Source organism: Pinus tabuliformis, chromosome 3_1, assembly GCF_031772625.1.
Source record: "Pinus tabuliformis cultivar Carrire ecotype Pingquan chromosome 3_1, CPIR1, whole genome shotgun sequence".
Classification (NCBI taxonomy): domain Eukaryota; kingdom Viridiplantae; phylum Streptophyta; class Pinopsida; order Pinales; family Pinaceae; genus Pinus; species Pinus tabuliformis.
This window is the reverse complement of record NC_142301.1, coordinates 526,348,701-526,420,789: the sequence shown is the minus strand read 5'-3', so window position 1 is coordinate 526,420,789 and position 72,089 is coordinate 526,348,701. Positions and strand designations below refer to the sequence as shown.

The 72,089-nt window shown below is 38.0% G+C and overlaps 3 protein-coding genes across 3 annotated transcripts; all 3 read right to left on the bottom strand.

Annotated features, from left to right (window-relative positions):
* Positions 1-29,283: 29,283 nt before the first annotated feature.
* LOC149188150 (uncharacterized) lies at positions 29,284-33,429 on the bottom strand. The gene is made up of 2 exons (XM_089409880.1): positions 32,601-33,429; positions 29,284-32,156 (listed from the first exon to the last, which is right to left on the bottom strand). Exons 1-2 carry the CDS (start codon positions 33,427-33,429, stop codon positions 29,284-29,286), a joined length of 3,702 nt encoding a protein of 1,233 aa, XP_089266006.1.
* Positions 33,430-46,556: 13,127 nt separating this feature from the next.
* On the bottom strand, positions 46,557-48,661 carry LOC149188149 (putative LRR receptor-like serine/threonine-protein kinase At5g48740). Its single transcript, XM_089412946.1, has 7 exons — positions 48,475-48,661; positions 48,113-48,321; positions 47,884-48,010; positions 47,724-47,792; positions 47,410-47,599; positions 47,136-47,268; positions 46,557-47,051 (listed from the first exon to the last, which is right to left on the bottom strand). The coding sequence occupies exons 1-7, from the start codon at positions 48,644-48,646 to the stop codon at positions 46,701-46,703; spliced, it is 1,251 nt and encodes a 416-aa protein (XP_089269072.1). The 5' UTR covers positions 48,647-48,661; the 3' UTR covers positions 46,557-46,700.
* A 3,718-nt stretch (positions 48,662-52,379) lies between these two features.
* Positions 52,380-53,349, bottom strand: LOC149188148 (uncharacterized protein At1g24485-like). Its single transcript, XM_089409879.1, has 2 exons — positions 53,060-53,349; positions 52,380-52,921 (listed from the first exon to the last, which is right to left on the bottom strand). The coding sequence occupies exons 1-2, from the start codon at positions 53,136-53,138 to the stop codon at positions 52,380-52,382; spliced, it is 621 nt and encodes a 206-aa protein (XP_089266005.1). The 5' UTR covers positions 53,139-53,349.
* Positions 53,350-72,089: the final 18,740 nt, after the last annotated feature.

Here is a 72,089-nt window from a genome sequence, read left to right as displayed (position 1 = left end):
AATGATGGACTAGCATCCGGTGAGTCCCGCAAGTGATCAACAATGGGTGCATCTATGGATGAGGACACACATACAAAATCATGGATGAAAAGTTTACCAAAGAAGCTAGGAAGGAATGGAGGGGGCTTGCATGGAAGGGAGCCATCCTTCGTCGAGAGTTGATGTTCAAGCTCCTACTCATACTCTTCATGAATGACAACACATGTTGGTTGTGCAACACCAACTCCGTAAGTGGGTTGTTCCTCATTCACAACAACTAAAGAGTCTGGAATGGACAAACACAAGACAACATCATTCGGAGGAACACCTAAGTGCAAAGACGAAGGTCAAAGAAAAGAATGCATATGGGAACTCAAAGGACTGACAACCAACTCTGTGCAAAAATTGAGTGGAGTGATGTTCAAAGGGTGTGAAGGGTGAAAAGATGTGCGAACATGATCCTCATCATCATAGGGCCATGGTGGAACTGTTGAACGAGAGGGAGGCAAACTTTCTGTTGAGATAGTGCCTCCTCCCACATGGGATTGCATAGTTCCATCAAAGAAGAAGGCTCGGCGAGGCTTGAGATCAAGATTTCTCTTGGGATGGGTAGATTTCTTAAGGCTATACTCGAACTAGTCTCAGAGGTAAGCGAATTTCATCTAGCTCCTCAGATATTGAAACTATAAGTCACGAAAGTGCTACCAAAAATCAATAACAAATTCATGTGGAGCCCTCCATTACTGTAACAGTTTTTGGTCAAGATGGTCTGGATCAAAATGATGGAACGTGTCTTCAATAAGATCACAAAAGTGCTCACAAGATCGCACGGTGTCAGCTAGTAGGATGAGCACCCAACGAAATGGAGATTTTTGAAGTGTGAATGCAAGTAGCAGACTTGCCTTTTCGTCAGCAAAGTAATCTTCCTCATAAATCATGGAAATAAAGTTATGTAAGTTCACAGGCCAGGCCACTTCGCCTTCACCATCATACATGTGAGTGGACAACAGATTGAAAAGCTTCCCTGAGATGGATACATCTTCACGATTTGAAAAACACCTCGAGGGAAGAAGAATGAAAGACTCCATGAAAGATATGCAAGGGTTCAAAACTGGATGAGAGGACACTGCTTATCATCAGGCCCTCATTCTAGCGCCAGAAATGTTGACGGTGCTAGACCCACCAACATGTCAAGGGGCAAGGAAAATTTTAAGAACCACCCTAAATTTATATGTATAATAAATGGGCTAATCCCCATGATACATAGGAAAAATGGGAGGCGATTTTATCAATAATATAATATGTATATATAATTTTTTTGGCAAATCTCTCACCAGATTATATTAGCTTTTACAGTGATGGAGAATCTTTCACTGAATTACTTCGTGTCGGTTCTTCGTAAGCTGTAGGTGTAAGTGACTGTAGTGTTTTCCCCCTGTAATGTGTATCACCCCCTGCTATGTGCCTTTCACCTATGTGTTTTCCCTCGGCTGATTCCTGCCCCTGCTTCCCCTGTAACATTGTGAAGTCTTGGCGAATGTTTTGTTAAAGTATGAAACCATATATGATAATAAGAAAACATATTCATTAAACTGTAATATACTAACATACATGTTTGGAAAAAAGAAACATTATTTTCTCTTCCTACAAACAACGTTCCAAGTTTCAGTGGCCATGTTTCTCAAGGTTCTTACAATACACTCTTTCATATCCTTCTATTAGTTTTGATAATATTCCACAACAAATTTCTTGTAGGTGTTGATATTTACCACGAGTTCTGTCAAGGTAGGAGAGATTAATCTTTTCTCTACAAATTTTGTCAAGCTACCACTTTTTTCAAGTTATCAAATTTCTTTCTTATTCCTTAGACTCCAACTGCGAGATAAAAAAACACATCAAGTTTGTTTACCCCAACATGCCAACAAGTAGCAAGCCCCAACTATATTATATAGGAAAGTATTAGGTATCCCAAAGGCTCGAAGAGGATCTAATTGAAATAAGTGACCATTGTGAGAAGCCTTCCAATCAATATATGAATATATAAATGTAGATTTATTATTATTATTTTAATTTGAAATCTTCAATTAAATAATAAAATTTAATTACGTCTCTCCCAATCTAAATTTCTTATTAGCATAATTCACTACCCTCATACGTCTCACATTTTTTAATAACGTTGTAACATGTATATTAATTTCCTTTTTGGTGAACAATCTCCACCTTTTAGGAAAATATAGTGCAGTGGCTCCAACCCTTACAGATCATTAGGACAAACTAAGAATAGTAGAGAAGATGAAAGGTTGTACAAACCAATTTATTTTTCAAACAACTAATCCAACACCAATACCTAAACTTTTTCATGAAGATATACCCCTACAGATCATTAAGACAAACTAAGAATAGCACAGAAGATGAAAGGTTGTACAAACCAGCTTATTTTTCAAACAACTAATCCAACATCAGTACCTTAACTTTTTCATGAAGATATCATATTGAGAATGTTTGAAAAATGGTGGGAAATCTTCTGTGAGGGTGATGCGGAAAGAGTGATAAGGTCTCACTATTTTGAATTTTTTTTTGTAGAAAAACCAATATTAATGGAGATATTGGTATTTTTTACTAAATTTTGTGAAGTGACTAAATTTAGCTTTAACCACTGACCTTAAGATGTTTTTACAATATAATTTCCTAAGTCTATTTAATATCTTCATTATCATAAAACCCAACCTATATCCATCTTAACTCCACATCTACCACTCTGAGAGGGATGAAATATATTTATCCCTATGAGCACTTGGTAGACCCAGAATTAAGATGGATCTAAGATGATAGAATTTCCCTTTTAAATAGTCAATGCTCACATGAATACCATGGTATTACCATGGTTCAATACCATGGGTTATCATAAGCCTGGAGCTTAAAAATTACTATTAGTAATTTATAAAAATTAATAAAATTAATAATTGATTTTTATTTTATTTTTTATTCTTAACCAAGTTAAAATGTTTAACATACATTAAATTACAACATCCATTTTTACTCTTGATCCACCAAGCCCCGAGAGGGATCAAATATTTTTTCACTCTATGCTAGTTTTCATATTACGATATTTGATCCCTCTGGGGGCTTAGTATATCCAATGTAAAGATGGATCTATGTTGGTTTAATTCCCCCTTTAAATAGGCTACATTCCAAGTGAATACCATGGGTCAATACCATCTGTCATTTTTATTTTTATCAATAAAAATATTAGGGTTAATAATGTTTTTTGCATGGTATTAATAATAATGTAGCCCTTGGTATTGGGCCCATAGTATTTTTCCCATAGGTTTCACCTAAATATAACGAATTTTTTGATTGTTCTTAAATATAAGGTGAGTTATGGAGTAAATATAAAAAAAGTTTTATTTATTTACCATACCTCTCCTTTATTTATATTTTTATTAATTTACCATACCTCTATAACAAATATGGTATTTGGCACATAGGATTCACTTAAATAAACCCTCTTTTTTGAGCCTTCATAAATAGAAATAGGGTTATGGATTAAATATAAAAAAATGTTTTATTTATTTACCATACCTCTAGTTTATTTATATTTTTATTTATTTACCATACCTTTTGAGTAAGTATAAAAAGAGGTTTTATTTATTTACCATACTTCCACTTTATTTATATTTTTATTTGTTTACACCCTTGCATGTATATAAGGTGACTTATGGAGTAAATATAAAAAATGTTTTATTTATTTACCATACCTCTCATTTATTTATATTTTTATTAATTTACCATACCTCTTTTATAAATATGGTATTTGGCCCATAGGATTCACTTAAATAAAACCTATTCTTGAAAATTAGGGCGAATGGAAGGTTGTAACTCCTAATTTTAAGGGCTAAATTTACCTTTTTTACCCTACCTCCATACCTAATTCTTTTATAAAATAAATTTGAGGCAATTTGTAAAAATGTACTATGATACAAAATATTCGCCCACTGAAAATTTAAAACCCTTTAATTTCGCCTAAGGACGAAAAATCACCCCTAAAATTTTCCATGTCAAGGGGATCTCCCTGGTAAGAAGTCCCAATTAAACCTCAGGTAGTTTGGTGTAGGAGTCCTAGCACTGGGTCAAAAGGTAATGCCTTGACCGTGATGTCTCAAGAGGCAAGTAAGATAAATCTGTCAGTAGCAAGGCTATGATTGACGCAGTGAGTCAAGGAATGAGTATGAGAGGTTCCAACACTTGAAATGGAGAGGAAGGTGAAGGTGAGTTCCAGGTCAAAAGCAATCAGTCCCAACTCGGCTAGGAACACACAACACAAAGGACATGCGTAGCTTCTGGCAAAGTAGTCGACACAGATGCGACAGTCACAACATACAAGGTAAGATAACATGAACAACGCTCACGGATCAGTTTGAGACGAGTGTGACGGTTGATATAACAAGGTTCATAGAAATGTTTGTCTGATGTCTGGCAAAGCAGTCAACACGAACGGTGACAACATTAATGACATATGCAACACATTAACAACAAGATTCATATAATTTCATACAAATCAATTCATATAAAAGTATGTAACTTAAACAACATATATCATTAAGGAAACGAGAGAAATCCAACTACAATAACAACATATGCATGAAAATGTGTTTCCTTTTATTATATAAATAAGTGTAAGTCACAATCATACAATACACCATGTACACCTGCTAGCCCCATCAGTGGAACATTACAGACACATCTGCATGCTCCTCCAAAGAGATGTACTAGCTTCGTGCAGTGGAGAAGCCAAGGTGTGTTAAAATATTGTCCAAGCTTTCTTCAAGATAGTCTTAGTAGAAGCTTAGTTGACCAAAAAACTATACAATGAGTTATGAGGGATTATTTATAGCAAAGGGGGGTGACCCTTGACATTCCCCTTTGTGAAAGTTTAACTATCCTCATGATACTTCACCTACTCTATGACTGTTACATCCAATTGTTGACACTCAACTTACACTTGACATGACTCAACATTACAATGCACATGTACTCATGTGAGACAACATGGCTTGAGCAAGCCTGCAAGACATCACTGACACTCATTCCGCTATGATGAGACTAATGCTTTGACATGCTTGTGATGGTGAAGGTGGTGACCTGATGCCAAGCTTGGTTGTCTGTGATGATGTGCATGCACCTCATGGTGACATCTTGCTGAAGTGAACTCTTGCCTCCATTGCAACCGGTGCATTGGTTCAGCCCCTTCGTCCAACTCATCTGCTAACATGCACATGGTCTTCTTAGGTATTTTTTAACTAGAAACACACTGATGCATAGTGTCTATGCTAATATTCAAGTGTGTGTTGGTGGTCATGCACATCAACTTGCCGAAGTATATGTTCAACCCCAATTGGACTTGCTTCTTGTCTTCACCTTGGTAAGTGTATTAAATGGGTTGTATTGCATTCGTGCGCTCAACAACATGCATGCTGTTGGATCCCTTGCATGTGATCAACAAAATATCTCACCATATTTCCTCTGTGTCAGTTGCTGGGATAGATCCTTAACTCGTATTGGCACAGTTTCATCTACGAGTGCATGTTTCACCCACTGTTATTCTTGTTCCTAGTGCAGCTCATTGGATTGTATGTGCAGCTTCATGTTCTTCCTGAGTTGCTGCTTAAACACATGTAACTCCTTCTTTGTTCCATCTTCTACCTTCATGCGATCTTCATGTTGCATCATCACCTCATAGCATGAGTCTCCAAAGTTGTTTTCATTATCAGTGGGTCTGCTTGATCTTCAAACTTTTCTCCACCTATATGTTGTCAATAACCTTCCTTTGCATTCATTGTGTTCACTTGATTCGTTGCATTTGCTGCATTCGGTATGCTTCCTTCAACTACTATTCGTGATTTTGCTGGCTATGATGTTGCTGCTTGATGTTCTTGTCCACAAAAAAATTGATGTTTGCGTGTGTCGGCAAGCTCATAGGCACTTGATCAACTGCATCCCGAAGCGTGCTCTAAATGGTGTCTTCATAACTGCTCCTGTGGAAGCCATTGTACCCATACTGTTGAGAGGAAGATGAAAACTTATGATACTTGGAGACATGAAAACACTCATAGCAAGTGATCTGTCAGTCGATGATGAGCCCCAATTTTTGGTACAATTTGGGCTCATTTGGCCTACTTGCTCTGCTCAAACCATTCATTTTTTATTGCTTATGCATTCATTTCTTGGTTTATTCGTGTTGTTTGTAGGAAGAAGGGTAGACATTCTATCTACGTGACTAATGCATGATGCTTTCAGGTTTTGGCATTAAAAGGGAGCAAAGACTACGAAAAAGGAGACAAAGAGACAATGAGGTGGCACTGCTGGTTTTTAGGAGAGGATGTCCACGGTCTTGGGGACCTTCCTCGTGATTCCCACCATAGCTCCGAGCTCCAATCCATCTCCCCACCGAGCTTAGAAGCAGCCAGCTGTTCTACAGGAACAACAGTTATAACTGTTCTACAGGAACAACAGTTATGACTGTCCTACAGGATCAGCAGTTTAAACTTCAGTTGGACATCCGAGCTCCTAAAATCAAGGACACCTGTTGGATGATCGTTTTTGCATAAATACTGAGGCCGTAGCCTTGGATAGAATCTTTTTGAACCTTGGCATTACTTTTGTAATTGGGAAGTACGAGCTACAACTCGATTTTTTGTTCCTTTTGTAAGCCATTTTGGCATGTCATCAGACTTTCGTTTATGAATAAAGGCAGTCAGATTTTGGTCTCATTCTGAGTTTCTAATGGAGCTATAGCTCTCAGGTTAGGGCCCAACCTGAGAGCAATAGATCTCCTCGGTGTTGTAATGTTGTTGCATATCGTTCCAGCACTTTGAGTTTTTACTTTAACATGCAATTCGAGTTTACAGTTTGTTGATTTAGTCTTTTTCATGAGCTTAGATAGGATTAGTTTATCGTGATTTGCTTTCAGTTGCTTAAGTTCGATAGGAGGATAGTTATAAATAATTGGAGCTCCAGCAAAAAGGTTGTAAAGGCTCACTGCCATCTCTATTAGGGATTGGGGTGCAGTCCATAACCAACCACCAAAAAGAAACGCAGTTCTTCTCATTTCCATGCAAGCTGCAACATAGACATTTTCGTTGAAGATCCATCCATGCACTTTCGACATTGAACCATACTTCTACATTTCACTTCCATGCATGAGTTTCATTTCTTGGTTTTCCATTGCTGCTCATAGGTTTCATGGCACAGTTATCATAGGTTAATGAATTTCTCGTTTTTGTTGCATAAGTCATTTGTTTCATTTACGCTGCTACTTATGACTCCACTTTCTTCTTCTACTTCTTGATCTCTCCTCAAGCCCTACTCAGCCTCTGTCCAGCTCATTTACCCTCCAACTCATCCATTATTCACTTAGCTCCATTTACTTCAACTTTCGTTGATCCCATCCTTCCAACCATCAAACCACTGCATACATTCTTCCTCCTCCACCAGCTCCATCTCCATCTCACCTATCCTTCCACACCACTCCAACACTTCACCATCTCCCAAAACCTCCACGGCCAAACATCCTGTAGAATTGCACAGACTTCTTGTAGAAACCCCTGAGTTTCCTGTAGGATCCCCTGCAGACTTCCTGTAGAAACCTGCAAACTCGGTTGCTGAGCATCCGAACGTGGTAGGCTTTTGTGGACTGATGCTGGAGACCCTCTGGGACCTCCCTTAGCCATCCTGACCTTGCCCATGCTTTTCTTCCATTCCAACCGCTCCTGCACAACCAAACCCTAATCAAAAGCATCATCACAACAAATCCAACCACTTAATGAAAAAATACAAAAACATGTCTTTTCAGATGCAAGTAGCTTAGATGCATGTATTTCAGTTCACTGCAAGTAATGGCCTTATTGGTAGTTTTTTCATTCATAGTTTTGCATAGTTAGGATCTAGCTAGTTAAATTAGGGTTTACTAGGGTTTCCATGCTTTATTGGTTTTTAGTTTCCTTCTGCAATTAGACTAGTCTCCTTTGAGTTAGCTTTCGTCCATCATTCATAAAGCTTCTTCTGTGAGCCTATAGAAGTTGGCTTGAGCCCTAGCGGACTTGTGCCAGCTGACCAAGTGACAGCTGCGACAAGATCTAGTACTTGTGCATACAGCACCGTCGCTTCCAAGTTTGTACGAACTACCGGGTTGATAAAAGTAAGAGACAGGAAGCTCCAGGAGTTGTAGCATTATTGCTACAATACTGGAGCCCACCATCTTTTTGGCGCCGTTGCCGGGGAAGCGGCAGAGTATTGGTGATTGTTGCTATTCTTCTATTTTCTACTACAACTTTCTGCTAAGTAGTTTATTTCATTTCCATTCTGCAAAATTAGCATAGACATTTCCTGCTTTCATAGATTAGCATTTCCTGCTTTCCTAGATTAACATTTCCTTTCTGCAAGCGTAGACTAGCATTTCCATTCTTGCAATTTCCTTTGAGCAACGTAGATTAGTTCTCTCCTGCTTTCAGTTAATTTTGCATCTTTCATAGTTAGTTGTAGATCAATCTGTCTCAGTTTTGTAGGTACCAAAAGAAAAGCAAAGCAAAAGCAATCAAAAAGAAAAAGAAAGTCTTTTCCATTTCATGCCTCGTAGGAACCGAGATAGATCAGGCAAATTCCTACCAAACACCCCCACCACATCACTGAGTCACCCTTCTCTCTTCTTTGGTGACAGTGACCCAGAAGAACCTATAGGTGAACAACCTGAGATATCCAAAGACCCTATAGTAGAAGAAGAGTTAGAGACCAATCCATCTGAAGCTATGGCTGACAATAGAAGAGAAGATGATAGAATAGAAGGTGCCTTCCCCATCCGAGAGACCGATGGAGAGATGAAAATGAAGAACATTAGCCCCTCCGCCCTACCTCACTTCCATGGGCTAACCACTGAAGATCCAGACACCTTCCTGTTGGAGTTTGCTGTCCTTTGTAGAACCTATGACTATACTGAAGATGAGCAAAAGTTGAAACTTTTCCCTTCCACTCTCAAGGATGCAGCACTATGCTGGTTCATGGGTTTACCTGGGAATAGTATCACCACTTGGGCTCAGATGCAGCAAGCTTTCAACACCAAGTACCGGGATTACTATAGGTCCAAGGAAACAAAGGGGGAAATCTTTCGGATGTCCATGGGGAATGATGAGTCCTTAGAGGATTATGAGGAGAGGTTCCAACTAAGCTATAAGCGGGCCAGGTGCACACTTGACCCTGAATCCCTCAAGTTGGTCCTGCTCCGAGGAGTCCCTGAAGACCTCTTAGATACCCTTCACATGTTAGCTGGGGGGGACATTTACCAACTGCCTTATGAGGACATCAAGACAGTGTTTAGAAACCACTCCAGGGCAGCTCGGAAACGAGGTAGAGGAAACCACCTCTCAACTAGTGTCCCTTTCTCCAAACATGAGCTTGCAAATCAATTAGAAGATCTTAAGAGTGAGGTGAGACAAACCATTGCCATGCAGCTTGACACATTCAGGATTCAACAAAAGAAAGAAGAGGCTGAGAGAGCCTTGGCTGTCTTCTGCCCTAGGTGCACAAGGAGACACCCTAAGAACGAATGTCCATTGCATTCGGTTGAAGTGTGTTTCGTTTGTGAGGAGGACCATCCCACAAATCAGTGTCCAACCTTACCTGGGTTCAAAGCCATGTACTAAGGGACAGAAGCTCCCACAGAGCCTCTCTATTACCTCAACCAAAGGAGGCCACAGGGATCTAGACCTTATCAGCAGGGGATGCAAGGGGCATCTCAAGCTTATTACAGCCCCAACCAATCGACTCCTATGCCTTCCTGGGGTCCCCCTGCTCATCCTTCATGGTCCATGCCTCCTCCATGGTCTTATCCACCTCAGTACCCCACTCAACCTGCTTCTCATTCATATCACTCACATGCCCAGCCACAGCCTCAATGGAATGCACCTCAGTCGGGGTGGAGGCCCCAATACAACACTCCTCCTGCCATCTTGCCTCCACCACCAGTTCAACCTCAGCCATTACCTCCTGCTCCTCCAAGGCAGCCTCAAATGCCTGCTCAACCGAACTCGAACCCCAACAATAGACAGGCCCAACAGGTATACACTGGGGAAACCTCATGCCCTACCTATGTTGTGGAGATCCAGGAGATCAATCTTCGATCTGGAAAGACTCTACCAGATCGCCAACCTCCTCCCCCAGAGGATGAGGAAGATAAACAGGAAAGTGAACCAAAGTCTATTCCACCCTTTCCTGAGAGACTAACAGCCACCACACAACCCAACCCAGAGGAGGAAGAGCTTTTGGGTGAGCTCAAGCAGTTGTGTGTAAAAATACCACTTCTCCAAGCCATCAAGGATGTGCCAATATACAACAAGCTGGTTAAGGAGAAGTGTTTCAAACACCCAGGCAGACGGAAGAAAGATGCCTCAACTATCAATGTCATAGGACAACTGTCTGACCTTATGTTAGGACAAGTCATCTGCCCAAAGTACCTAGATCCTGGAAGTCCTGTAGTAGATGTTCACATCAATGGCACCATTATACCTCACACCTTGATTGATCTGGGGGCCGCCATTAATGTGATGACCAGGGATACCATGCTTAAGCTTAATCTTCAGGGTTCCTTGAGGAAGACCTCGACAGTACTGCAATTAGCAGATCGCTCCACCGTGACTCCTGAAGGGATTGTGGAGGATGTCTTGGTCTCTATTGACTCTTGGGAATACCTTGCAGACTTCCTGGTTCTGCAACCAAAGGCCAAGCTTACTGGATATCCTCTCATTCTGGGAAGGCCTTGGTTAGCTACTGCAGATGCTTACATAAGTTGTCGTGCAGGAAACATGACCATCAAAAATGGTCCCATGTCCAAGCAGCTAGTCCTATACCCTCCTGCCCAACCCTTCTTAGAGCATGACTTACCACTCTGGTTGGAAGAAGGAGAGGAAGACGAGGTGTACTCAGCACCTCTGTGCACCTTAGATACCACTAGAAAAGACCCCCCAACCGAGGATGACTTGATCGAGACCTTGATCCAGAATCCACCTTCCAGTGCACTACCCTTAGAGAAGTTGGTGGAGGATGCCCAAGCTAGCACCTTAGTGGATCTTTGTACAACCAACCCTGTTACTCCTAGAGTCAAGAATGTGGAGTTCGGCCCCGAGAAAGCATTGAAGATCAGCTCCTCCCTATCTCCTTCCCAGGAAAAGGAGCTGTGTAGTCTGTTGGCCAATCACCTAGATGCTTTTGCTTGGAGCTATAAGGAAATGAAAGGAGTCCGTCTGTACCCATCATATATACATCAAAGAGGATTGTAAACCGGTTAGGCAACCTCAGAGGAGAATGAATCCAGCCCTTAAGGACATCGTTAAGGAAGAATTGCAAAAACTGTTGGATGCCGGATTCATTTACCCCATCTCAGATAGTGAATGGGTGTCCCCTCTAGTGTTGGTTCCCAAGAAAAATGGGAAATGGAGAATCTGTGTGGACTACCGAGAACTGAACAAAGCTACCAAGAAGGACCATTTCCCTCTACCTTTCATAGATCAAGTGTTGGATGGACTGGCAGGAAAGAAGTTCTTCTCTTTCCTGGATGGGTTTAGGTGGTACAACCAAATCCAAATCAGCCCGGAAGACCAAGATAAGACCACCTTCACTTGTCCTTGGGGTACCTTTGCCTATCGAGTCCTTCCCTTTGGGCTCTGCAATGCTCCTGCTACCTTTCAGAGGGCTGTCTTGAGCATCTTCTCGGAGCTGGTCCATGATGCAGTAGAAATCTATATGGATGACTTCACTCCTTATGGGGCCAACTTCCAGGAAGCATTGTCCAACCTGGGAAAAGTCCTAACCAAATGCACCGAGATGAACTTGTCCCTTAGTCCTGAAAAATGTGAATTCCTAATGACTGGAGGGACCATGCTAGGCCATACCATTTCTTGCCAAGGATTGCAGGTGGATCCTAACAAAATTGCTCTCATCAATAGGGTTCCACCTCCTCAAAAAGTCAGGGATGTCCGGAGTTTCTTGGGATTAGCAGGATACTACCGAAGATTCATTAAAGATTTCAGCAAGCTAGCCTCGCCATTGTTTGGCCTGTTGGCAAAAGATGTGGAGTTTAATTGGACTGACGATTGTCAGAGGGCTTTAAATGAATTAAAGGACAAGTTGGTGTCAGCCCCAATCCTGAGAGGTCCAAACTGGGCCCTACCTTTCCACATCCACACTGATGCCTCGAACAAAGCCATAGGTGCAGCTTTAGGGAAAGTTGAGCAGAAACTTCCATATGCCATTTACTTTGTTAGCAAAAACTTGTCCAAAGCTGAGCTGAATTACACTGTAACCAAGAAAGAATTCTTGGCTGTGGTCCATGCATTGAACAAGTTCCGACATTATATTACTGGTTACCAGACCTTTGTACATACTGACCATGCTGCTATTAGATATTTAATGAATAAACCAGATGTGAATGCTCGTATTATTAGATGGTTACTTTTATTGCAGCAGTTTGATTTGACCATTGTTGATAAACCAGGTAGAGAAAATGTAGTTGCTGACTTTTTATCTAGATTGGATTTGTCTGCAGATGAGGATGGAATAGTGGACGACCAGATGCCTGATGAACATATGTTTGCTATTTCAGTACTCTCTCCATGGTTTGCTGATATAGCAAACTATCTTGTTTCAGCACAGTTCCCTCCACACCTATCTTCCAGAGAGAAGAGTAGAATCATCAGAAAAAGTGCCTCATTCACTTGGATCGGGGGCAATCTATTCAAGCTTGGCCCCGATCAGATCTTAAGGCGTTGTGTAAGGGAGGAGGAAGTCTTTGATATCCTCCTCACTTTTCATGATGGGCCTTGTGGAGGGCATTTTGCAGCAAAGAGAACTGCCTTCAAGATCCTGCAGGCAGGCTACTATTGGCCCACACTTCATCAAGATGTCAGAAGATATGTCAGTCAGTGTGACCAATGCCAAAGAATGGGGAAACCGACCCAAAGGGATGAGATGCCTCTCCAACCTCAAGTGACTCTTGAGCCATTTGAGAAGTGGGGCATGGACTTTGTGGGCCCAATCAACCCCTCTTCGAGGCAAAGGACTTACATCATTGTGTGTACTGACTATTTGACAAAGTGCGCAGAGACCAAAGCAATCAAAGCAGCAACAGAAGAGAAGGTGGCCGAGTTCCTAAGAGAGAACATCTTCTATAAGTTTGGCTATCCAAAAGAGCTGGTCACCGATCAAAGGAGCCAGTTCACCTCCAACCTGGTTGAAGATCTCCTAGCTCATCACAAGATCAAGCATAGGACTTCCACCCCTTATCACCCTCAAGAAAATGGGCAGGTGGAAGTCACCAATAGATCATTAGAGCGGATCTTGACTAAAGTGGTGAGCAGCAGCAGAAAGGACTGGGCAGATCACCTGGTTGAAGCCACATGGGCTTACAACACCACTTGGAAGACCACCACCGGCTTCACACCGTATGAGCTGGTCTATGGGAAGAGAGCTTTGCTATCCATTGAGTTTGAATACAACACTTTGAGGATGGCAGCTCAGCTGGATCTAGATCTCAACCATGCACAACAAGAAAGGCTGCTGCAGCTGAATGGCCTGGATGAGCACCGAATGCAGGCCCTCCTTCACTCAGAAGTGGTTCAACTTCAGAGAAAGGTGTGGCATGACCAACATCTCCATGACAAGCAATTTCAGCCGGGAGATTGGGCTTTATTGTATGACTCCAGATACAAAGATTTCAAGGGGAAGCTGAGAACCAGATGGCTAGGACCATATGCAGTGGAGAAATGCCATGACAATGGATCTATCCTCATTCGAACCATTGATGAGGAAGTCATTCCCATGCTTGTCAATGGGCATCGTTTGAAGATCTACAGGAGACCTCTCTCAAGACAAGAGTTCATCAAGACTATAGAGAAATCTGTATTGGTCATAGAGAAGGGTTCTGCCTCTGCCTCTGGCATACCCTGAAGAAAAAAGATCTGAAAAAAAAAAAAAATAAAGAGAAAAAAAAATGAAAAAAAAAAAAAGAAGAAAAAAAAGAGAAAATAAATAAAGATCCTTGGGTGAAAACCTCTCTGAGGCGCCCAAGGCAGGTAGTAGGGTTGAAAACCTCATTGAGGCGCCCCTATTGTCTTTCAAAAAAAAAAAAGAAAAGGTGAAAAAGATCCTTGAGTGAAAACCTCTCTGAGGCGCTCAGGGCAGATGGAACGGGTGAAAACCTCTTTGAGGCGCCCCTGTTATCTTTCAAAAAAAAAAAAAAAAACAATAAGCAAAATATAGTAAAATTGCATGCAGGTTGCAAATGTTCTATGGAGGAGAGGAAGCCCTTCAACTCAGAGCCAAGGGTCCTTATCATGCTGTCAAGGAACCTCACCAGCACCTCCTCCAAGGGTACCTATGTCTTTTCAAGGTATGTGCAATTTTATCAAGGTTTGAATCTTCTACAGGAAGATGCAGTCTTTCTACAGGAAGGCGCGGATTTCCTACAGGAAAGTGCAGACTTTCTACAGGAAGCTCTGTGTTCTATAGGAAACTTCCTGTAGGAGTTTTGGACGGCCAGAATTCATTTTAAAAGGAGATTTAGCGACTATGGATTGGTTTGGATGCATGCAAGCCTCTGTTGGCACCCTTGCACATTGATGCCATCTTGCTCCACCGTCCTTGTCGACATGCGGCCACGTTCCCTACACCAACAAAGAAGATCGATGAGTTCTCGCGGGAAAAGTCATTTTCAAAGCTAAATAAATGCTAGATCTCATACCGCAGGCATCAAAGAGCTCCGGGAATGTGATTGAAACGCCAGAACCTCCGTCGTGCAGCATGCACCCAAGGAGAAAGGACTGTTACGAGACACCTCGCGAGAATCCTGTAACAGTTCAACCTGCTCGAGTGGATGCCATTCACAGCACCGCCATCTGAAATGAAACACAGGCGCATGCAAGCAAAACATCCGCTCCATCGTTGGCAGCCTGTAGCCACGAGCCTCCGGGTCTGTGTAAGTCGCATGCAGCAGGTAGATCTACTCACCATCGTCCAAGAACTGGAAAAATCGTGTGCAGCCACGCAGGTAAGTGTCTCAACCCTTCCTTCCATCAAATCGCATGAATCTTACTTTGAAATTGTTTGCATGGCGTAAAATTGAATGGTTGAGCGGCCGTATGGCCAGTCGACTGGCCACGTCGACTAGTTAAAGTGTAATTGGATGTTTGGGTGGCAGCCACAACAGAGAGAATGAACTGCACGCACGTGAGAACACTCTCGTCAGAAGCATGAGTTTAACAGGAAAAGGCGGCGGCAAATCTGTGGGAATGAATGCGGCAGCAAGTGAATACGCAGGCGAATGATGGATGACGTCGCCCAACGGTCCGGTGGGGACAGCTCATCCCCCGCGCCATGGATTGCGCCGATTCAAAATCTAATCGGCTAGATCATGCGCATGCATTTATCATCTAACACTTCAAACTCGGGTGGCTATTATGATCTCCTCTGCACTCTGATACGCCGAGCTGTTGGCTACTAGAACGCCGGTAAAACACACCTCGAGCGTGGGCCAACTACAGTCCTCCCCGAGAATTGCGCACTGCTTCTACAGGAACGCAGTTCTACAGGAGCGCAGTCTACAGGAACGCAGTCAACAGGAACACAGTGATCTACAGGAAAGCGGGTGCCTCACGAAAAAGGTGGCCAATTAAAGAGGTAACCCTAAACTCTTCATGTAACTGGTTAGTAGAAGTGGCAAGACCATCGTCCACAGTCAGGTCGTAAAAAGATCGGTGGAATTGTTGTTTGCTGTGCCTATGCTACCGTTCTACAGGATGTCGGTATAAGTAGACTGTTGAATTTTTTATGTGCATGCTCTGTCTTAATAGACCAAATCTCTTTTGCATTTGCCACCTTTCATCAAAACGACCGTGTTCATCATGCCAGGTGGGTTTATAAGACGGGAGCCCACTGATTCAACTAAACTAAGGAGAAACCCGGCAGTGGTAGAACTCTTCACCAGAGCACAATGGATGCCTTTTTGTGATAAGCTGCAGGGTTACGATGATGAAGTGGCCGAAGAATTCTTGCAGGCTCTGAAGCCTAAATCTCAGACACTGGCCACGGTAAACTTCAGAGGTCTAAGCCTCAAGCTCACCCCAGAACATATCAGTCGGATCACAGAACTTCCTATGGGTCTGCCGTGGGATAAAGAGGAGAGAAAGCTGAGTCAGCAGGCAAAGAAAGATTTCTTTCCACCTGAGGAAGAATTCTCGGAGGACAAAAACGGGGTGCGAAGAATGAGCCTGTCGCCACCTTGGAATGAAGTTAGTTTGCAAATCATGAAATATATTACTTGTGAAGGTCGTTTCAGCATCGTGTATGCATATCACTTTCGGCTGCTCACTGAGTTGAGGCACCGAATTGACCTTCCTGTAGAACAAAAACTGAGCATCCCTTATTACCTCCTGCAGTCTCTAATGGAGTGTGCTACAAAGCTGAAAGAGGGTATACCAGATCAGATAGCCCACCATGGGCTGATCAAGCTTCTTGTGGAAGATGCATTGCACTCATATAAGGTCCCCCTCTCATGGGAATCCTTCCGGAATTTGACAAAAGATGGGGACATTAAAATGTTGATCGAAGAAACGGGTTCCTCCAGCAGTGAGGAACACGAAGCAGTGGCCGAGGAACAGAGAGAAGAAGGCCAAGAGACCCCGACAACAGTACAGAAGGGAGAATAGAGGAAGAAGCATGAGGAAAAGAAGGACAAAGAAAAGGGTGGCACACCTATCCTGTCAGCAAGGGAAAAGAGGATGAAGAGCAGAATGGACAAAGCAGAGGTGGTCCACGTCAGCCCAAGTACCTCAACAGCACCTGCACCCAAAGCAAAAAGCAAAACTCAGGCAGGCAAGCAAGCGGAAGTGGAGACACCTGTGTCTACAGGAAAGAAAAACAGGCTTCTATAGGAAGCCCGAAAACAAAAACACAGGCTTCTACAGGAAGCCCGAAGATCAGTGAGAAGCAGGCTTCTACAGGAAGCCCAAAAGCAAAGACCAAGGCTTCTACAGGAAGCCCGAAAACCGTTGGAGAACAGGCTTCTACAGGAAGCCCAAAAACGGAGACAAAGGCTTCTACAGGAAGCCCGAAATTGCAAAAACAGGCTTCTACAGGAAGCCCGAAGATAGAGACAAGGGCTTCTACAGGAAGCCCGAAATTGGAAAAAGGGGCTTCTACAAGAAGCCCGAAAGTCATTGAGAAACAGCCTCCTACAGAAAGTCTGAAGACAGAGAGAGGGCCTTCTACAGGAAGCCCAAAAGCGGGAAAGAAAGAACCTTCTACAGGAGGCCCGGAAGTGGGCAAAGCAGGGTCTTCCACAGGAAGCCCGAAATCTGAAAAGGAGGGGCCCTCTACAAGGAGCTCTGAGAGAGCAAAACGCAAGAAAGAGAAGGCTGGAATTCTCGAAAAGGAGGCAGCAGCGGTGCTGGCTGCCCTCAGTACACCTCCAAAGCCGAAGGAGAAAAGGGAGAGGGAGACCCCTCTACCATCTGAAGCCAGGAGAAGCAAGAGGATGACCACGGGCAAGCCACAGCCTCCACCCAGCAGCCAAACCATTTCAGGGGATGTCCCTACTTCACCCAGTGCAAGAACCCCCTCTAAAACATCAGCCACCCCCGAAAAGGGGAGCCTAAAAATAACTTCCTGGACACGAAAAATAGGCCAGTCGCATTCCGAAGCCCGACTCAAGGAAATAGGAAAGGGGGAAGAAGCATCACCTTTGCCACCACCAGGGGCAGCAAAGGGAGGGCCGCCAAAAACGGGAAAGGAAGAAGCGCCAACCTCGGTAGAAAAGACAAGGCCACCACAAACAGGAAAGGAAAAGCATGCTCCGGGCTCTAGTTCTCGACCAAAGACGAGGAGCCAGGGCAAAGTTGCTCAAGGATGAGCAAATAGTTTAGCTGGGGGGTGATGATGAGCCCCAATTTTTGGTACAATTTGGGCTCATTTGGCCTACTTTCTCTGCTCAAACCATTCATTTTTTATTGCTTATGCATTCATTTCTTGGTTTATTCATGTTGTTTGTAGGAAGAAGGGTAGACATTCTATCTACGTGACTAATGCATGATGCTTTCAGGTTATGGCATTAAAAGGGAGCAAAGACTACGAAAAAGGAGACAAAGAGACAATGAGGTGGCACTGCTGGTTTTTAGGAGAGGATGTCCACGGTCTTGCGGACCTTCCTCGTGATTCCCACCATAGCTCCGAGCTCCAATCCATCTCCCCACCGAGCTTAGAAGCAGCCAGCTGTTCTACAGGAACAGTAGTTATAACTGTTTTACAGGAACAGCAGTTATGACTGTCCTACAGGATCAGCAGTTTAAACCTTAGTTGGACAGCCGAGCTCCTAAAATCAAGGACACCTGTTGGATGATCGTTTTTTCATAAATACTGAGGCCGTAGCCTTGGATAGAAGCTTTTTGAACCTTGGCATTACTTTTGTAATTGGGAAGTACGAGCTACAGCTCGATTTTTTGTTCCTTTTGTAAGCCATTTTGGCATGTCATCAAACTTTCGTTTATGAATAAAGGCAGTCAGATTTTGGTCTCATTCTGAGTTTCTAAGGGAGCTATAGCTCTCAGGTTAGGGCCCAACCTGAGAGCAATAGATCTCCTCGGTGTTGTAATGTTGTTGCATTTCGTTCCAGCACTTTGAGTTTTTACTTTAACATGCAATTCGAGTTTACAGTTTGTTAATTTAGTCTTTTTCATGAGCTTAGATAGGATTAGTTTATGGTGATTTGCTTTCAGTTGCTTAAGTTCGATAGGAGGATAGTTATAAATTATTGGAGCTCCAGCAAAAAGGTTGTAAAGGCTCACTGCCATCTCTGTTAGGGATTGGGGTGCAGTCCATAACCAACCACCAAAAAGAAACGCAGTTCTTCTCATTTCCATGCAAGCTGCAACATAGACATTTTTGTTGAAGATCCATCCATGCACTTTCGACATTGAACCATACTTCTACATTTCACTTCCATGCATGAGTTTCATTTCTTGGTTTTCCATTGCTGCTCATAGGTTTCATGGCACAGTTATCATAGGTTAATGAATTTCTCGTTTTTGGTGCATAAGTCATTTGTTTCATTTACGCTGCTACTTATCACTCCACTTTCTTCTTCTACTTCTTTATCTCTCCTCAAGCCCTACTCAGCCTCTGTCCAACTCATTTACCCTCCAACTCATCCATTATTCACTTAGCTCCATTTACTTCAACTTTTGTTGATCCCATCCTTCCAACCATCAAACCACTGCATACATTCTTCCTCCATCTGATTTTCCTGCTCCTGAGCCATCACCAGCTCCATCTCCATCTCACCTATCCTTCCACACCACTCCAACACTTCACCATCTCCCAAAACCTCCACGGCCAAACATCCTGTAGAATTGCACAGACTTCCTGTAGAAACCCCTAAGTTTCCTGTAGGATCCCCTGCAGACTTCTTGTAGAAACCTGCAAACTTGGTTGCTGAGCATCCGAACGTGGTAGGCTTCTGTGGACTGATACTGGAGACCCTCTGGGACCTCCCTTAGCCATCCTGACCTTGCCCATGCTTTTCTTCCATTCCAACCGCTCCTGCACAACCAAACCCTAATCAAAAGCATCATCACAACAAATCCAACCACTTAATGAAAAAATACAAAAACATGTCTTTTCAGATGCAAGTAGCTTAGATGCATGTATTTCAGTTCACTGCAAGTAATGGCCTTATTGGTAGTTTTTTCATTCATAGTTTTGCATAGTTAGGATCTAGCTAGTTAAATTAGGGTTTACTAGGGTTTCCATGCTTTATTGGTTTTTAGTTTCCTTCTGCAATTAGACTAGTCTCCTTTGAGTTAGCTTTCGTCCATCATTCATAAAGCTTCTTCTGTGAGCCTATAGAAGTTGGCTTGAGCCCTAGCGGACTTGTGCCAGCTGACCAAGTGACAGCTGCGACAAGAGCTAGTACTTGTGCATACAGCACCGTCGCTTCCAAGTTTGTACGAACTACCGGGTTGATAAAAGTAAGAGACAGGAAGCTCCAGGAGTTGTAGCATTATTGCTACAATACTGGAGCCCACTAGTCGAAAACCATAATGAACATAAGAACTAACTTGCAACATACCTGGGTGAATGATCATGAAGGTTGTGTAATTTCAATCAGGAGGTTGGGAGACCGACTGCCAATACTGTACAAAGCATAGTCTAGGATGCTAAGACATTGACTGACTATTGGAACTGCACAATGCACAGTCTAGTTGGGAAGTTGGTTGCTCGGATTGAGTAATGAGCAATCCTAGCTAAGAAGGACTGCTAGCCCAAGGGCAGATTAGTTTTGGGCCAAGCAGCCACTGACCTCTAGAAATGCACAATGTAGTCCAAGAGGTTAGTGCTAGGACAAAATGAACAAATCTAGAGAGGAAAGTGAGCCTTCCTTCTCCAGATTGTGCAATGTAGCCTTGGTGAAGGCAGAGACCGAGCCAAGGTTGGCTCAACTCGCCGATGGGCAACTGAAAGTAGGTAATTCAATGAAATGCATGAAGACACTAAGTGACAGCAGAAGTGATAAACAGTGCATGCAAAACATGAATGAAAATTAAGCAAATAAATCAACATGCATGTGAGTGAGGCCATTCGCCGGTTGGGCGAATGTCCATACAAAAAAATTTCATGCATGCGATAACAATGAGATAGCAAAAAAAAATGAAACAGAGCTAGGAAACGCTATAACTAAAAGATAGCAGGTGTTCAAAGAAATCAGGAAAAAAACTACTCCCATAAGCAAAAACACAAAAAGTGACAGAAATGCAGCACAAGGCATGGGAAGTGAGCTTACCCCTAAACAACTGAGCTAAATGTGTCGACTGCTCCTAGATATGATGTGGGATGTTAGAGCTACAAGGATTATGTGAGGAATGAGCTCTGCAGTATCCGGTTGAAGATTTTTGATAATATCAAGGTTGTGACACGCATTCCACAAATCTAGGGAAAGTGACACTTGGAGGGAGGTTTTTGAATTTTTCCTTACATTTAACCTCAAACTACTAAACATAGATCCCTGAAACAAGGGATTCCTTTGCACTCTACCTTGGGAGAAGCAACCTATGCATGCAAGTCTTTTTTGCTCAATCCCGGAGGGAACCAATCAACTCAGCTGCACATGCAAATGACTGCTCAACTGCTAGAGAAAAATACACATTTCTGACTGTAAGTTGGGCTAATTGCCCAAGGGGATTGTGCAATTTCTGGGGAGAGAAGCTAATTGATGCCAAAATTTACACAAATCCTGGGCTGAATAGCCTGTTGATGGAAAAAATTGCACAAATCCTTTTTGGAGGGTTGGCTGGCAGGATTGCGTAATCCTGGAGCCCAGCAGGCTGTTAAAGGGAATTGCGCAATTCCTGGAGGGAAGGTTGGTTTCCCTCCAGAAATGCACAAATTTCATTGGGAAGTTGCTCAGCCTGCAGCTGGACCAAGTCCGGGTGAGCAGCTTGTGAAGGTAAAAGATCAAACTGTGATCGATAGGCTAAATTTGAGCAAGAAAGACACTGAAGCTTGAGGACTTGATGAAGCAAGGCAAGCTGCTATGAAGGTTGGTAGGGAGGCTCCAAAACAGGCTAAGGAAAATTTTTGGAGGGTGGTTGTAGCTGCTACAACACATATATAGCCTTTGATGTCTTCAAAACAACAAAAAAGGAAAGAAGAAGATATTTTATTGATTCCAAAATCATTCCTTGTGCTCTTACTTCATCCTTCTTATACTTTTCCAACTATTGAATCTTCTCTTTACTAGGTTCAACTACTTCTTGAAGGAAATACTCCATGAATTCATTCTCTGTGAGTGTCAAATCAATACTTTTCTTCCATGCTAGAAATTTTTTTGACCATACCAACTTGTTGCTTTCCTTGCAAGATGTAGCCATGCTATTTGTAGATTGGGACATAGAATATAATATACTACTTAATTTGTTAACCAAGAGTCATATTTCTTGATGATGTCTCCAACTATATTGAAGTTTTTAAGACCTTCAAGGAGACTTCAAAGATGTCCTATATATCTTCTAGGATGCTTTCAATAAATGATTTCTTCAAAAAACTTCAAGTGATGTTCGCAAAACTCATTGTTGATTCCTTCTTTGTCAAGATGAAGTATACTCGAGAAATTCCAACGAGAACATTGTTCTATCTTCAATGAGAGGTTGATAATGGGGCCTTCTTCATTTTAGTAACCCTCCTTCTAGGTCAATATGTCTTCTTCTTATCTTCTCTTGTCCTTCTATAAATGATTCTGCTTGACAAGCAAACCCTTCTTTTCTTCCCTCCAACTATGTTCTCTTGTTCACCTTAGCTCTGATACCATGTTGGAGAATGCAATATCGCAACTTATTAATTCAATTTCTCCTTAATCTTAATAGTTATTTGTGAACTTATTTATCTTCTTATGTTTCTTTACTATATCTTCTTCATCAAAAAATTATTAAGTGAAAAACAATAAAGATAATGGATAGAGAAATTAGGCTCGAAGCCAAGGCATAACCCCTCCAAATGGATAACTGATGTCGCAAGCTAGGTGGGCTTAAAATTGAAACTTAACGCACAACAAATAACACTGAAATCCACACACACTGAATTAATATAAATATTTAGAAATAATTCATTAATAAATTAAATATTTACAAGAGAGCTATTGGCCTGATCATTGGCCTCTCAATCCTCGCTCTCACTCACTTACATGCCTCATGTGCTCACCTATATTTATACAAGTGGATCTGAACCCAAAGTAGGTTCTAGATCCTAAACAAACTCCCACAACATCTCTCATGATCCATAAATATTGTCACCTAATCCCTTATCTCTATATAAGATCTAACTAACCCTCAAATCTCTCAACTCTTCCAAAATACTTTTGAGCTTTCTCCTATTTACAATAATTCTCATTATCTCTTAAAACTATAGGAAAAATACATTAAATAATTAAATCCTAACTTAGGAAAATGAATTGTTTAGTAAACATTCAACCCTAGGTTAGATGCTCCTTCATCAAATTCACTAGGTAAAAGGACATCAGGGTCATCTGATCATATACATTTATAAGTTGATAAAACTCCTCCGGTATCCCAAACTTTCACTTGTTGTAAATCAATTGCTCTATCATGTTGTTGATGTCGTGTGGTTGTCTTTTCCTGTCTTCTAGGCTTCCAAAGTTTATGTAGAAATTCTCCTCCTTTTTTGATGTATACTCGAGTAGTCAAATGTATCATGTCGTTGTATTTATTCCTCTTCTTGAAATACCTTAGTTTATGTACTTCTTCCATTAATTTACTTAATTCTTCAATTTCAATATCCAATCTAGTTTCAAATTGAATTTTAATGTTATTAGTTTGGAATTTATCATCCTCAAAATTAAATTGCAAATTATATTTTATTTCAAGTTCCACATTTTTACTGTTAAGCATGCTTGAGCATTTCTCTTCTTCATTTGCAACTTGATTAGATTTATGTTCCACCAACATTTTCTCTAACAATTGTAGTTCTTCTTCACATTTCATCAACATTTTACGGTCAATTTCAGAAATCATTTCAAAAGATTGGTTGTCATCCCTACATGGAACGAAATTAATGTCATATCCATCATCTGCAAGACATCTTGCATCCACACACGAAATGTCAAATTTAAAACCAAAGAAATTGTTATCTTCCATCGATGACTTAGTCATCATATGCAGACCTTCTAAACAATTTGTGGCACCATATGTGGGAATTAAACCCACATTCATATCAACAAAATTCATTTCATCATCATCATCATCCTCGTTAAACATCGGTCCTTGTTCTGGTTCACAAATGCATACATTCATCGCGCAGTTATCTAGAGTGTTTTCTTCCCTTAACAAAATTTTCAACTTGTGCTTCTCTTTTCTTGCAATCAATTGCTTAATTGTCCATCTAACTGTTTTCTTCATTTTCCATCCATGTTTCTGATTCTCTAGTAGCTCCATCAATACATAAAGTCATGCTTTTAATTCAACGATCTCTTTCTCGAAATCTTCATCATGTATGCCAACTACTATGCCATTGTTGTGGCTCTTCTCTGGATTTGTAAATGACTATCCATACTGATCTCCATCTCCTTCTTCCCTTGTATAAGCTCCTATGTACTATGCTTTATTCACTGAAAACTGTTGCAATATCCCTTTTCCTTACAATACATTGACTAGACTTTGGGTGTCGGGCTCTACCGATCATGCACCCATTACATTCAATCACTCATACTTAAATGCAATTTTGACATGACTTATAACTCTTCAACTTTACTGAGTCCTTATGTGATTTTATCATCATATGACTCTACATAGGAAATTTTAATTAACACACTCAATATTTTTCATGTTCCATTCAAGAACTTATTCCACTCACTCTCCACTAATTCTATGTCATAAAATAAAACCATCATAACCTTTTACAATTTTTTTTCATCTAACACTTTAGAACAAATAAATGATGTAGGCCAATACCACTAACAACTCTTCCATGCCTACAACACTTACTTTTAATTTCTTAGTTACAAGAAATAAATGTAGCTTCAACAAGTGTAAACCATTCTCAACCCAAATGTATTATTAGACTTTTAATTTAAAATCTTACGTCCTCTACTTTAGTCTACATCAGAAATTTACACATCTCTGGATTCTTTGAATTTTCACTCCCATTTTCTAACACTGTATTTTTCCCTGCTCAAGAAAGGAGTCTCCACCGATTTGGAACACTAGATTCATGCTTATCAAGGTATCACAACGCTCCAAGAAATAATTATCATTCTCTTCACTTATTTGCATAATGTTTCAACGCTCTTAAATCTCTGAATGGAGGGTTACATGCATTCAATGTTTGATTTTTCCTGTAGATCAATTTGGCTTTAACAATTTCCTCTTAACTAATTACAATTTGGTGACTATAACACTTTCTTCAGCTTTACTCCCTTGTTTTTTGGAAATACACAAGATGTAAATTGTAATACATAACAACAGGCATGCTAGAAGTGGATGTCTTCATCAAATTTGTAGAATATCACCGGTTTTAACCTTGCATGAGCACGCAGGTTCTCTTTTTTATATGCACCACTTGAAACTGTTGTTGTGATGATCCAACGCAAAATTGACTTTAGCATGCATTCTGCACCTGAATCATTCCAAAAATCTACACAATCTACTCTAACTTTTTTTGAGAGGCTAATATATCTTATTCATTCATCTCCATCACCATTTCCATCCCAAACTTTTATGACCATTTCCCTTTGAATGCAATTCTTCCTTGAAATTGATCCAGAAATCAATCTTCCAAATGAATGCTACGGTAATATTTTCTTTAACATCAATTTCTTGAAATAGCTGACAGATGACACACGTCCAACACAACAGGCACCTCAAATGTCACATCAATCAAACAATCATTCAAACCACTCTTTCTAATGAAAACAACAATCTACAACACCGTATTAAATCATGGTACGCCACCAATTTTCTGCTCCATGGAATTAACCTAATGATAATATCAAAACATCAATCCACAAACGACCTCAAAAAGTCAACGAACACTATCAGTTCACACAGCTCAAGTTAACGCCCAATCAATTTCATAAATCACTGCCCAGTCGAGGTTTGCTGCTCCATTAACATAACAATAACTTCTCTGATGGACCTCTGTGCGGACTCCATGCTAGACTCCATGCTAGAGATCTTTCAACAACAATACATGCAGCTCCAGGTAATCTTCCAACGTTGCTCCTCAATATTTTGTCGGCTCCAAAAGATCTTCTCTTTAACGGTGGTTCGTTACAAACATTACGCATTACAGGAAAGTCAACTCAATGTACCAAGCTCGGCTTCCTGAACGAACCGTCCATTTAGTACAGATTGGCAAGTCGATAATATGTATTATGAAATAACACATACCAGATACCAAAACCGTCCATTTAGTAAAGATTGGCAAGTCGATAATATGTATTATGAAATAACACATACCAGATACCAAAACCGTCCATTTAGTACAGATTGAAAGGTCAATAATATGCATTATGAAATAATACATACCAGATACCAAAATATCAAGCCAACTCTATCAGTCACACGAAGAATAGTAATAACTCAAATCAACTACCAGTTTTTATAGATCTCACCAACTAATAAAGTATACTTCAGTATCTTCTCCTTACTAGACTCCTTGAGCGATGACCCCCATGCGGTGACCTCTAGTGAATAGTTTTGCGTCGAAATGGACCATTGTTGAAGGCCCAATCAATAGGTATGAATTAAGTCAATAATTATACTCCATTAAAATTCGCTATTGCTGCCTGAGGCTCCTTAAATGTTGCATACTCAATTAAGGCATAGCCCTTGACAAAACCAGTTCTACGATCTAAATTCAGGTGCAGATTTTTAATTTCTCTAAACTCACCAAACATTTCATGGATATCATCTCCTCATGCCTCCTCGTGTACTGCAGTTACCAAAACGATCCATGCCTCAATAGATATCTAAGGACTAGGGCCGTCATCTGAGTCAAGAGACTCAAACTCTCGCGTTGCAAAGCGGCTATTGCGTTTAGCGTCGGTTTCTTCACACCAGAAGAATTCGTCTAATAAGCTGTGTGTTTCGAGATTCTTTTCCTTTGACGTGAATATGAGAAATCGAGTTTGTCACAAGGGAGAGAAAGATATACAAATTTTTGTATACATCACACACCAAATTCTGTGCCTATGCCATAGAGACCCGACGATGCTTCCTCTTCAACATGCTCACAAGTAAATTACGAGTAGAACTTGCCATTCTGCATGCACCAACACACATTGTTTCTTAGAATTCCACTCTCACAAATTTGATTCGTAACATGCGTAGTATCTCCAATAGCTCCGATACTAAAAATGATAAATTAAAAGTTAACACACAACACATAACACTAAAATCCACACCCAACGAATGCATATAAATATTCAGAAATAATTCATTAATAAATTAAATATTTGCAAAAGAATTATTGGCCTAATCATTGGCCTCTCAATCCTCTCTTTTACTCACTAACATGCCTCATGGTCTCACCTAGATTTATACAAGTGGATTTTAACCCAAAGTAGGTTCTAGATTGTAAACAAACTCCCACGATATCTCTCATGATCCATTAAAACTCTTACCTAATCCTTTAGATAAGATCTAACTAACTCTTAAATCCCTCAACTTTTCCCAAATACTCTCAAACTTTCTCCTATTTACGATAATTCTCATTCTCTCTTAAAACTATAAAAAAAAATACATTAAATAATTAAATCCTAACTTAGGCAACAAACTCCTTTAGTAAAAATTCAACCCTAGGTTAGATTCTCTTGCATAAAAAACCCAGAAGATCTCTTCTCTTCCTATAGAATCTACTTCAAATGTGAAACCAAGACCTAAACCTTAAAACTAAAACTTCCTCCAAGCATCAAGTTAGCCCTTCAAGAAGACCTTCCAATTAGGTCAAGGTCAAACCAATTCAACAAGAGATAAATCCTTTTAGAACTACACCAAACTCAGAATTTCGTCCCCCGAGGTTCAAAATTTTGGACCTCCAAGAGTTTTATGACTTTAACCCCTGCAAAAGCACAACTACTTGACATGTGTGAAAGAAAACTAGGGAATAACTTTGATTTTTTTTCCTCCTAGCTTCTACTTCGTCCTTCCTTGCCTTTCTTGACCTTCTTCTTGAGTTACACACTTCAGATGGAACTCCTTGATTGCAGATCAACTCTATGAACAAGTGAGGTCAAACAACTCTTATTTATACTCTTTTGAGTGGGTCCAATACTCCTCTTTGGGCTAGATTTTATTTTCCAAGGATTACTTGTGCTAGGAGACTCATTTTTTTTTTTTTTGTAAACTGCGGTATTTCTATTATTTACAGGCAAGTATTAAAAATACAAAACTCAGGAGCCTCAACCTGCCCCGAAGGGAAACCAGATCTGTTGGCTCCTGTAATCCACCAGTCATTACTAATATCAGTCTGAACATTGTCTAATAACAGTACCATAGCCACCCTTTTTCCCCAAAAATGTCCCACCCATCTATCTTCTCCTCAGATCTATTTATTAACCTCCAAGAACTATTGTTTCCTTGGCATTTCATTTCTAATTCCTTCTTGAACAAACATGACAAACAAAAAGTACAGAGGAACCTGGACTATCAGTTTGCTGCATGGTCTTTGCCAGAGTTGTTGGCGTTGTTGTTCCGCATCGCCTTCAGCATTTCTTTGATTTCCAGGAGATGAGCATTCTGCTGCCTTACCAGTTCTTCAACATTTGTTGTCTCTTGTTTAGCCGTTGCCGTTTCCTGGGCCATCTCCACCATCTCGGCCGCCACTTGTTCCATGGCCTTGGCCAGGAGATGCTTCAACACCCAGTAGGTGTGAAGAGCCCGGCGGTACAGGGTAAGCCTCCCTCGCGTGTTTCCAGGGTCGGGTAACTGCAACGACCAATCATCCATTTCCGGGTCTGAAGGCTCCTCGAGAACCTTTTCCTCCATGACTTCAATGATATTCCGAATGTTGGGGTTGGAATCCAAGTTATATGCTTGTTCTGCTTCAGTCAGAGCCGAATTGATAGTGCGCTGTCTACGTTTCCGCCTTGTCTGCCGCCTGGTACCTTCCGCATTGTCTGAGGATTGACGGGGCCTCCCTCTTCCTCTATTCCCCTTCCTCTTCTGACCTTCGTTCTCCCTGCCTTGCTTCGGGTTTCGACTACTCTGCCCCTTTTCAAAACGTTTTCCTCTGGTTACCTCGCCCTGACTGAAATCCATTTCCTCCGAGCTCTCAATTTCAATTTTTACCCTTCCTTGTTCCAAATTACGGTCCCCCGCTGGCTCCTTCACCTGAATTCCTGCCTTGCCTCTGCTCTCTCCCATGCTTGCACGTCGAAGTCTCTGATTTCTGGTTCTTTGCCAAATTGGCTCTTCCCTTTCGCCCTTGCTACTACCTGTCATCCTACCTCTGCTGCCTCTAATAACCTTCTCGGCGCCTTTGATTTGGTGATGGGAAATCGTTCCACTTCTCTTGTCACGTCTCCTCCGTATAATGATTTTGATTTTGGGAATCAGTTTTTGCTTTGGGCCTCGTCCCTGCCTTACACTCAAATCATTAATTGCTGCTGACAGTGTATTTAGATCACCGTCCTTATGCCCTCTCCTACTTGCCGCCAGATCGTGCCTCAATCTCCTGATGCCTTTCCGCGCTTGAATGTAATTAACTTTGTTCTGCATCATTATTGTCATTATCAATCAACTGTTTGAGACCGTCCCATTTCGCCAGCTCAGCCTGATTATTCCAGCTGTCATCTATACTTTCTAAGGGCTCTTTGCTACCCCAGTTCGCTAAGCAATCAGCTGGTTGATTGCCTTCCCTTCGGACATGCGACGTTATTTTATAATCAACTTCTTTCAACAGCTCTGCTATATCCCGAACTAAGCTTGCATTTCTCCAGCTTGTGACTACCTTGTCCCAATTCTTCCCCTGGATTAGTTTTCTTATTGTATCCACAACTAAGGTGGAGTCCCCTTCAATTTCTAACTTCCTGTATCCTATTCTTCTGGCAATTTTGATCCCCTTATAAGCAGCCATAAATTCAGCCTCGTTGTTGGTCATTGTGCCTCCATATTCCGCATATATCCATTCTGTTCCCCCCTGACTATTCCTGAAGATTCCGCCAAAACCCGCTGGTCCTGGATTCCCCTTAGCAGCACCATCGAAATTTAGTTTCATAAATCCCTCAGGAGGTTTTCGATATCTAACTTGACTCTGAATTACCATAGGTTGTTGTTGTTGTTTTGTTTGCTGATAAATCATCCCTTGCTCTAAGTTCAACTTCTTTAGGACTTCCATCTCAGTCTCAGAGGTTTTCCAATCGTCCTCTGTCCACTTCTCCGCTAAGATTGATTCTCTGACTTGCTTTAAGGTCATCTTCCATACGTCCTCCGGGGTAGAAGCTTTCCCTTTGAAAATACAGCTATTCCTCTCCTTCCACAAGTTCCAGACATTAAAGCCTGCTATCATACTCCATGCTCTTCCAACTATTTTGCTTTTAAACTTACCTTCCCCCCATTCTACAAGGGTTTGAATTATGTCTCGCTGGTTCCTTTCAGAGGAAGAGAATAAATTTCTCGTTTTTTCCCATTGGAGTTGGGCTGCCTGACATCCATTGAGGAGATGTTCCTGATCTTCTTCCCCCGCATTACATAGACAGCATCTTGAAGGTCCTGAGAATCCTCGTTTTTGTATTCTATCCCAGGTTAAAATCCGTTTCCTGCTTACCAACCAAGCAAACAATTTTATTTTGGGCCACCATTTTGTTTTCCATAGCTGTTTCCATTGTTTATCTTCCTCCCCCTGCTCTAGCTGTGTTTGGATTTTGTAGGCTTCTTTTATATTAAATATTCCTTTTGTTTCTTTGCCCCAACGGAGAATGTCTCTGCCTTCTCTCTTTTTTATTCTTCTCGAGTCTATTTCCTTTTTAAAGATGGTTTTCTGTTCTTCTGTAGTGTTCCTTTTCCATTCCTCCAGAGGTTTCCAGCTTCGCCATTCCCCATCTGCTTGTTCTTCAGTCCAATAATCTTTGACTGTAATGAGGTTTCTCTCCATTCCTGCTCTGTACATTTCCTGCATTTCTTGGTTATTTATCAGCTTTTCCCTCTGCTGCCAAGCTTCATCCCAAAATTTCGCAATCTGACCCCCTCTGATCTCCCAGAAAATATGCTTATCTATTAAATCCCTATTTTGAGTGGTTAGATTCCAGATATCTGATCCTCGGGGCACCTCTTGCTTCCTAAGGATTTCTTCCGGGGTGAGTGGCATATGATATTTTGATGTCCAAATTTCTTTCCAGAGGTCTGGCCCCCCTTGTATCCATCTCCATCTTAGTTTGGCAGCGAGCACCTGATTTAAGGTCCATGGGTCCCTGAGATCTAAACCGCCTTTCTCTTTCGGTCGAGTGAGGCTGTTCCAGGAGCAGAGGGCCCACTTCTTTTGCTGCTTCGGACCCCCCCACAGGAATTTTCTATAAATCTCCACCAATTTATTACATATTCCCTTAGGAGCAGCCATCACTGATAATGAATATATCGGGATTTCTTGGATGGTAGCTTTCAATAGCACTACCCTAGCTGCCAGATTCAGAGCTCGAAAAGTCCAGTTGTCCAGCCTTTTTGTGATCTTCTCCAGGATGTACCTCCAATTTCCTAGTTTTCGGGAGGAAGAATCTAACATAGTTCCTAAGTATTTGGTGGGGAGATCTCCTTTCCGGTACCCCAGTACCCGAGTTAAATGATTTTTAATGGGCTCCACAGTATTGAAGAAAAAGGTTCTGGATTTCTCATTATTAATCTCCATCCCTGCTCCCTCCATAAACATCTCAAGTATTTTCTTTATCCTTTTCACTTCTTTCAGAGTTGCTCTGCAGTATATCATAATGTCATCAACGAATTGTTGATGTGTAACAGTTGTTTGGTTTCCCCATAATCTGAGGCCTTGAATTTTCCTATCTCTTAATTCTTTTTTAAAGTATCGGCCTAAACCTTTTGCTGCAATTATAAAGAGGAAGGGGGAGATTGGATCCCCTTGTCGGAGACCTCTAGTTGCATTGAAAGTTGAGGATGGAGCCCCATTCACCAAAATAGAGAAGTTCGGAGTAGATATCATACTCAGGACCCAATTCACCCACCGATCACAGAAACCAAAAGCTTTAAGGATCATTTCTAAATATTTCCAACTAAGCCTGTCATAAGCTTTTGATAGGTCTAATTTGATTAGCATGCCTCTCTCTTTTTTCATTTTCAAAGTGTGAATTACTTCCTGAGCTACAACTAAACCATCCAAGATCTGCCTCCCCTCCACAAAACCGGTTTGCTCTGGGGAGATGATGCTTGGAAGGATCGATTTCAGTCTCTGTGCTACAACTGAGGCCACTATTTTGTAAATGACATTGCATAGGGCTATAGGACGAAAGCCATCAGCTTGATCAGCCTGGTTTGTTTTAGGAATAAGGGTCAGCAGGGTTGCGTTTATTCCGGGCCAGATTTTTTGATTTATTCTGGCTTCCTCTACAACTTCTAACACTTCTTCAGCTAAAAAATGCCACCCAGCTTGAAAAAATTCCACTGTGTACCCATCCGGGCCAGGAGCTTTGTTCCTTTTCATATTTTTGACTATATCTTCCACTTCTTCCATTGTAATTCTTCTCATTAGGGCCAAGTTTTGGTCTCTTGTTACCTTATTCGGTATTTCCCTACTTATCTTAGATATTGCCTCTGATCTGTCTGTTTGTGGTTCTCTCAGAATATTTTTGAAATGATTTACCAGCTCTTTTTCTATTTCTTCATGTTGTATAATTCTGTTTCCCTCTTGATTCTTTAATGAGAATATTCTGTTCCTTTGTCTATGTTGAACCATCGCCCTATGGAAGAACTTGGTATTTCTCTCTCCCTCCCTTAGCCATTGCACTCTTGATTTCTGCTTCCATAAAATTTCTTCTTGTTTTCTTCTTTCTTCAAGCTGGTTTAGTATTATACCTTCTTCTTTTGTTCTCTCCACTTGTATGCCTTCTAGGATGTCTAGTTGCTGCAGTTCTTCCATTTTTTGTTCTAACCTGTTCTTTTCTTCCATGATATTACCAAATTCTTCTTTATTCCACTTCTTTAGCTTATTTTTCAAATCCTTCAGTTTGAGCTGGAAGGTATGCATCTTGTTCTTTCCTCTTACCGTGCTCTCCTTCCACCAGCCCTCTAATTTTTCCGTCAGACCTTCATTTCTTAGCCAAAAAGCTTCGAATCTGAAAGGCTTATTTGCAGGTCTTTGCTTCAGGTCTATTTCTAGTTTAATCGGCCAATGATCTGAACCAGCTACCGGAAGGATATTTGCTTCGATGAAAACATCCTTCATCATTATTTGTTCTGAGATTAAAAATCTATCAAGGCGGGAGGCTATTTGATTCACTCCGCCCCTTCGGTTGTTCCAAGTATGCATTCCATTATTGGTTTGAATATCAATCAACTTTTGTTCTCTTATCATATCTCCAAATTGCTCTCCTTCCTTGTCCATTCTCCTGATTCCTCCTCGTTTTTCTCTTGGGCCTTTGATTAGATAGAAATCCCCTCCTATGATCCATTGCTGATCTGGGATGAGGCCTCGGAGTGCTTTTAGATTTTGTAAAAAGTTTTCCTTCTCGTTTTGGATGTGGGGTTCGTATACACCTGTTATAAAAACCTCCTCTGTTGTTCCTACAATAATTGCTTTACCTGTTAGGATTCGGGGGAAGCTCATCCAATTGCTGAACTGAACTTCCTCTAGGTTCCATAGAATGGCAAGGCCACCTGCGCTCCCGGTGGCATCTTGCCCCATTATTTCATATCTACTCTTAGTTCTATTCAGAATTTCCTGCAATTTCTCAGAACTTATTTTTGTCTCTTGTAAAATCATTATACTTGGCTTTTCTTTTTTCATTCTCTCATTCAGATATCTTTGTTTGCCTCTGTTGTTGAGGCCTCTTATGTTCCAGGTTGTAATTATCATCTTAACAATTTTGTGGGGGATAGGAATACCTCCGATAGGGGTATCACTCTTCCAGAGCTAACAAGTCCCTCTCCTACCTCTTGTATCATTTCATTCAAAGTTTTTCTTCCTCTTTTTTTCCCCACCTTGCCAGAGCTGCTCACTCCTATTTTCTGTGATTCCTGTTTTTCCGGGTTTTGATTTTCTTTATCTTCTGTTAATCCTTTTTTTTCCTTGTACCTTTGGAAAGCTTCCTTATACCTCTGTTTTTGTTCCTCTGGTATGAATCTTTCGTCCAACCTTTTCCATTCTTGTAGGAGTTTTGCCATCACCTATTCTTCTTCTTCCCCTTTTGTTTTCTGAGGGTCTATCTCCATTTCTCCTATCTCCTCTTGAGTTTCTTCTTCAAATTCTACCCTTTGATCCATTTTCGTTTTCTCTGTTTCTTTGTCAGCACTTTCCTCTGCTACCTCCATTTCTTCTACCTCTTCTTCTTCACTTGCTTCTGTTTCCTGCCCCTCATCCTGTAGAACTTGGAACTTGTTTGGGGATTCTGTTTTCTGAGTTTCTTTCTGTGTTCTCCTCTGACCTTGATTATTTCCTCTTCTTCTTCTTCGTTGGACTTCTTGGAAGTTCTCTTCCTCCTGTTCAGTTTTCCTTAATCCATATCTTCTTTCATTTTCTGCCTCTCTTTCCTTTTCTGCTAGCATAATGGGGCATTCCCTGAGTAGGTGGCCATATTCATGGCATCTTCTGCAGCGGAATGGAATGTGTTCATAGTCTAGAGTCTGGTTCCATACCTCATCATGATACTCCAGTTCTATTGTGTCTGGAAGGGGTTCAGTGATATTCATGTACACACAAATTCTAGCAAATGTGGTGTATTTTCCTCTCTTGGTTGATTCTGCCACTTTCACAAAGGAGCCAATTGAATTTCCAATTCCTTTGAGGATCTCTGGGTTCCAAAATTCTGAAGGTAGGCCAAACAGCCTGATCCAGACCGGGGCCGCTAGTATTTTTTCCTTGTCTGGATTATAACACTCTACCCAGTCTCGCATGAACAGTCCTGCATTGTTCATGAAATAAGGTTGTTCCTCAAAGATCCTGTTCTTATCTTCTAAATTTAAGAATATGACAGTGAAAAACCCCTTCGCCCCCAGCTTGACTTCAACATGTCCTTTTGGTTTCCATTTCTGTTGGATCCATCTCATGAGATTTTTCTCGTTCGGCCAGTATCCTATAAACTTACAGATCAGAGCATAATCTCTCATGTAACTTCTATAGTTTTCTAGAGTATTAGGCGGGATTACAAACCTGGGTTTGTTCGTCGCCCTCGGAAGACATTTGCTTGGTATGCCCGATCTCCTTTGTGCCCCAGCAGCTGAAGATTCTCCCTCATTCTTCCGTTCTTCCGCGTTCTGTCGTTCCTTTCGAGCTTCTCCTATTATTACTTCTTTGTAGGAGGGGATCTCTCCCCTCCCGTGCTCCGTTCCCATTATAACCGTTCAGAACTTGCTACCGTATGTTCTCCATTTGTTTGCCTCCAGATAAAGACTTGTTTGCAGGGGTCAACCCGCTGGATTAGGCCGCCTGCACCAACCAGGGTCCTCCCTTCCCTGCGCTCTTCTGCAACTTGACAGGGGCTTATCCTGCACTGCCGCCAGAGGGCATCAAGGGCGTCAGCGAAACCCTAGCTCAGCTCCCGCCATCCGATTGCAGAGGAAAATCGCTAGGAGACTCATTTTGACTTGTTTGACTCATAATAATTTTTTTTTTAAGGTACATCTTGCCGACATGGGTCTTATAATCATGATGTTGACTCTTTTGACTCATGACAATAAATCCTAAGACCTAAGAAACCCTAGAAGCAAAAAGAACATGCTTTAACCTAGAAAACCATCAATAAGAAGCATGAAACCCATGCTCTAAAATAATATTTTTTCTTTCTTCTTTTGTTTGTTACATAAGATATACACATATACATATGTGTATATCGACATGAGTACAATAACAGTTATGAAAGCCTAAACTAGTTACATTTTCCAAGAATGTGAATGAGTAATTATATACTATAGGGATTGGCCTAATGAAGAGTCCAAATATGAAATGAGTGAATACATAGGCACATATACATAGGTCATGTAGTCATAAACATATAAGCATGGATTGAATATATGAATGTACTATAATATTTGGAGTTATTCCTACTCTATAAGGAGTTATTGTATAATGATCTTTATTATCTCTTTTAGTGTTATGCTTCGAGTTCACATTTCATGTACATTGTACATACCCTAGTTCATTGTGATATCTTAATTATTTTCAAACATTGCATATACAATGTTACTCATTGAGTAATGACATGACATCCCATGTGTTTTCTAGTGTATGTCTCACAATTACAATTTCACTTATTAAAAAAAAATTGATGTTTATAGAGACCAATAAACATCTCCCCTCCAAAAAGCATCTAAATCCTAGATGCTTCAAAGAAATAAATGAATTCTAATATTGAAGTCTTCTTATTACCACGTAGAACATTAACTTGTGACCTTCTATGTTAGATGACTTTTATTTCCATTGTAAATACAATTTCACTATACTATAAAATTTTTATTATAATAACTTAATATTTCTGCACCAAATTCCCACAAGTCTCATGGAAGTTTTCAAGAAAAAATTATATCCAAACTACCCAAAATTCTTTGTTTTGTTGTCCTTTTATGTGAGAAAGCTTACAAAAAAAAATCATTTTAGCAATATCATTCCATCATATTACTCATATTTAAACTTTTATAGTTTAAGGTTTTAATAATAAAAAAAAAAATTAAAAAGTGATATAAAAAATCACTTTCAAATGTAAAGAAATTCTTTAATAATAACACACTTAATTTAAATAAATATAAATTAAAAAAAAAAAAATTATTAAGAAAATAAAATTTAAAGCAATAATAAACTAACATAATATAATATATTCAAAATTTAACGAAGTTTTTAAAATTGATTATAGTTAAAGCAAGATTGAACAATATAAGTGAGATTTGTTAGGAATTGTAATTATTCTTGCATGTGGAGTTAATTAAACATGGAGAGTTAGTGAACCTAACCAAGTGATTGGTCTATTGAGTGTTGAGTCAAGTGAGTTAAGTGATAGATGACTTTGAGTGTGTGATTGCATATGACCGCATGTCAAAATAACTTAGGCAAATAGCTAGTTAAAAAAAATTAAATACCATTCACCAAATTCATTGTAATTATCATATTTTATGTGATAAATAGAAAAACAAAAATTCATTTATTTTTTTTGGGTGTGAATTCATGTTTTGTTTCCTCCCCTCTCTCAACAAATTGATATCAAGCTTAAAAAATCTAAAGAGTCTGCAGCCTCAACTTGCAGAACAACACCGTGTTAGCAATAAAGTCATGGTTGAGAATCGAAAGCGAAAGTTTTTTCTCCGTCTGCTGCCTGAATGAGCATATGCTAGCGGAGCCCCCCGTGATATTGAGAAGCGGTCCTAGCCAACGTACAGCACCGCAGCTAAGCCGATTTTTTTTTACAGAGTGAGAGGCCTAAGTGGATGAGACGCGTATCCACACGGACGCAAGTTAAAGATCTGAGATATTAAAGCTTGAGAAATATTAGAGGGGCAAAGCTTTGGAGTTTGTTGAGGGTTTATAAACCCACTTTTTTGAACAAGTGGCTGCAGCCATTGTGAACAACCCTTGCTTGGTCGTGAGACATGAGGTTGAAAAGGTAAGAGTTAAAGGCCCCCTTCAAAGGATGATTCGAAAAGCGTTATGATGAATGAGTATTAAAAAGGGTTTGAAATTTTTTAATTAAGAAAGGTTAAGCATGTGTGAAAAAGGGCTCCTCACATTATTAGAAGGCCTCTTTTGAATTTCTTTTTGAAAGGGATTATTTCACAAAAGATTTATTAAGAGTGGAAAGTTGGGCAATAAATTTTTTTTACTAAAAGGTGTACGGTGCATAGTATAAAGGTTTATAAAAGATTTTTTTTTTTGGAATTTTTAAAGGTTTTTAGGGAGAGGTTTACGACAGGTTTTTTTCAAGAGAATAAAAAAAAGGTTTTAGTTAAAGAGAATTTAGAGTTTTGAAAAGGTGTGATAGTTTTTTGTGTGAAGTTTGTGCCTTATGGGGTCGTATTTTGAAAATTATATTTTTTTTCAAGAGCGATATGGAAGACAGTCTCATGCAATCAACAAAGGAGTTATAAGAAAAGGAATGACAATACAGTCTCATGCAATCAACAAAACAGTTATAAGAAAAGGAATGACAACACAGTCTCATGCAATCAGCAAAGCAGTTATAAGAAAAGGAATGACAACAGTCATGGGTCGCAAAGCACAACTGAAGAAGTCTAAGAAAAGGAATCAAAAAGAAGAGGCAGAGATTGTTGCCATGGTTAGAGAGATTCAAGCCGCAATGGAGGAACTGAGAAGTCTAGTAGAAGACAAAGAAGAAATCGAGGGTGATTGGTGTAGCTTTGATTTTCTACCACCTTCATTGTTTATAGGTGAATATTTTGATCATTGGGTTATCAAGATGTTAACTTTTTTTAGAGCTAAAGAGTTAATTGAGTATGAATCTAATAACCCATATGATGCAGTATGTGATGTTTTACCATTGAATTTTATAAAATATGCATTGGATGAGAAGTGATTGTGAAAGGTAGAAAACTTTAAAACTTCCTTGGAAGCATGGAAGATCTTGGAAGTAGAGTTTGGCACAAAGGAGAGTGACATGCAACAGCAGGTTATGTCACAAACAAAGAAGTTAGATACAGATCTGAGAGTATATGAGCATGAATCTGAGAGGAAAACAGAGCTTGGAGAACCCCACTTAAAAGTGGATTATGGTTTTAAAGACCATAAAATTGAAACCCATTATGCAAGAATCCATATGCATGAAGAAGATGCAACAAATATTGCAAAGAGAGAAACGGGAGCCTCTGTGTGTGAAACAAAGCAAGAGAAAATAAATGCTCAAGGATTCCACTGTAATGTGGATGATGCAGATGATTATGAATCCCACTGTGATGAGACACATGTGGATGATGATTGCAAAGTGAGATATGAATTGGTGAATCCAATCGTTGCTGATGGATTTGGTGAAGTTGAAATTGTCAATGAATTTGACAATGAGCACATGCATGCTTGGATATCCCACCATAGTGTGGATGAACATTATATTGATCATATGTGTGGTTTCTTTTTTGAAAAAGGGATTGATTGTGACAATATGGTAAGTGCAATGTTTAATGAAACTTTGAAGGTTGAAGTTGTCACTGTAGCAACAAGATATGAAGTAGTTGGAACTGCTCATGAAGCATTATGTTATCTAGCAGCAGTTGATGACCAAAAACAAGAGAAAGTGATTGTATAGTTTTTTATGAGAATATCCACTAACAACATAATAGTGGAAGATAGTCTCCATGCAGTTGAAAAGAAGGCAGATGTAGAGAAGGAAGCTCTCGCTGAAGAGAGTCATATGAAAGATGTTTTTAACACTGTTTTTTAATATATGGGTGTTCAGAATAGCATGGGAAAAGAAGTTGAAAGCAAGGTCGTTAATAAATTTGATGCAAATTACAAAAAGAAAAAAAAAGAAAAAAAACAACAGTACCTGATGATGAAAGTGAAAATAATGATATAGATGTTTCTGAAGAAAAATATGAATGCATTGAAACCATTTTTCAACAATGGAGTCAAGAAGAGATAAGATTTTCCTATCAAAAAATATGGTAAAAAGAAAGTCATGAATGTGAAGAGCAAGAAGCAAAGAAAATAAGATAGTTTAAAGATGCAATGTTGTGGTAACAATCCATAGTTAAATGAATATTTGAAGAGGAAGGTATAGAAGACATGATCCAATTGTTTTTTAGAACAAGTTCAAAACAAATCAAAGAAAAATTGCAGAAACAAGAAGTGAATAAAGCCTACAACAAGAAAGTTCAACAGAGAATGAAGCAATTTCAAGGATTTAAAATTTGGAAGAAGAGAAAAAGAAAATGTAAAATTGTGAAAGTCTTGAGTCATTGTAAGACTAGCTGAGACATAGACTAGCAGGCATGTTTGTGTGATAGTTAAGTAATGTTAAGTTATGTTGAGTCATACGGTTGTAATTAAGGGGTAGTGTTAGAAATTTTAATTACTCCTGCATGTGGAGTTAGCTAAACATGGAAAGTTAGTTAACTGAGTGATTGAATGATTGAGTGTTTGAGTCTTGAGTCAAGTCGATTTAAGTGATAAATGAATTTGAGTGTGTGATTGCATGTCAAGATATTTTAGGCAAGTAACTTGTTGGAAAATGTTTAATACCCTTCACTAGGTTCATTGTAAGTATCATGTTTTGTGTGATCAATAGAAGAGCAACAACTTGTGTTTTTTGTGTGAATTCATGCTTTGTCTCCTCCACCTTTTCAACAAGATTTGTATAATTGTTACATTCCCTTCCAGTTATGTCCTTAAGTCTCAATGGTATCAACCTTGATAATTAACCTTGGTGATAATAAATACAACTTCTTTCGGAAAAAAATAAGAATTATACAAATCTCAACCATGCATATTACAATTGTAAGTATCTCACGCATGTGAACTAAATTGATTTAAAAGGAATGTTACATATTTGCATTTTTTACTGCAACATTTGAAAAATGAACGTTCATTCCAATAAGAAATTATGGAACCAAGAATGGATATTAAATAGAAAATACTACAAATATAGAGTTCTCTCTCAATTTAATTAAACAACATTAAAAAGAAAATAGAAATTAGCAAATTATTACTTTCCAAAAAAATACTACGGATTTTAATGAAATTAAGTCAGCGATGGTGATTTATTATTGGAATTTTAAAGGAGCGATATGTTAAAATCCAAGGACATTTCTCCTACGACATCAAAGGAGCGATATGTTAAAATCCAAGGTTTTATAACATACATTTTTCCCATATGGGTATTATAGTGATGATGTTGATTTTTTTTATTCATGATAATAAATCCTATGACCTAACAAACCTTAAAAGCATGAAAAATATGCTTTAACCTAGAAGACCATCAAGAAAAAGCATGAAACCCATGCTCTAAAATAATATTTTTTCTTTCTTCTTCTGTTTGTTACATAAGATATACATATTGACATGAGTACAATGACAATTATGAAAGCCAAAACTAGTTACATTTTCCATGAGTGTGATAGAGTAATTATATATTATAGGGGTTCGCCTAATGAAAGGCCCAGATATGCAATAAGTCAATAAACATATATACATAGGTCATGTAGTCATAAACATATAATCATGCATTGAATATAGAAATGTATTGTAATCTTTGGAGTTTCTCGTAATCTATCAAAATTATTATATAATAACCTTTATATTTGAGTTTATAGAAATATTTTCGGAAAAATTACGAAGTCCTTCGTCAAAGACTCAGTGTGCTTTGTTGAAGAGCTCAAAGGCATAAAGCTTGAACCTGGGGACATGTTTGTGGGTTTTGATGTAATCTCCCTTTACACTTGCATCCCTATAAAGGAGGCCATGGAGGCTATCGACCATCTCACGGATCCTGATACCACTCGATTAGTTGAGATCTGTGTCACTTCCACCATTTTTCAGTTTCGAGGGTGCCCCTGTCCCCTATTGCTAATCTGTTTATGGAAGATTTTGAATCCAAAGCTTTAGCCTTAGCCCATCTCCTTCCCAAACTCTGGAAGAGATTTGTAGATGACACTAATGTCATCTAGTCTCATGGCCAGGAGGAGTTGGATCTCTTCTTCAAACATCTCAATAGTCAATCCTCCACCATTAAGTTCACCATGGAACAAGAGGTTGATGGTTGCCTCCCTTTCCTTGATATTGTTATTTCAAAGAATATCGGCGATTCCCTCTCCAATCAGGTGTTTCAGAAGAAAACTCATACTGAGCAATATCTTCATGCCAATTTCCATCATTTCCTTGCTCAAAAGTTGGGCGTTCTCAACACCCTCGCTACTTGTGCCCTAAGAATCTCTGATGAAAAGAGCTTCGATAAAGAGAAATCCCATCTCCTTAATGTCTTTGTTGAAAATGGTTATAGCAGACACCTCGGTCAAAAAGCTTTCCTTAAAGCCTACAAGAATTCGATGGTTAAAAAGAACCTAAAAATCGAATCCCAGGTGTCCATCGACCTTTTATCCAGGGGACCACTAACAAGATTGCTAGGATTCTTAAGAAGCATAATGTTCCCTCAGTCTTTAAAGCCCTTAAAACCATTCTTAATTCCATCCGATCAGTAAAATATCCTGTCAATGCTAAGGACATGAAGGGTGTCTATATTATTCCTTGTTCTTGCGGGACCCCCTACATTGGTGAGACTGGACGCTCTATTAATCAAAGGATTAATGAGCACGCAGCTGACCTAAAACATGGAAAAACCAAGTCATCTGCACTGGTGGAGCATGCAGAGAAGACTAAACATCATGTTTGTATTGAGGAGACCCGAGTTATTGCTAAGGTTGTGCAGTCTCATCACCAGAAATTTAGGGAATCCATTGAGATTGAAAAAAGGCCAAGCAATCTCAATAGGGACGACGGTTGGAAGATCAATAGTTGTTGGATCCCTGCCCTATCTTCCTAGTCATCTCTCCCCTCTACACTAGTGGGAGAGCTATGATGGAAGGGACTCGTGATGATAATGATATGGTTGGGTGACAGAGTTCACTAGACTGAAGATTGCAGACTTGGATGAGGATGATCGATTGTTGTGATGGGTCTACTTGGTTGGAATACATGGGCAACTTAGTCATGGACATCAGGTTGGAGACATGGAGCATGGCAGTCTTATCCAGGGACATTATGCGGGAGTACTTGTAGAGGTGTCACTTATGGGCATCCAATGAGGAGTGCCAAGGCAAGAATGTTGTGTAGGTAGATTTGCTGATGTGACATGGAGATGTTTTACTTATGAGCCAATGGAGAGGTTGTGCACTTATGTACAACAAGGCCATGGACTTGGATGGAGTTGTGAGTAGACTATGGAGCATTCCTACTACATGGAGAGCTGAGGCATCTTGCAGAGACCTTTGGGCTGAGACTTGTATGCTTGCTAAAGTGCCGGTTATCACTCATGGAGCTCATGATGACATGAGGTTGTGACTTTTAGGGACTTCATATATGGTGGACTTAGAGGATCTAGTGGATTGAGGAGCTAAGGTCAGAGACTTTGATGCAGAATGGGGTGCATATTTTCAAGTACATGTATGGGAATGGCTTGAAAGAGTGACCTGATGTGGAGGATCGATACGAGAAACTTTGGAGTGATGGAGTTATAATGATGATGATGCCTTAGTGACAACACTTGGGCATGGGTTGAGCCGAGACTTAACCGCTTTTGACACATGGGAGCTGATTGATCTATGATCATGGGTAGCACATGGATAAATGAGACAGGTGTATACTTGTTTCTATGGCAGATTTGAGGGATGGCACATTGCAGATATGATGGAGGTTGCTTCATGGACCTGGATGTAGCACATCAAGAGTCAGAGTTTGATGAGATGGTCTCTTCATATTGAGGAGGCACACATATGGATGATGATGTTGGGGAAGATGTGGCCGATTTCATACAGCACCTTAGTACCAGACATCATGGACAGCATGTTGCAGATGAGATGAGGGCTACTTCATGGACCTGAGCATGGCTTACACTTGTATGGAGATGGATTCTTGATCGAGTTAAGGATGTGACGGGATGTTCTGAGAAACGATTGATGGTGGCATGAGGATGTGCATTCTCATGGTTTGAGCGTGATAGTTGGACTAATCACCCGACTAGTTCAAACATGAGGGGATCCAATGTACAGAGATATGTTAGCATTTGTTGGAGTATCATGGCAGCAATTCACATGAGGACGACACATGATGAGGTCGGCACGAGATGTTGCAGGAAGCATGTAGCTTGAGATGGAAGGGCCAGTCTTCCACGATGGGAGAAACATGTGGAGATTGCGACGAGATGGGCGATGGTCATGGATTGAGATGATTTCCTATGTATGACATACCGATGGGGTGTATACCTTGGTATGGTGATCTTGGTGACAGATGGTTGCCGAGACGAGACATGATGGAAATGGTGGTTCTACATATGTTGCAGAGATGGTTGCAGTATGTGGAGGATTTGACATCATGGATGAGTCAGTTGTTGATGATCTTGCTGGATGGCTACCAGGATGGTATGTTGTTGAGGATGACAACGACTTTAGGTGGAGGAGGATGTAAGGACCTGCGGTCCTTGGCACGCCCACTGGCATGAAGTGCGACTCGGTTGGTGAGCAAACGAGTTGGGGAACATAAGCGAACGCAAGTTCAGACTTAAAGTGCGTGGAGGTATATTATAACATGCATGAAAGAAGGTTGAACGAACATATTTATACGATGGATGAGCGTGGGCAATCCATCTATGAAGCCGACGGTTGGAAGTTATGGTTGAGGGCGTTGGTCGACGGGCCGACCAAGCCACAAGCATGAACATAAACGTTGGTTGATGAATTGAACGGGTCGGCCAAGGGAATGGCATAACCGTTGGACAACGTATATATTGTATGCGAGTTGGAGTCATTTGGCATCCACAAACTCGCTCATCCAACAAGGAGAAATGCGTAGAACAAAGGGTAGCCACAACAATTAAAGGAAAGACGTAGAACGGTGATGCGCCCAACCTTGGGCGAGGCTGCACAAAGAAGAACGCATTGTCTTGGTTTTGGGTGTGGGCACGGGTGGAAGTCGCCCGTCGCTCGGGTGAAGGCGTGCACGAGTAAGGCGTGGGCACCCAGTTGTGCAAGGTGTGCACGAGTGAAGGCGAGGGCACCCAGTTGTGCGAAGGCACACGAGTGAAGGCGTGAACACCCGGTTGTGTGCAGTTGTGCGGTTGGGTGGTTATGCATGGGTTCTTATGCAGCTCGGGTGAATGCCCGCCTGTCGTGCCAAGGCAAACGCAGAAGGTGTGCACGGAGGAAACGATGAAGTGTTGAGATTATGAACGGAGGTGTGACTCGTGCGGAGGTGCCCGTGTGTGACGACTTGGTTACGACGAGGCGCGCCCAAGTTTGGCAAACAACACGATCGTGCGACGAGGTGAAAGAAGGGTTGGTGAGTCATGCGGCAACCGTGCGGAGGTGCCAACGAGCTGGGCAACCGAGTTTGCCGAAGTTGAAAATTGGCTAAGTGTAAATTTGGGGTTTCCCATATTTAACTTATACTTGTGAAAGAAGATTGTATAATATATTGATTCGCGCAGACTCATATTGCAGGGAGTTGCCCCTCCCTTTATACTGTTGTGCATTTCTCTTGTATAATATTGTTTATGTGAATGTTATGGGCTTTCACTTGTATAAAGGATAAAAATAATACTTGGTAACAAAAATAAAACTAAGTATGGAATGTTAGGCATAGTCTACAATCGTAAGTATTGGTGAAAAGAAAACGATTTGTAATGTTGCACCTTGCTATAAGCGGTTGAAAAATTACCACCAATATAAAGGCGTGGCAGATTATGTTGAAAGCAAGATTGAACAGCCATAAGTGAGATTTGATAATTGTCAAATTCCCTTCCAATTATGCCCTTGAGTCACAATGGTCTCAACCTTGATAATTAACTTTGGTGATAATTTTTGGGAAAAATTTCAGAATTATACAAATCTCAACATATTAGATGTGTAAGTATCTCACGCATGCGAACAAAATTGATTTAAATGCAATGTTACATATTTGCATTTTTAACTACAACATTTGAAAATGAACATTCGTTCCATTCAAAAATTAGCCAACCAAGAATGGATATTAAATAAAAGTACCGCAAAATGTAGAGTTATCACCTAAGATAATTAAACAACATAAAAAAATTAAATGAACGTTCGTTCCATTAAGAAATTAGCGAACCAAGAATGGATATTAAATAAAAATACTGCAAAACGTAGAGTTATCACCTAAGATAATTAAACAACATTTAAATGGGCAGATTATGACTTTCGCAAAAAAGCACTGGGATTTTTAACGAAATTACGGCAGTGATGGCGATTTACCATTGGAATTTTAAATGGTTACAAATATATATTTTTGGGACATTTAAGTAGGGATATGTTAAATATTAATATAGATTTATTAGAAAAATTGCTTTAAAATGAGTGAAGGATCAAATTTTTTGAGTAAAAAATACAATATGTTATTTTGCATTATTTAAATTGTATTTTGATATTAAATAAAAATATTTTGGCAAGATAACACTAGGATTTTTAACGAAAATAAAGTAGTGATGGCGATTTATCATTGGAGTTTTAAATTGTTACAAATATACATTTGTTTTTTGGACATTCAAAGAGTGACATGTTAAATACCAATATAGATTTATCTGAAGGACTGCTTTAACATGAGTCTAGGGGATTAAATTTCTTCACATGGAAAATTTTTTAGAGTGAAAAATACAATATATTATTTTTCATGGTTTAAATTGTATTTTTGAATTTTAAATATAATATATATAAGACCAAATAAAATTGTTAAAAACTTAGTTTTTTTTTCCTGGACATAGATATATATGAAGTTTATATCTATATAAATTAGTTAACGTAGATCTTCAAAAAGTTTATTTAAATTTTTTGTTAAAATATTTTAGAAAATTATAAAAACATTAGATTTACATATTTTTTGAATTTAATTACTTTATAGCATATTCATTTTTTTAATTATAACCAATATTATTTTTCTATTTAAAACATAATTTATATTTATATTTCTTATTTTCAAAGAATATGAACAAACAACAAAATTTACACATCAAATAAGATTCTCCTTTCAACTAAAAATTTGAAAAAAATTACATCAAAATTTAAGATATTTCGCTAAAACATTATCCACTGAAAAAAATCAGTACATAATTTTTTTTTAAGAAATTTGGCTAAACATTCTCGATGTGGCAAGGTTAATAAAAGATACATGGAGTACAACTTTTTAAGAAAAATGACAGATAAAACCACAAAACGTATTGACAGCATGTAAATTGAGTCTTCGTATCGACCAATAGGCTTGATCGCCAACTTCCATTCAATCCATCTCCACAACGTGCAAGCTTATCTCCCCACTTTTGGAATGTTGGAGCTGTTATCGCTCCACTCCATTCCTCTGCGTTCCATCCGATCCATTGATAAATAGAGCGGGCTGACCAACCGCTCGTCACTGTCGATACCAATGTCCTCTGAAAATGAGACAGAAGCTTTCTCCTCAATTTTCATGGCCTTTTTGAGCTCTCTCACTACTTCACTCACGCTCGGCCTTAAAGCCGGTTTAGCCTCAACACATCTCATCGCTACTTTCGCAACGCGAATGATGGATTTCAGATCGTAACTACCCTCCAATCTCTTGTCTATAATTTCGGCTATTCTCCCACCACTTTCATCCATGTCGGCTGCATACAATGTCACCTGTGATAAACTTATTGTTAGACTCTAATGTCACATAAGATAATTTGATTGATATTTCAGAAGACTAATGATATGATTCCTTACCCAACGAATGATGTTTACTTCATCTACCGGTAGTTTTACATCAATGGGTGCTCTACCGCATATGATCTCCAGCAAGACTACTCCAAAGCTATACACATCACTCTTATCCGTCAACATTTGAGTGCTGTAATACCTGCGAAATCGTGCCCCACAAAAACGTGGCTAAGTGATTACCGTTAAAAAAATAAAAATAAAAATTAATGACAGTGCTATGCTCTTATTTAACTGAAATTCATTAAGCTGAGTGAGGGCAAGTTATAAATGTGCAGTATACTCTGGATCCAGGTATCCTGCCGTTCCTTTCACGGCAGTGGTAACATGAGTAGCCTCCCCATCGATAGTCATCCTTGAAAGACCAAAATCGGCCAGTTTTCCGTTCATATTGCTGTCTAGAAGTATGTTCGCGGTCTTGACGTCCCTGTGAATTATCTTTGGCGTGCAACCCACGTGCAGATATTCAAGTCCTTCAAACACAAATCGCACAAATGTCATTACCCATAATAGTTTCGTGTAACTATTATTGAAAACAACCAGAGCTTAGATTCCAAGAAATTGTTGTACATAGCAGTAATGTAGAGAAAGAGTTACCCTGAACAGCATCTAATACTATTTTGAGCCTCATTTTCCAACTTAGTTCGGTTTCTTCTGCTCTGCGACCTGGAAAAGAAATAAAAAAGCAAATACCTGTCGGTTATTTTAGCTATTCTATTGATTGAAACAAAGCATACCTTCCAGCAATAGAATTTACCATAAAGGTGATCTTTTAGCGACCCTTCCGACATGTAGTCGTAGACCAGCATAACTTCTCTGGTTTCGGTACAGTATCCCAATAATGATACCAAGTTCCTATGGTTGATTTTAGAAAGGAGATCAACCTGTTCATGAGATACCCATAATACTAATTAGAGTGCAGCCATAACTGGCATTATGAGATTCAACAATGTAAACTATATTACAAAGTAATATCTACAATTTACCTCATTCAAAAACTCGTGAATTCCTTGTTTGGAAAACAGTGAGAGCACTTTTACCGCTATAAGATTTCCTTCCGGCAACTTACCTAGGAACACAGACCCAAATCCCCCTTGACCAATCTTCTGAATATAGTCTTGTGTGGCAACCACAATCTCATCTAGAGTGAAGGCACGCGAATTTGTTGTATTTCGAACCATAACCATAGAGTACTCTTCAACCCATTCAGGAAAGGGAAAGTTAGAAATTTGTCAAAGCACAATGCATAAGATAATTTCGGTTAGAGGGCACACTCCCACTATGCATGTCATATCTTAGCGTCTGTAATATTAATAGTGTTTAGTAAAATCGGTACAGGAAAGACTACCATTGGTTCCTTTGGAAGCACCCTGTTTTTTCCTCCTGCATTTATTGCGATAGACAGCGATACCCGCCATTAACGCTAAAGCGATGATCAGAATTCCGCTTAACGTTGTTCCGACAATAACCTTCAATTTATTCTTGTTTGAATTATGTGCAAAACACTCACTCTTATCCATACGGAGGTATGGGTTTCCAGAAGGAAATTTTCCATAAACGTTTTGCAGTAAGCTAAATTTGAACTTGTCATGTATTGTAAAATTACTAGAGAAATTTCTCATCTTCAAAATCTTAAAATGTTACTTGTGTTAAAACATAAAGAATATAAAATAAGATAGGATTACTTGAATTTCAACGAACAATTGTGGAGAAGTTGCGCGGGGATTACACCGCTGAAATTATTGTTCTCTATGTTCCTGTGATAATCGATTAAAAAACATAATTATTTTCCTTTCAGTTTGAACATCAACTTAGAAAAGGGACATAATAAACAAGGAAATTGGGAGACGTACAACTCTTGAAGGTTTTGGAGGCGAGATAGCCACTCCGGAACAGTACCGTTGAGGTTGTTGTTTTGTAAATAGCTGTAACAAAATAAACTTATGTATATTCAAAATGCATATATATGTTTAAGAATAAAGGTCGATTATTTATTCGTGTGAAGGAAACTGACAGTGTTTGCAACAGGGTCAAATTGGAAAGATCAGGCAATGGTCCCGTCAAATTATTATTGTTGAGTGACCTGCCCATTTCAACATGAATGGTTAATGCTAAAGACTTACTGAGAAAGAAACTGTGCTCTTTCATATCCATCAAAGAGGATTTATCAACTGCTAATGCTTTTCATATCCCCACGAGGGTGCTTATCAAGCGCTAAAACTTCCTGTATAAAAAATATGGAAAGCAAAATACTTTCACTGCAAATTATCAAACTCGTCAGTATTGGCATGTATTTTATGGGAAGGCGTGTGATATATCGATTAGCGGTTTATAAAGTAAAGTGAATATTGTCTGCTGTATTTTTATATCCTTGTGCCATTCTATGAAACAATTGGCAGGTGTTTTAAGTCCACTACGAACTTTCCGTAGGAGGATAGTTTTTCGAAATTGTTCTAAATCATTCCACTTTTTAGTTTTAGGTTAGATAGTTTTTTCCTCAACAAAATTCGCAGGGAAGATGCATTTTAATAATGGATTTAGCGAGTGTTTAATTTGTGAGCGAATCTTTTAATATTAAAAAAGAAATTATACTGTGGGAGATTTTTGATTTTTTTTTTTTTTTTTAATTTAGGTTTAATGAATATGGTTGATTGGTTTTATTTTTTTTAATCTATAAACATATCATGTGTAATTTTTGGTATTTTAAATTACATTTTTAAATATATATATGGGTTTTAAAGTTTTGAAATTCTTTAATCACATGGATTGTACAAACCATATAGTTAAAACTTGCAAATACAAAAAAAACTAATTTTGTCTATTTCAACCAAAATTAACTAAAAAATATAATACAAAAATGTAGAAGAATGACACTATTTAAAATATTCTAAATAGAAGAATTTTTTTAAATTTTTTTTTTTTTTAATACATTTCTTTTTTAACCCATATATAATATATATATAGTTGAAAGTGAAATATTACACATCTCTTTCTTATTAATCTTATTAGGAAGTAATTGAATTTTCTTATTTTCATTTGTATAACTTTGTTTTGAAGGTTATTTCCTAAATGTCTCTCTACATACATATGAAGTTGATATTGAAATAAATTACTTAACATAAATATTCATATAGTTATTTTTTGTTAAGTTTAGCATTGAAATGCTTTTAAAAAATAGAAGAATTATACATCATGTTTATATCTCAAAAGTGAAAATATATCCTTATCTTTTTCAAGGTTATTTCCTGAATGTCTCTCTACATACATATGAAGTTGATATTAAAATAAATTACTTAACATAAATATTCAAATAGTTAATTTTTTTTAAGTTTAGTATTGAAATGTTTTTAAAAAGTACAAGAATTCTTCATCATTTTTATATCTCAAAAGTGAAAATATTTCTTTATCTTTTTCTAAAATTGATATAAAATTATGTTATCTCTCATAGACATGGACATATATTATCTCTTTCATATCATATAATATATTATTACTTTCATTCTAGATTGTAAGATCAACCACTAACTAAGTACTAACTCAATAATAATGCGAATGATGAAAATGTAATTTTGATATTTTTAATATTTTTAATTAAAACTAACCAAGCACTTATATTCATTTTTGTTTTTTATTATAACCAAAAAATAAAAAATAAAATTCATTTTATTTAAAAAATATTTATCATCTAATATTTAATCACAAAAGAAATTATATACCTCGCTCACATTACACAATAAAATTCATCTCTCAACAAAATAATACATTATAAAATACATCTCTCAACAAAATAATAATATTTTTAAAAGAACTCGAATTTATCATTTATAAAAATTGAATATAAAAATTCTATACATAAATAAGAATCAATACTCACCTATCAAAAGAAATTTATTATTATTATCAGTAGTGACGTTAGATTTATGCAGTCTTCTATTATTCCAGGGTCGAATTTGGTGACATGATTTTATGGCTTAACATAAGATGAACCTTAAATCTACCATAAAAACAAGTTCAGACGGGTTACACAAAAAATAGCAAATTGAAATTAAGTTGACGTGGGTTACACCAAAAGCAAATTGAGTCTAACAATAATAATGATCGAATTAAACTTACACTTTAACCAATGCTGTCAACTGTTGGATTTCTTTGGGCAGTGATCCTGTAAGATTCCCTCCCGACAAATCACTGTCAATGAAAAAATTGGCATGAGCCTTTACTATCTGACCTCTAAGTCTCCTCAGTTTTATGGTTTCAGCTGTAAATAAACAGAAAGATAGAACTTACATTTCCGAGATCCTTATGGCAGAAGAGCTGTTATCACAGCCAATCCTTTTCCAAGGGATGACATAGCAAGGATCGGAGACCCAATCTTTTATGTTAAAACTCCTTTTGATAGTCTCAAGAGCTTGAGCTGCAGTTTGAGAACTACTCTGTCAGTCACAGAATCATCTGGTAATTAAGTAATCAAATTCTACTCTGTCAGTCACTGAATCATCTGGAAGCTTAGTCGGGGCACTTACTATCTGGTGAATATGTCGGCTGTTGAGTATAAAATAGCGCGTAATACTCATAAGCGTTGATTAGAGGAGGATAAGGGGATTGAGTGAGAGTGAAAAAAGATTTGATTCTTTGTACACGAATAGGAATACGTTGATTAGAGGAGGATAAGGGGATTGAGTGAGAGTGAAAAAAGATCGTTGATTAGAGGAGGAATACGTTGATTAGAGGAGGATAAGGGGATTGAGTGAGAGTGAAAAAAGATCGTTGATTAGAGGAGGATAAGGGGATTGAGTGAGAGTGAAAAAAGATTTATTCTTTGCACACAATACAAATACGAATATCTGCTCCACGGCAGAATAGTTTCGAGGGAGAGTAATGGTTTTAAAAACCGTTCCCCCATTTATCGTGATGTTAAAAGATCTGTATTCCGACTTGTTGAGCATCTGGACCTCTGCGAAATACAACAACAGTAGTAATTGATTCCCTTGGAGCGATGTATCACTGAAATCTACGCCGGTCGAACTGTTTACAACCCACGCCGTTTGCATGCCAGCAGTTGGGGGAAGGTCTTCAGTATTGTTCGTTGAGATGCTCACTTCAGAAGTTACAGATTTATAGAAATTAAGATTAGTAGAGTCTAAGATTAGTACTCGCATTAAAATTGCCTCTCATTACAAAATTATTATCTACACTCCTAGCTCGGTAATTACGATGCTTAGATTTCCGTACATAAATATCTGAAGTTCAAAATGTTTACCTAACCGTCGAATTTCCACCAACATCAATTCTAGATTGTGGATATAGGCCTGTTCCTGGCTTGGCCTGTGGATACATGCCATCTTGAAGGGTCCTCAGCTCGATACCACTGATAAAGGGATCATCTCTGTCGGAGGCTCTGATCAAGCAGACATACATCACTGTGCCTGAAGTGACGAAGATTTTTTCATCATAAATTGCACCCGTTGATGAAGCTAATGTTATGTTATCCATAACCAACATATCTGCTGTCTCAAAAGAGTAAGCAAAGCTTGGCAAACTTTGGTACCCAGTGTAATGTCCAATGAGAAACCAGAGTCTTGAGAGGTAAGGCACGTTTGAGGGCACAGGCAAGTAATAGCAAGACTTGTTGAGAGGTTTTGGAAAGTAGCGTAGACTGTACAAAGAAGAACCGAGGGCAGTGAAATTCCCTATGCCTGCTGTCTCACCGACGTCTATGTAACTAGCATCGGTAACCCATGTTATATTGTTTTCCGCAGTGTGATTCATTGTTCCTCCACAGTTGATATTCAGAAATCCTACCAAACCGCCAGAGAATAATTATTAAAAGAACAATTTCTTGTGAGCGAAATATTGGAAAAAAGATTGATGACCATTAAACCATATCTCAAATGACGATTCTAGAAGAGTCGACAAAACGAGAACACTCTGAATACCTGGTTGTTGGGCAGTAATAAGAGTGAATAAACTCAAAAGCACACCCACTTGCTGTATCCAATAGCAGACGTTGGCCATGGCGCAGTTGCGTAGTTATAGGAAGCAACTGGATGCTGGTTATCTCATTAGAAGTTGCAAACGGTTATTAGCATATCCTATATTCCTCACCAATAACTCTCTTCCAATTCTTCTGTATGATCTGTTTGTGAAGTGCATGTGGATGAACTATAAAATGGAATCTCTTGAATTTGTAAGTCAACCATCCCTACTTTTCAAGTGCCTTAGAAAATAAAATTAACATCAATCTTGCGGTCAATACATGAACCAAGTCCAATGGGCCGTCTAAACACGTCATTAATATAGTATTAGAAACGGCAAGTCTGTATAATTTTTATTTTTATTTATTTTCATTAAGTCGTGATTGTAATATGACGTATTTGTTGGAGATTGGGAATGGATTGAAACGACATTTTTTTAAAATTCGGCTAATTTTTAATTAAAATTTTCATTACAACATGGTCTTAACTATTTTATAATAAAATATTTAAACAATCCATCATCCCACATCACGGATTTGGGTGATGCGTATCAATATCTTAGAAAATCTCTTTAAACTTATTTTTATATAATTATGTTTAGAACTTATTTTTCGACTACGGAATGATTCTCACGCAATTGTAATAAAACATTAAAAAAAAAGAATCTGTCTTTGAAAATCATAATTTTTTTACGTCTTTATAGAGTAGATGTTTCCAAGCAGTTAGTATAACTCAGTTAATCAATCAAGGCCTTTAAAAAAGTAATCTGTAATTTATCTGCAATTTAATTTTTATAAATAATTTAATTGTTATAACTTTTTTTTAATAAAAACTGATAATTCATATATAAATTTGGTGTGATCTTAAAACTAAATAATGATTATTAAATGTTTTAATAAATACAGTTAATTTTTATACAAATCTAATTTAATATTTAAATGAATATTGATCTTAAAACTAAATTATTATTATTATTATTATTATTATTATTATTATAATATTATCATGATTTTGATTTTTCATATAAATTTAATTTAATATTTAAATTAGTAGTGATATTAAAACTAAATAATAATTATTATTATACTATCATGATTTTGATTTTGCACATATCATGATTTTGATTTTACATATATTTGATATAAAATAATCTGTAATTTATTTGCAATTTAATTTTTATCAATAATTTAATTGTTATAAAAGTCTTTTTTAATAAAAATGGATAATTTATATACAAATTTGATGTGATCTTAAAACTAAATAGTGATTATTAAGTTTTCTAATAAATATAGTTATTTTTTTTACAAATTTAATTTAATATTTAAATTAGTAGTGATCTTAAAACTAAATAATGATTATTATTATACTATCATGATTTTCATTTTGCATATGTTTGATATATTAACACTGTTATAGCTATTATTATTATACTATCATGATTTTGATTTTGGATATGTTTGATATATTAATACTTTTACCTAATGGATATGATTCATGGAAGGTTTTTCTAACCTTAATTTATATATAATTAAATTGTCCACTCTCTTCTTAGAAAAAAAACCAAATAATGATTACATTACAAAGTCCTCCAAAATAGTGATTTCATTACAAAGTTATAAAATTACAATTTTCCCATGTTTACATTTTTTACATATTTTCCTAATTTTTTTTGCTAAGTATCCTCACATAATACATTCTGAAGCTTTACAAAAGAATAAGAAGCTACTCTTTCTCAATGTTATTAGATCCAATACTCAAGAGAAAAATAATTAAAAATTAAAAATTAATAGCTAAATATGATTTTAATATCTAGAAATCTAATAAATAATATGATTAAATGCTAAGAATAATATTTGATAAGAGATAATAGTAATGCTTGTAGCCCAATTAGATCAAAATTTTGACTTCTTGTTATGAAACAAGAATCTAAAAAAGGACATAGTGTAAGTTAAAAAAAAAATAAGATTAGAGTAAGCCTATAGTTATATATTATAAAAAGTTTCAAATACAACATATTTTAGAAATACGATAGCTTCTACAAAATAATCTTACTGACATTACTACTTTGTAAAATATAAAAACTTAGTAAAATGGAATGTCTTCTATATTCAAATTTTCATTTTCTAAGGGGTAGTGCCTTATCATGTCTTCTAAGAATTTCTTATGGTTTTATTTCATTGATTATATCTAATTGGAAGTTACAAGTTGGTTGCCTTGCAACAAATTTTCTAGCATGCTTTGAAATGACACACACTCTACCTCCACTGCATTAATTTGGTATTTTTGTTGTAGGAAAATGGTCTATTCATGGACTTTCTTTAATGTAGTTTGAAGCAAGATCTAATTTCGTTCAATTCTGTCCCCATGCCTTCTCAAAGTTATGAAGTTTCTTGAATTTCATTATACTCCATTGAGAAATAGTAGAACCCCACACCACACAACCAAGTATGGTATACGAAAAGACTACAACTATTAAATTAGCAAGAAGATTCCAATTTTTACAACACCTAGGATAAATACAAATTGTGCCCAAAATTACAATGAAAGAGACAAATGCTAAGATGAGATTTGGGCTCTGTAACTTATCGAATGGTGCATAGAGCCTTGAGACTATATCATAATCATGTCATTTTCAAAAACAAAATTTGAGCAACCATTCAAAGTTAATGTTCATATTTGGTTTCTAAGATAAACTCTTTGTTGTTGATTGTGGTTAAACATTGTGTTCCTTATGTGGATTATTGATTATTGTCTGTGTAATTTGGAAATTCCATGGATTGCATATATTCTATGGTCCTTCGATATGAAGAGAGGTAATCTTGGGGCATCTTGTTGGGAGAATGAAGCCACATGCCCCAAACTTAGGTGTTTTTATAGGAAGAATAAAAAAATTCTTCACCAATAGAACAATAAACTCATAGGCATATGGAGAAAAGTGAATGTCAACCAAACTATGTAGCATTAAGAATTGTTCCAATACTGCAAGTTGAGTGGGAATTGAGAAATATAGTGTCAAATGCTTCATATAAAACTTCATCCTAGGAGCCACATAGCCAAGAGAATATTACAGAGAGTCACAACTAAATGATATAAATAGCACCCTACATTTCCAACAAAAGGAGTAGAAACTATACGACAACATAGAAAGTTAACATGGCAAATGAAATGGATATTAGTTTGATTATAATCTCAATGGTAAATTTTCATGGATCCTTGTCACAAGGGTGAAGAAAATCCCATTAAGCTCAATGGTTATGGATTAAGCCATAGAGAAATGGTAAAGGAGTTAAATAAAATGAGGTTTATTTACATGCATGAAGCCCTAAGTCATATAAGAGATTGAAACCAAAGCATGAACACACATTTACTCAAGATGAAAAAAGGAGATGGAAGGATGTAAATATTTCAACTACTAGAGTGAAATAACAAAGAATAAGCACATGTGAATTAGCTTGCTAAAGTCAAATGGGGTCCAAATATCCTCCTTGGGATGGGCCCTTGGCTTCCTTCATGTACTTGGGACTTCCTCCTAAGTTGACGAATATAGAAGAAACACTCAAGCTCGTGACCATGTTATTCATTTGCAACCTAGAAATGTACCACCTAACATTATGTCTTACAAGCATCCATACACATAGTAGAGTGAGTTTGAGTATTTTATTCAATAAATGTTAGAGGTCATCATCACTTAACCTGAAAAAAATGATTTATCTTCAATAGTAGTGAAGTTTACAAAAGAGGATGGATGATGGGGCACGTGTCGATATTATAGATGAGTCAACCAAATTACCATCAAAGTGAAGTTTTGTATTCATGTTATTGATGAATTACTATATGAATTGCATGGAGTAGATTCCTTTACTAAGTTGGATCTTTGTTTAAGATGTCATCAAATTAGAATGGGGTAAGATGTTATGAACCTTCTACCTTAAAAATGATAAGAAACCAATAATTATAGTCCTCTTTGAGGTGGAAACCTACATTTACAATGAATACAATGTACAAGACAATATTTGATGATTCTTAGGCTAGGTCTCCTTAGTATATATGTAGAAGACAAGGGTTATTGTTATAATAAAATGGGACTATGAGGGATTATAGCCTACATAAGAATATAACAATATAAATATAATCACTCAATATCAAGGGCTTAATAAGGATTTCTCAAGTTAACATGGGCCTTATAGAGGGATTAACATTCCCCTCTACTTCAAACAAGTATTTTCCTCAACACTTGACTAACTACTAGTGACTCTACAAGAATCAATCATCTTCCCATGTCATCTCTTCCACTAGTAGGTTCTTCTATTTGATGTTGTACTCCATAATCGTTGGGTTACTCGGGTGCTCACTTACTTGTTTCAAGCATTGTTTCTACTTCTAGTGTGATTTTCCCTTCCTCATTTATCTCTGGTATACTTCTTGGGTACAAATGAATAACATGGTCATGATCTCAAATAGGTGGAAGACCCTTAGGCATTAATTTAAATAACTTGGGATAATTGTTGATACCTTTATCGAGATCTCTTGACATAGATAATATTGATGTTTGAACATTTAGGGAACATAATTTTCCATTACACCTTGCTACCCTGTTTTTAGTAATTGTTTCATTCCATTAGAGCTTATCACTTTAGAGGGTTTCCATTTGATACCTCTAAGCTCAATTTCCTTTCCTTCTTAGGTAAATATTATCAAGAGATATTGATAACTAAAGGTCATTGTTCCTAATTATTGTAGCAATTGGACCCTTAATACAATATCAACACCACCCATTTGTACTACAATCATGGACCTTCCCAGCAAATACTTCCCCATATTGAGATTAATACAATGACACTTCCCTAAACAATTTATGTTCCTTTCATTTGCAATCATTAATTGGAACTTTGGTGTTGGATATATGAAACAGTTGATAAGTTTTGTAAATATGTAATTGATGAGGTTATGGGTAGTTCATAAATTAATCAACATTGATACATATTTCCATTTGATATTGTTGGTTCCTAAATCGTTTTGTTGACAAAGAACAATTCAAGATGACATTAACTGAGGATCTAGTGGTCCTCCCACTTTAGGTTGGAAATTTTCCTTTTCCAACCACAAAGGGTGTTCCCTGTGTTTTGTATTATCTATATGGATTTTCTATAACAAAAAATCAATGTGGCTAAATTGTACATAAAAGAGTGTTTTAAAAAATGATGAGTGGTTAAGCTTTGAAGTGAACAAAAATTATAGTTAATACATGATCAATGAATCCAATACAAGTTTTAAGTATGAAATTAAAATAAATAGCATCATCATGAAAAATAAAAAATGACATTATTAAATAAATATAAAACAATAAAATAAAATATTAAAGATACTTATTTCATTGATATGAGATTACTTATCATAACAAAAGAAAAGTATCAATGCAATGCCATAGATTGTTGTATCTAATTTTCCATGTAAAAGATAAGTAGCGTGAACATATAGGTATAGTCCCCTATTGGTTGTAACAAAAAAAATGGACATATCAAAATCCATCAAACCATTAAAATATAAGTCTCGTATACTCCAAAGCCACTAGCCTCCCTTTTAAATGAGTTTGAAAGTCTCTATATACGAGACATTCTAATAATTGTTGCTTAACTTTCTTTAACACCATAATTTAAAATTTAAATGGAAATTAAAATTATTTTCAAACAACTTAAAAACTTTGATATGTCTGCTTCTAGTTTGACTTAACACTTTCCTAAAATTAACTTATATAGTTTTCTCTCAAATTATTTTTTCCTATTTTTTCAATCCACCATAATTAATTTCTTACCCCATGCAACTGAGATCTAAGGACTCATATTGACTTAGAACTGGATGGATAACTAGTAGTGGGTTAACAACTCTCGTATAACGTGATGGAACATGCACGTGCAAAGTGAAGACAATGTGGCCCACGTGCATTCATTTAATTTAATTTAAATTTTAACTTTATCTTTATGTGTTATGTTCTTTTTGTTTTTTGGTTTTTAACTCATATATTTATTTATTCATCGGGATGTAAATTTTAAATGGTAATTGATTTGATCTTTTCCATTTTGGTGAATGTAGTTTTACTACGTGAAATTTATCTAGATATAAATAATTCCCCATTTTATAATATACATTACATTACGAACAAACTTATGGATAGTTGAATGTTCTGAGAGTTTTTAATTTTATCGTTGTTTTAATCTACTATAAATCTAATACTTTAATATTTCCTTTCATATACTTTAACCAGTCTAAATGATTGTGCATAGTTGCAGCTATATATAGAAATAACTTGATTTAAATTGATTTCAAATTGACTAATATAAACTTCTAAATACTATGTATTTGGTTTCATAGTGGAAAATATACATACCATCGAGGGCAGTATTGAGTGCTACTTATAGGTTTAGATCTAGATAGGACTTTGTGTCCCTCAAATATCTTTAAACTTTGACCTTTAATATTATGAACATAAATAAACCATGCGGTTCTTTAATAAAATTTAACAAATATCGATTAAGTTTGAATACATGCTTTTTTAAAATTGATCTCATGGTGTGAAAATTTGCGCACATGAATCCTTTATTGTGACCCTATACAATTGAAAATTTACTTGTCTTTTATTAAGCTAGGTAGGAGCATAAAGTTGGTTAATAAGATGTAATTTTTTACTTGAATAGTGATTATGTTATTATAATTTAACATATGTAATATATGTGAGAGTAAAAAAATATTAGTTAATATAATAATTTTTAAATTAGCTTTATTATAATGCATATTTTTTATTCTATGGACATTTTTTTGAGGAACTCAAAATTATGATTATAATTGTTAATAGTATTTGGTGACATGTATTATTGTGATATCTAGTTCTTGATCTTAATCATTTGATTATAAGCATATGTGACTTATAATGTTGAAATAATCAAATATTAATAATAATGGATTTCAGAGATCTGTGGTTTGAGCTTATTGAATTTTTGACCGGAGAATCCACAGTAGTAGAATTTTTACACCCATTATTATTGATATGTGATATTATTTAGATAATGCCATTTATATCATTAATGTCACATTCGTGATTGAAGTTTTGTTTTAATTTCATTCGCTGATTGATTTTTTCATTGGATTAGAAATCGACTATAAGTAGTGGATTACACAAATTGAATATGAGTTTAGGAGGCCGAATAAGGCTAATAGTATTAAGAAAAAACTTCATGCGAGTAAAATTTTATAGAGGTAGCCTAATATTTTAAAGAGGGTCAGATTGGGCTATAATAAATATATCCTTCTATCTCGAGGGTTTGTGAATTATTGATGCTAGCCAATGCATGATAGGATATTGTTAGAGTAGTCTCTTCTAGCTCTAGATTTTGGGATGATTCCAATTCCTCGTCTTCTTCCTCTTCAAAGTCTATGTACAAAAATTTATTCTCGCTTCATTTATTCCCCTTACTGTACTTGTTCTCATAGTTGAAATATAGTCCCTTTTCTCTTCTTTCATCCATATATTTTGGATTCAACCTTGTCAATTTAGGAAAACAATAGCATGATCTTTGTTATAGTTAATAGTGATTGATTTTCTGGTTGACATAATTTTACTTTCAACTTTTGTAGATAGACTAAAAGCATTCTCTATGGATACGGGTTCAAATATATGCATGTCATGTTGGCTTATTTACTTTAAATTTCCCATGAAAAGGTCTAACATATTATGATATGAGATATTCTTTACTTTGAGTCTCAACATTTGAATTTCTTGAATGCGCTCTATAGTTGTACCTTTTTCTTCAATATTTACAAATCTAATAAAGAATTTATTTCTCTTAATATCCTCATAATATGCTATCAATTTTTTTATAAAAATAGACCAAAATATAACATAATCATTTTTCCTTTCACAAAGCCATTGATGCCATTCATGTTGGTCTTGTTCCAAAATTAAGGATGCAATGTTTATGTTCTGTAAGGATGCCAATTGGTTTAGGTCAAAGTATTCATCCATTTTAAATATACATGTTACAAGATCATTCCCATCCAACTTCCTCATATTAGTCTTCGTAATGTAGTAGTTCCTTGTTGTTGGCTTGAAACCCTGGTGATGTGGATCTTTGATTGAAAATTGATGATTATGATTTTGTGATCCAATATTTCTTCTCTCCAATAGTGATGGCACACTCCTCATATTATATTTATTCTCAACATCATGGTTTCCTTGTATTTCCACATACCTTTTAGGAAGCCTCTTCAAGAGAATATTTTCCATGGAAATCATGGATTTTTACTTTTCTTCGATATTTTCATTCATCTTATTCTTTATTTCTCCCTTATTTTCATTCATCTTATTTTCTATTCCTTCTTTGTTATCATTCTTATTCTTCTTTATTCCTTTCTTATAATCATTCATATTATTTCCCATTTCTCCTTTAAGTTTTTCTTTAGAACTTGATAAATCCACCTTCCTTAATATATTGCCATCTATTTCATTAACATTCTTCTGTAACTGAGATAAGATAAATTATAAGCCTTCATTATATTCATGATTCAAGGATGAGACTTCAATAGATTTAATTGTTGTAGCAGGTTCCTTTGGACACATGTTGAAAAATAATAATAGAACTCCTCTTTATCACAAATTTCAGTCACAAAAAAAAAAAAAAATCTTCTAATCAACAGTTAGGTCACTACTAAGTTATGTACCTTAACTTGGAGAACATCATAATGGCTAAAATTTTATTAAAATATCTTCGATATCTTATCCCTTCTGGATATATCAATTTGTTTTGTAATACCTTGATATGTCTTTTTTGCACCATATGTGAACAAAGTTTGATGTGCTAAGTGAAATTTATCTTTCCCAAAACTTTCTTATGTTTTGCCTCTTCTCATGGGAAAACTTGTATAGCATGTCATGTGTCCAATTCTTCAAATATCATTACTAATTTTTACATAAGGTACTTCTACATGTCTCTTGAAATACTTGAAAATTTCATTTTCTTAAAAGTCCAAAATAGGATGATATAGCATAAATACCAAGCTGGCATGTTTAAAATTTCTTTCAAGACTCTTCATAAACCCTAACTTCCATAGGGTATTGTTGACGGTGCTGGAAATCCATCAGCTAAGGGAGTCTCCCCGATGAAGAGGCCTAATTAGACTTCAAACCATTTTGGTAGGAGCCCTTTCGGAAATATGGGCTGATTGTCAAATGTTCTTAAAGATATGCCTTAGCTACAATGGTCAACATAAGAGATTAATTCATATATAATTTTAGACGAACAAGTGAGTATGTCTTGTGGAATGTTAAGCTACAGAATGTATCAAGGTTATTCTACCGAAAGGGAGAGAAAAGTGAGCCTTTAAAAGAAAAGTAACATTACTAATCTTGATCCGGATTGGATCATTATATTGTTTGAAATCCATATTGGTGCATTTGGAGTTGAAAAAGTGGAGGAATCAGCTCACGATACCGTTTTTATTGGCGGGACCCACTTTGGCAAAACGAGGTTTGAAACCTTCCGGGAGTGTTTTCAGGCATTAAAACAATATTTTATGTGGGTAAAAATTTTCCTCTTTAGTTCCACACCATTTCATGCTATTCTACACACATATATCTTTCCAACGTCGCAATAAGCACGCCAATCAGATTCCATACGCAAATGTTGTGCCACTTAGAAGTTGACCTTCATGTTTTCACACCTATAGTTTGGGAGGATGTCGCATCATCCCCCATTATTCATGGAAAAGGGGCTAGCCACTTTATTATTATGTAAAATACTCTAGAAGAATATATATTGTAAGTCTACTTAAAGTTGATGTAGTCCAAATTGACCACTAGTAGGCTATTAGGCTATGTTATAATCGGAGCACTAAGAGGAAGAGGATTCCATTGTTTTGGGAGTATCTTTTTCCATAGATAAGAAAAGATAGCCAGGAGAGATAGGAGGTAGAGAACACAGAAAGGAACAGTGCATTGTAGCAACCCACGAGCCATAGGCATTACTTCTTTGTACCTGCATCCATATTTCTAGACAAAGAAAGAGAGCGAAGAAACCTCGCTATCGAGTTGGGTTTTCTCCTAAAACAGTTTCCCATAAAGGATATCTTGTGTCTTATGTTTGTGTGTGAGAGAGAGATTATTTTATCGTTCTCTACTTTTCTACATAATTTCCATTTGCATGCATCTGCTAATTACATTTAAATTCACAAATCTAGAATTCTAATAAAATTGTAATAGTGTAAAATTTCAATATTTTAATATATTATTATCAGATATGTTGTGACAAACTATAAAATGGAATATCCACGCAATTTTATAGATCAAATCTAGTAAAGAGGCGCGAGCATATACATATGAATGAATCTTTGGTCAACTAGTGAAATAGTTCACATAGAAGCAACAATTATTAAAACAAATACAACACACCTTCAACAAGATAAGTCCCAAAGCCATTGAAATAGTTCAATTTCCTTCGTATGGATGAAAAAAACATACATCACAAACATTCAAAGAATAGTCTTATAATATTTGTGACATATGCATGAAAGTGTGTTGTCTCAGCGAGCTTCGAAATTAAACAAAAGTTCCAAGATACATAGATACAACAAACACCACTATCTCCAATAGTAGAGCGTTAGAGAAACCACTTTCTCCTCCAAAAGAAATATCTTCCTCTCTAATTCATGGTAGGAGAATCTAATGTGAAAATTTATTTGCATGAGCTATGAGGATGTATATATAATCCCTTGTGACTCTTGGACTACCCTCATGGTTGTTTGACTTATCTATGACCTTTTGACTCCATGAATTTTCACATATCACAAATAACTCTTGGACTTCCACTTTACATTACATTTCTCACATATTGAAATTACATAATCCACAAATGATGTGGAAAATGATGACTCATGCCAAGACATGACATGACATTGATGACATGGATTGTATGATGCTATTGTAATGTCAAGACACTCTTGCTGCTACTAACTTTGTGTCTTCTTTAAATATGGAACATGTTCTTCTTCTTCCTCTACCATAAGGATTAAAGGTAGGGAGTCTTCAATGTGATCTTTATCTCTACTTGCTATCACAATCTAGTGTCACTTTGTATTTATTAATTGGTCAACTTGTCTTTTCATATAGAAAGGTGTCTTTTAGCAAGATCTCGTTCTTCATCTCCTTGATCATCATCCTTTCATAACATGATCTCATACCTGCAATTGAAACCCATTCATGACAAGAAGACATCATCCTTGTAACATGCCTCCTCTCATATCTAACCACTTTCACTAGCTTTCCTTGGGTAAACATGAGATGAGGGTCACTATGATAAGAATCGAACTCCTATATGATCTTAAGGAAATGGAGTCGACAAAACAAGATCTTACAGACCTCCCTCAGGTGCAATAGGACTCCTTAGAGCTAATCCACCACTCCAGGTACCCAACCCCTAAGTTAACCTAGCATTTCAATGAAATAAACCCCCTATTTCTCCCACGATAAGGCATGCATGCGACTGAAACCCTCCAGTCGCTCCCACAATGCCTGCAAGGGAGATACTGCAGTCTTTTTCAGCCAGTCTCCAACCCACTGCCCGAAACTTGATGATATCTTCCGAAACAATAAATGACACGAAGACAAATCCTCTAACACAAAAATTGATCAAGGACTTGACCTAACCAAGCCCAACCATGATAGTCATTCCACTAAACATGTGATGAACATGCAACCTACAGGTTATGAACGCAAGTCTGAACATTAGGGATTGAAAACTTATCTGAGGTTTAATAAGAAGGGTCACTTCCTTCTAAAATTAGTTATCATAACACCAATTATATCTTTCATTCATTATTCATTCAGTTACAAGTAAAAACATGAAAATATCCATGACTAAGAACTATCATATAACCATGTTTATAACCAACATATAACCAGATAAATAATAATGAGATAACATCCGTTAAATCCACATAATAACAAGTACATTTACTCATCAAAATAAAGGGAAACTTAGCTCTTATTAAAAATAGGCAAAATACAACTAGGTTTGGGACTTCCACGTACCACCCGACCATAGATTGGTTGAACCAAAACTTCCTTTCAGCCAATCATCCCCATGCCATATTTCAAGAATGAATGTGGGATCTCATGGCATAAACCAATCCATGAAAAACAAATAGAATCCAGAGGTTAAACCACCTCCACCCTCACCATACCATAATGTCACCTAAACCAATGCCAAGATCATAAAACCAAACCGATCTTGGATGCCTCACAATTTATTCTCTAATACCTTAAGGAATTTTCCCATCTCCACCCTTGGGATTTACTGTGTATCTCACCATTATTGGTCAAGGGATTCCTAGGCCTTTGGAATTTTCCTGAGACCACCCGAATCGAAAATCTTCTGGAAATCCAAAGCTCAAACTAAGAAAAGCCCCATCACACCATGGCTATCCGGAAATGGCAAGGAAAGGCTAAAATCCACCATCAAAACCTAACAAAATCCATGCCAATCATAGTAAAAGAACCAAATACCAACATGCACATACCATACATGTCAAAAATAGCTAGGAATTCATATATGCAACCTGTTACCTACAAGTATTCCTGTTGAAGCTGCTTGATTCATATTTTCCTTGATTGATCCTTGCTTTCCTTTTCTTTCCTTGTCCTTCATTTGCTTGCTTGCTTGCCTTCTCCTCTCTGAGACTAATTCCAAAACTAAACTGACAAAATAATGTGAACTGATCCTCATAAGCCTTTTTATTAATGAGGCCTCTATTTTTTTCAATTTTCCATTATTTTCCTTCATTTTCCTCCTCAAATGCAAAATGTGACCTTTCACCTTCCTTTTCTCCCATTTTCCTTTATTTTGATAAAATAAATGCCAATAATGCCTTTTTACATTTTCAATGCCTTTTCCATTGCCTTTGCCAATTTCCCTTAGGCATAAACACATCAAGTGACGCCCATTAGGATATTTTTCCCAACATTCAGCTTGGAATATGTGTCCAATGACGTTGGTCTTATTTTTCATTTATTAACCTTTATTACATGAAATTTTAACTCAGAGCTGTTATAGAACCCTCCCTCTTAGGGGAACACCATCCTTGGTGTTCAATGACACCTACAACCAACAAAACTATTGAAAATAAAAACATACTACCCAGGAATATTTATGACTTAGCTCGTTGTAGTATTTATAATGAATAACTTGCTGAAAAGGAAACCAACATAATGCTTACTGGAGCTTTATACCACAACTCATTACAATATTTACAATAACAACCACATATAAACTCATGCACATTTGATTCAACAAAAAAATAACCATATTTTCTATGGAGCTTTAATAATCCATCTCGATATAGTATTTACAATAATATACACATATGCACATTTACGTAACCAACAAATAAAAGGATACGATGCCCCCATCTGCAACAAGGGAGTCTAAAGGCTCACACCTCCACCCTCAAAGTAATACCAGGATTCACCTCCTTCCTAAGAAGTACAAAATCCACTCCCAAAGTCAAACCTACATCCAATGTCCAACACTACAATCCTACACTATTTTCCTCTCAGTGAACAGTTACCGATCCATTGTTCCAGTGCACACTCCAATGTGCATCCGATCCCATCTAGAAATACTAATAACCAAAAAAATCCATCCCCTTCCCTTCTTTGCTAGATAGCCCCTTGGGAAATTTGATCACCCTCTTCAGTGCAGTCACTCACCTTCTGTCGTGGCGGAAAAAGTCGTTTGTGCAGACACAACAGACCTCCCTAGGAGTCTAAACTCTCTAGCGACAAACAAGACAAAATGGAGCGATCTTTCTCTAAATATACCTTTTAAAACATGAAAACTGCAAGTGTTTAGGCTTACCTTATTCCAAAACGCTGTTGTTGTAGTCCGTCTTTGCCGATCCGGATGAGCTCCTCCTTCACATCAATTCCTGCAACCACAAACAATCAAACAATTACCAAGCACTTGCATCTCATATAATAAAACATATATTCAACATGCAGACCAAGGAACACATGAAATAACTCATTAACACAAGCTATTGAGAAAAATGAACCAGTTTGTATTAATAACGAAACAAAGAAACTCTTACAACCTGGCCTTGGTGTTGTGCAAGTTCCTCCCAGGGTCCATCAAGGGTTTTCCTCTACTTTGACAAAGCTCACCCACTTCCAAGTAGAATCAAGCAAAGACAATCTCTCCTCACAAGGTTCTAAATGGGAGTCCTAATTCCTGCAGCATTTACCCAAAGAAAATGTATAGCTTCAACCTCTTCTCCCTCTGGCTCAATGCCTTTATTTATAGTGCTGTAAAGAGGTTATTCAGGTCCACCATCAATGGGATAATCCCCCTCTTTGGGTGGGATAGCTCCCTTATTGATGGGATAAGTTCCTCCTTAATAGGGATACATGAACCAACTGGAGGCGCATCCATTTCATCAAACCGACCTCTAGAAAGTTCTAGAAGTAACCACAAGTAACTTTTTTAAGATGAAACTTGCGCATTTTGCCTTTTACAGAAGGACGCACCTGTCCCTTAACATACAGAGCGTCCAAGGACGCAGTCTTTGTGAACATTGTGAGCGTCCCCGCAGGTAAGGCTTGAGAGAACCTGCGTCCCCAGAGATAAACACATTTTTTACAAGACTTTCTCTCTTTTTTGAGTTTGAGATGGATAGCAGAGGCATAAGACTTGCCTAAGAGGGTAGCATGACTGTTGATTGAGCCATACTAACTGTAAATAGTCATGGTGACATTTTTTAGTGTAACAGATTGCCCCCTAAAGTGCGAATCCTGGAATAGATTAGGGTTTTGTAATTCTAGGAAGGGTGAAGCACTTTATCATTTCAAGGATTGTCTTGTGGACGACCTGGTTGGAACCTGCAATTTTCAACACAAAATACATGTATAAAATTATATCATCACTGAGGTAGGCATTCCCATACTCAGATTTAAAACTTTAACTAATGGACTAACTACTCTGATACAGGAATGATCTTGCAGTACATCATTTTATAGACTTTTGTAGACACAGTATGGACGCAGCCATCTGTTTATGATTAGTCTACATAGATAATGAATACAAAACTCCTCGCAGCCTGGATGGTAGAAACTAGATCCAGGGTCTTCACTTCTACTTCCCGAATTGGTACGATTCTAGCCATGTGATTAAATGATTTGATGTCGAACATGTTAGAAACCACTTGATTACCAGTCGATGATGTAAACTGTTAACAAGCGTGAGAGAGACCACCAGTAATGTCAATGGTTCTCAAAGTACCAAGCACAACCCGTGAAATGTGAATAGATGTTTTGATGTCGAACACTTCACGGAATCCTTTGATCGAAAGTCAATGATGTAAACTGACGTCAAAGGCGAGAAACCTGCCATTGATGCATGCAGACTTCAAGGTACTGTTGATTCCTAAGTCATCTTTCTAGATAATGTGTCGATGTCGATAGAAAGCGACCCGTTGCAGGCAAGCCCGCAACACGAAATCATTGTTCAAGTTGAAGAAATGTTGCTGTAAGGACTGACTCAGGGATGGTCAAATGGATGACAAGTATTTTGCAGATGAAAGTTTTGCTTGCAAACCTCTTGAACACATAACGACACGACAGATGGCTTGGTGACGAATAACTCAAAGTTAATCCCCGGAACCCGGTTAAAGACTTTCAAAGTGGTTTGATCAACTGTGAGGTAAAAGATTTCCCAACCCAGGTGAATGAAAAAGTGTCGTGTTCAAGAGTGGTAATAAAGTTTCTTTTGAGACAAAAGGTAACAAACAGGTTCATTCTTCTCTCTTTTCCCCCACCATTTCTGGCAAGTACCTCTTTATTTTTAACAAGCTTGAGGAGGATAACATATGCTTGATTATAAGCTCATCCTTCGGACGAGTCCAACCTAGTTTAAATTCGAACCCTAGGAAGGAGTGGTTCGTTCCTGTTTGTAATTGAACAGGTCCTCTACTGTAAAAGTTTAACGAGCCCAGTATAGGAGAAACTCGGCGTTTTTCAATTTTAGAGAGTCTGAAAAAACAAAAGGAGACTCCACGTTGAACTTTTTCGTATATTTGTGTCCCTCAAGCCCGAAAAAGTATAAAATAATACCTGGGGGAACCGCTTGATCTTGCGACCAAGGAGTACTTTCATAATAGTGTCGTTGACCTGAAAAGTAAAAAGCGATCAAGGACACGTCGTTTTATTTCCTTATCGAGTTTGAAACGACAAAAACCCGGCAATCTTTTCTTGATTTTGCGGTCAGAAAAGAGCTAAAAGGGGACCGTCTTTTAATTCCGTTTTAGCGAGTGTAAAAGAAACGCTCGGCGATCTTTTCATGTTTTAGGAGTCAGAAAAGGGCTTAAAAGATGACTCTGATATTTTTGTTTGTGAAAAAATGACAATTTCCCTCGAAATCCCTTTGTCCTGCACAAAAGCAACACATTACTCATACCTGTTTAAAATAGGCAAAAATACATCGAAAAATATCTTTTCATGGTAAAAAATGAACTAATTCATCCAAAAAACCTATAAAAAGACCTTTTACCATGTCATTTTTACCGTTTGACTGTTGAGGTTGAAAAAGGAGCTTTTGACAAGAAATTTCCCGTGGTCGCTGCGGAAAATCCGACCGTCGGAATCGAACGCCGTCTTATCCAGGTATTTTACACATCCTACTCTGCATTTCTATCCGTTTAGAATTAATTTTTAGGTCTTAGTTTCATTTTTTGGGGGGGTTTTGGTTTTGGAATGCGCCTCTCGGCGGACGCAGGTGCCCTTCGGGTGACCCGCGTCCCCCGACTTTTTCCTACACAGGAAAATGGTCGGAAGACGCAGCCAGCCTTCAGGGCATCCGCGTCCGGGCGCCCTGTGCTGTAAAGTCGGGGTGCGTCTTCCGTGAAACGCGCATTTCAAAACCCCAACCCCCTCAAAAAACTATCTAAAAATCCCCAAATCAATTTCTAATGACTATTTCTGGTGTGCAGGGCATTAACCATGTTAGATTGGAGAGAAAGAGAGCATGTAGAGGATGATGAAGCTGCAATAAATCATCAACCTTCCCTGGATGCCCTAAGAGCATGCGGATTATACAAATATTGGACCATACCGAGCATGAGGGGCCAGGTAAGATTCTTGGAATGGCTGGTTGAGCGATGGAACGTTCAAGAACAATGCTTTTACATAGGAGGGCACCAGCTCGAGATAGAGCCCTCGGATGTATACTTTCTCACTGGCTTGCCGAACAGAGGCGAGCAACTCAGTCTTGCGGGGACTAGGCCGGGTGGCCAATCCCTTGATAGTCTCCGCGACGAGTGGTGCACACCTGGGGCTCACCATTCGAAAGGCATAGAGATAAAACACATCACTCTGCGTGAACTCAAAGTCATAGCGTTCACGGTTACCAGAATTTGCGGCGCGGCCGCTTTACACATTGCTTCCGGATCCCAAATGCGGATGGCAATTGACTGTTACCAAGGCACCATTTTCAACTGGTGTGAAGCTGTGTCGGCTCATATGAAGAGCCAACTGACCAAGGCAAAGAACGGACGACTAAAGACTTTTGGATATGGGCCTCTAGTCGTGAGCTTTGCCTTGGAGAGAGTTCCAATGTGATCCCTCAGCAACTCACTGTTGATATCTTGGGTCCTCGGGAGCCAAAGCTGATACGATGGGTTGCGGTGATGGCCCGGCATCCTGACGAGGGTGCGACAGTGGTTCGATTCTCAGATAGTTACTTTCACTGGTTAGAGGACCAGGTTTTTTCGATACAGGACTTTCCGTATGCCGGAGTGGATTTTAGAGGTGATCCGGACATGGTTCTTCCACCGGGAGAACAATGGGATGACAGAGGTACTTTTATTTTCACAAGTTTTCTAATTATGTATTTTTTTTATTTTTCATATATATCGTCTCAAAACTAACAGTAAAACTTTCAAAATGCAGATGTTGGTCCACAGCGTCCAGCCAACCTCCGGCCTTTTGATAGACTACATCCAGCTGCACCGGTACCGGCCCCACAGGACGCGGCTGCAGAAGTACTAGCTGAGTTGGAGCATGATCTAGAGCGTCTCACGGCAGATATACCTGAGACTACTATGGATGACATTCCTACCAGGCTTCAGCGCTTCGTAGTCGCGGTCCCTGGACCGTTTAGGAGATTTTTGCGTAAGGTAGCCCGCGCAGTGGTGTCATACAGAGAGCACCACCAGTGATTGACTAGTCACTTTTGTAGTCACATGTGACATTTTGACTTTTTGTACTATCATTTTGCCGATCATAAGGTGTTTTCAACCTATGATCGAAGACGATGTATATATTTTTTGACACACTTCTATCTATATATATCACTATTACCGGCTTATCCTGTTTAACATATGTGATGAAATGTTTTTAAATTTACTTGCATGATTATTGTAAATGTCTGTCCAACATTCGAGAAGCAATTGCATCTGCTAATGTATTCAAAGACCTTGGAATATGTTGATATTCAATGTAATCAAATTCACGTTCCAAGAGACGCACTCTCAAAAACAACCTTAATAACACAGGATTTCTAATGGCATAAACTCTATTAAGCTGTAATACAACAAGTTCAGAATCTAACCTCACTATCAAACGTCGAATTCCAAATGAAATAGATTCGGATAATAATTCAATCACTGCACTGTATTCTGCAATGTTGTTCGTTGTTTGACCGAGGCTTACCCCATGCATAGAAACTAACTCGTCAGAGGGCGAATAGATAACCCAAGCTGCGGAAGAGATATTCCGTGTACTACGACAAGCACCATCAGCAAATCCAATGTATGTTTGGAGAGGCGTCGACATCTGCAATATCAAGAGTAAAACCAAGATAAGCCAGAATAACGACGAAAAACCACACTCTCTAAGCTAAGCACACTGACTAAACTAACACACTTGCTAGCTAGAAAGAAAATCTAAACTATCTAA

What these genes read in the sequence shown, in the direction of transcription:
- LOC149188148 (XM_089409879.1), bottom strand. Translation starts at nt 53,138, where the DNA reads ATGGCCAACGTCTGCTATTGGATACAGCAAGTGGGTGTGCTTTTGAGT. An exon ending in TATTACTGCCCAACAACCAG is followed by an intron (nt 52,922 to 53,059) that starts GTATTCAGAGTG and finishes GCGGTTTGGTAG; the next exon opens with GATTTCTGAATATCAACTGT.
- LOC149188149 (XM_089412946.1), bottom strand. Translation starts at nt 48,646, where the DNA reads ATGGATAAGAGTGAGTGTTTTGCACATAATTCAAACAAGAATAAATTG. An exon ending in TGCTTCCAAAGGAACCAATG is followed by an intron (nt 48,322 to 48,474) that starts GTAGTCTTTCCT and finishes AATGGGTTGAAG; the next exon opens with AGTACTCTATGGTTATGGTT. An exon ending in GCAGGATACCTGGATCCAGA is followed by an intron (nt 47,269 to 47,409) that starts GTATACTGCACA and finishes ACGATTTCGCAG; the next exon opens with GTATTACAGCACTCAAATGT.
- LOC149188150 (XM_089409880.1), bottom strand. Translation starts at nt 33,429, where the DNA reads ATGGGGCAAGATGCCACCGGGAGCGCAGGTGGCCTTGCCATTCTATGG. An exon ending in GGAGAGAACAAAAGAAGAAG is followed by an intron (nt 32,157 to 32,600) that starts GTATAATACTAA and finishes GGCATTTTTTAG; the next exon opens with CTGAAGAAGTGTTAGAAGTT.